At 45.1% G+C, this 72,089-nt stretch overlaps 4 protein-coding genes and 1 pseudogene across 5 annotated transcripts; all 5 read left to right on the top strand.

The window, feature by feature from the left end:
• The first annotated feature begins 5,478 nt into the window (after nt 1–5,478).
• LOC139355582 (exonuclease GOR-like) lies at nt 5,479–7,571 on the top strand. Its single transcript, XM_071067421.1, is given in 3 exon segments — nt 5,479–7,327; nt 7,330–7,363; nt 7,366–7,571. Coding segments are annotated over 3 exon segments (2,073 nt in total). The 5' UTR covers nt 5,479–5,494.
• A 3,319-nt stretch (nt 7,572–10,890) lies between these two features.
• LOC139355581 (exonuclease GOR-like) lies at nt 10,891–12,967 on the top strand (annotated as a pseudogene). Its single transcript, XR_011606360.1, has one exon. The product of XR_011606360.1 is annotated as an exonuclease GOR-like (transcript).
• Nucleotides 12,968–23,133: 10,166 nt separating this feature from the next.
• Nucleotides 23,134–25,226, top strand: LOC139355580 (exonuclease GOR-like). Its single transcript, XM_071067420.1, is given in 3 exon segments — nt 23,134–24,982; nt 24,985–25,018; nt 25,021–25,226. Coding segments are annotated over 3 exon segments (2,073 nt in total). The 5' UTR covers nt 23,134–23,149.
• A 3,263-nt stretch (nt 25,227–28,489) lies between these two features.
• Nucleotides 28,490–30,582, top strand: LOC139355579 (exonuclease GOR-like). Its single transcript, XM_071067419.1, is given in 3 exon segments — nt 28,490–30,338; nt 30,341–30,374; nt 30,377–30,582. Coding segments are annotated over 3 exon segments (2,073 nt in total). The 5' UTR covers nt 28,490–28,505.
• A 3,277-nt stretch (nt 30,583–33,859) lies between these two features.
• LOC139355578 (exonuclease GOR-like) lies at nt 33,860–35,952 on the top strand. The gene is given in 3 exon segments (XM_071067418.1): nt 33,860–35,708; nt 35,711–35,744; nt 35,747–35,952. Coding segments are annotated over 3 exon segments (2,073 nt in total). The 5' UTR covers nt 33,860–33,875.
• The last annotated feature ends 36,137 nt before the right edge of the window (nt 35,953–72,089 follow it).

Raw genomic sequence — 72,089 nt, 5'->3', positions numbered from 1 at the left:
AATGACTTAGTGAAGAACTGGATTTCCACTCTGTCACACAAACTGAGGAAAGCACTGAAGTAGGGCATTTCTGATTGATTTTACCGTTGCTGGAATTTTCTTTTCCTTTATAACATAGACTCCTTCTTTGGAGATTTCAAAAATAAAATATTTTTTTTTATTGTGTGTTATTTCTTTTAATTTTCATAATTTATTTAAATTTAATTTTAAGTTGAAAATAAAAATTATATATGTTCATGGCATTCAACGTGAGGTTTCATATATGTATACATTGTGGAATGACAAAATGGAGCTAATTAGCATACTCATTTCCTCACATACATATTTTATTGTGATGAGAACATGTTTACAATCTACACTTACAGCTGTTTTCAAGTATACAATGCTTAGTTATTAACTATAGTTGTCATGCTGTTCAGTAGATCTCTAGAACTATTCCTATCTGAAATTTTGTATTGTTTGACTAACATCTCCCGAGTCCCTCCACGGCCCCTGCCTCTGGTAACCACCTTTCTGCTCTCTACAAGCATGAGTTCAATTTTGTTAGATTCCACGTAGAAGTGAGATCATGCAGCATTTGTCTTTCTGTCTTTGCTCTTTACAACTTTGTCACGTATTTATTCACCTTTCCAGAGGGGGTCTCACTCTGTCACCCAGGCTGGAGTACAGTGACACAAACACGGCTCACCATGGCCTCCACCTCCCGCGGTCAAGAGATCCTCCCACTTCAGCCTCCTGAGTAGCTAATACCACAGGCGTCCACACCACACCTGGCTAATTGTTGTATTTTTTCTAGAGATGGGCTTCCTCCATGTTGCCCAGGTTGATCGCCAACTCCTGGGCTCAAGTGCTCCACCTGTCTTGGCATGCCAGAGAACCGGGATTAGAGGCATGAGCCACCGTGCCCGGCCTCGGCTTTATTTCACTCAGTATAACATCGTCTAGGCTCATTCATGTTACAAACGACATGTTTCCCTTCTTTTTTTTTAAATAGCATTCTATTGGATGTGTATGTCTTTTTTTTTTTTTTTTTTTTTTTGACAGAGTTTCCCTCCCGTCACCCGGACAGGAGTGCAGTGGCATGATGTTGGCTCACTACATCCTCTGCCTCCCAGGTGCAAGCTGATCTGGGCACAATGGTGTTCATAGCCACTGCAGGATTCATCTTCAACATCTTCTCATCTCTTCTTAAAACAAGCTGTACCTTCGTGAACAGCTGATTTCTTCGGGGGACTCTCCTTATAAGCTTTACATAAAACATCAATGAATTCTTCATTCCTCCACCCAAGCTTCACCGTAAATTTGATGTTTGTTTTTGCTGCCATTTTAGCGGAATTCGTGCTGCTCTGATAGGAGGCCTTTTCAGTGGGTGTCTCATCCTTCTTAGTGCCTCAGAGTGGATCTGGTTCAGAAAGGTTATAACAAGTTAGTATAAGTTTGTTTTAGTGTAAAACAACTGAAATCCATGCAGAGATTTTTCACAACGTCCATTTTCTGTGAACCTTTTGAAGACCCCCTGTGTTGAACGTTGGCCATGTCCTTGGAGAGAAGTGGATGCCGTCCACTTCCTGTCCTCAAATTGCCCACAGTGCAGGAGTGCACAGAGCAGGGAAAGGCCACCCCAGAGAGGTCCTGCCCTCCAGCGTGCAGCAGACCGCCGGCCCAATCCTGACTCCCTGGTGTGCTGTGTGGGCCAGAGCAAGTCGACGAACCTCCCTGAAGCTCAGTTTACTCCTATGTAGCTCAGAAGCAGTAGCCATGATAGGACTGCTTGGCAGGGACGGTTAATTAACTCAGGAAAAGCAACCTAGCTCCAAGGGTAGCAACCAGGAGTTCCAGTTGATTCCATCCGCAGACCCTCTGAGGCGTTCCCAAGCTGCGGTGTGGTGGAATATTAATTGGGTTTAGTGTGATTGGATTGAAGTGCCAATCTAATCAAGGAGAAGTCCCGCCCAAAGGGCAAAAAGCCAAGACTAACCCCGACCCCGACTCCCAGTCCCCCGGAGTACCTACCGCGGCCCCTCGCGACTGTCCCCATCCCTCTGCCCCTCCCAGACCTCTATCCTTCCACCAATCGCCTCCCCCAGCCCCGAGCCCCCACTCCCAGGCCCCCGAGTCCCTGCCGCGGTCCCTCGCGCCTGGCCCCATCTCTCTGCCCCTCCCAGACCTCTGTCCTTCTTCCACCGCTAGCCTCCCTCAGCCCACCTGGACTTCCATGATCTCTGAGAACAAAGCCAGCCCCCTGGCCCCCCAGCCTCCTTCCAGTCTTCCCTCCTGGGCGTCTTCCTCTTCTCTGGGGCTTTCGGAACCTCCCCTCCCCCACCCGAGCTTTCCCCCACCCCCAGGGGCAGGCACAGAATCAATGTCTCTAGGAATTTCAAACGTAAAAATAAAAGAATTTAAAAACAACGGAAAGGCATTTGCTCCTCCATGTGCGCTTACCTGTTTTTCTGTAGAGGCACCACGCTGAGGTGGGTGAAGCACTTGGGCTCTGGAATTACACATCTGGCTTCAAATTCAACTTCCACCACTTACTGGCTTTGTCATATTCGACAAAAGACGTCTTTGTGCGTCTACGTTTTTTCTTTAGTGTGTAATCATAATTGTCACGGTGAGGAATGAATGAAGCAACACATGGCAAGCCTTGAAACAATGGCACATAGTAGGTACTCCATTCATGTTAACTCTGTTTCCTTCTTATAATAGCTTATAATGGGAATTCGTGAACACTGTATCATTAATCCTTGGAACAACCCAATGGGTAGGTAAATAAAGCTTAATTTTATACCTCAAGAAACCATGCGTCTTCACCTGCGCCAAATGCTCATGATTGTAAGGAGCACTGGTGGTTCGTTTATTATGTACTTGGTACTTTGCACCTATTAACCCAGTCAGTCCTCTTAACAGTTGTGAGAGGAATAGCGTTCTTATCCCCATTTTACAGATGAGGAAACTGAAGCACAAGTGTTAAGCAGTTTATCCGAGGTATCCTAGCTACAAGACAGGTGCAGTCAGCCTGGCTGCAGAGCCCTTGCTCTGTCCGCTGCACTACCTGACTTCCCAGGAGTATGTATGGTGAGAGTCAAAGTGGATTCTTCCACGCAACCAACCAATTACAATGTCGGAATCAGTCAGGCGACTTCCAACTGGGCTCCAGGAGACAAGGAATCATCACGCCTCTCTAAATCCATGTTCCCATTTTGAATCTTCAATGAGAGATGCGACACTAAGTAGCTAGTTTTGGTGGAGTGGCTGATTTTACACGAGTTTGTGTGTGTGTGTGTGCGTGCGTGCGTGTGTGTGTGTGTGTATGTGTGTGTCTGTGTACCTCACTAAAGTAAACTGATAGTTTGAATGCTTACAGTACCATTAATTTAATTTGTATATGTGAGCCCCCACACACCTATATACAAACACACCCTGTTCCAGAACAATGACTTAGTGAAGAACTGGATTTCCACTCTGTCACACAAACTGAGGAAAGCACTGAAGTAGGGCATTTCTGATTGATTTTACCGTTGCTGGAATTTTCTTTTCCTTTATAACATAGACTCCTTCTTTGGAGATTTCAAAAATAAAATATTTTTTTTTATTGTGTGTTATTTCTTTTAATTTTCATAATTTATTTAAATTTAATTTTAAGTTGAAAATAAAAATTATATATGTTCATGGCATTCAACGTGAGGTTTCATATATGTATACATTGTGGAATGACAAAATGGAGCTAATTAGCATACTCATTTCCTCACATACATATTTTATTGTGATGAGAACATGTTTACAATCTACACTTACAGCTGTTTTCAAGTATACAATGCTTAGTTATTAACTATAGTTGTCATGCTGTTCAGTAGATCTCTAGAACTATTCCTATCTGAAATTTTGTATTGTTTGACTAACATCTCCCGAGTCCCTCCACGGCCCCTGCCTCTGGTAACCACCTTTCTGCTCTCTACAAGCATGAGTTCAATTTTGTTAGATTCCACGTAGAAGTGAGATCATGCAGCATTTGTCTTTCTGTCTTTGCTCTTTACAACTTTGTCACGTATTTATTCACCTTTCCAGAGGGGGTCTCACTCTGTCACCCAGGCTGGAGTACAGTGACACAAACACGGCTCACCATGGCCTCCACCTCCCGCGGTCAAGAGATCCTCCCACTTCAGCCTCCTGAGTAGCTAATACCACAGGCGTCCACACCACACCTGGCTAATTGTTGTATTTTTTCTAGAGATGGGCTTCCTCCATGTTGCCCAGGTTGATCGCCAACTCCTGGGCTCAAGTGCTCCACCTGTCTTGGCATGCCAGAGAACCGGGATTAGAGGCATGAGCCACCGTGCCCGGCCTCGGCTTTATTTCACTCAGTATAACATCGTCTAGGCTCATTCATGTTACAAACGACATGTTTCCCTTCTTTTTTTTTAAATAGCATTCTATTGGATGTGTATGTCTTTTTTTTTTTTTTTTTTTTTTTTGACAGAGTTTCCCTCCCGTCGCCCGGACAGGAGTGCAGTGGCATGATGTTGGCTCACTACATCCTCTGCCTCCCAGGTGCAAGCTGATCTGGGCACAATGGTGTTCATAGCCACTGCAGGATTCATCTTCAACATCTTCTCATCTCTTCTTAAAACAAGCTGTACCTTCGTCAACAGCTGATTTCTTCGGAGGACTCTCCTTATAAGCTTTACATAAAACATCAATGAATTCTTCATTCCTCCACCCAAGCTTCACCGTAAATTTGGTTTGTTTTTGCTGCCATTTTAGCGGAATTCGTGTTGCTCTGATAGGAGTCCTTTTCAGTGGGTGTCTCATCCTTCTTAGTGCCTCAGAGTGGATCTGGTTCAGAAAGGTTATAACAAGTTAGTATAAGTTTGTTTTAGTGTAAAACAACTGAAATCCATGCAGAGATTTTTCACAACGTCCATTTTCTGTGAACCTTTTGAAGACCCCCTGTGTTGAACGTTGGCCATGTCCTTGGAGAGAAGTGGATGCCGTCCACTTCCTGTCCTCAAATTGCCCACAGTGCAGGAGTGCACAGAGCAGGGAAAGGCCACCCCAGCGAGGTCCTGCCCTCCAGCGTGCAGCAGACTGCCGGCCCAATCCTGACTCCCTGGTGTGCTGTGTGGGCCAGAGCAAGTCGACGAACCTCCCTGAAGCTCAGTTTACTCCTATGTAGCTCAGAACCAGTAGCCATGATAGGACTGCTTGGCAGGGACGGTTAATTAACTCAGGAAAAGCAACCTAGCTCCAAGGGTAGCAACCAGGAGTTCCAGTTGATTCCATCCGCAGACCCTCTGAGGCGTTCCCAAGCTGCGGTGTGGTGGAAAATTAATTGGGTTTAGTGTGATTGGATTGAAGTGCCAATCTAATGAAGGGGAAGTCCCGCCCACTCTGCCCTGTGCCTATATAAAGGCGAGGCGCGGCGGCCGCGGCACTCACTGAAGCCCGCGAGTCCGCAGAGCAGCAGAGCCAGGCCAGTGCTCCAGAAGGCAGCAAGATGTTGAGAGCCACAGCTCCTTGCTGGTTCCCACCCGGATATCCAGAAGCTAAGAAGGTGGCCGAGGAGCTGGCCCTCGAGGCTCTAGAGCTCCCACTGCCCTCTCATCAACCTGCCCGGAACTTCGGGCTCTGGGTGCCCCAGATGTACAACCAGGCCTCAGCGCTTGTGGGGATCCAGGCGGAGCCTCAGAATAGCGGTCCGGCCGTGGCCCCAGAGTGGCCCAAGATGGTGACGGAGGCGTGGTACTTCCCTGCGCAGAGGGCATCGGCCTGCCAGCCGCCAGCCGCCCCAAGGCTGACAGAGAGGCCCCCCGCAGTCCGCATCTCAGCCCCCAGGGAGAGGAAGAGGATCGCCCACTTTCCCAGCCCTTGCTTGGACACAGGTCCCACAGATGCCAAGAGAACCCTGGCGGCCAGCAGCCACCAACGCTCCGATGGCTCCAAGGTCGGCACACAGCCATGGAAGACGCACAACAGGTCAGGGATGGCATACAGGACCTCCACCACCGACAGCTCTAAGCGAATCGCCCATCGTCCATCCTTACGGAGTCTGAAGAAACCCATCCTCCTCCGAAAGTCTGGGTGCCGAGTCCCCACCGTCATCCGCCGAGGCTATCTCCAACTGCTCACCCAAGAGTGTCTCCAGTTCTGCGCCTCCGAGCAGGAGGCGAAGGAGAAGGCGCTGAACGAGGAGAAGGTGGCCCACGACCGCAGCCCCAACAAGAACGTCTACCTGAATGTGGTGCTGAACGCCCTCAAGAGACTGAAGGGCCTGACCCCCAGCTCCATGCCCGGCCTCAGCAGGACCGCTCTGTACAGCCGCCTCCAGGACTTCCTGCTCACTCGGGAGCAGCTCAAGGAGAACGGCTACCCCTTCCCGCACCCCGAGCGGCCCGGAGGCGCCGTCCTCTTCACTGCCCAGGGGAAGGGGCCAGGCGACTCCTCCCGCAGGGTCTGCTGCCGCTGTGGCACCGAGTACCTGGTGTCCCCTTCGGGCCGCTGTGTACGCGACCAGGTGTGTTACTACCACTGGGGGAGGGTCCGCTCCAGCCAAGTGGCCGGAGGCCGGCTTACCCAGTACACCTGCTGTGCAGCCGCTCCTGGCTCCGTGGGCTGCCAGGTGGCAAAGCAGCACGTGCGGGACGGCCGCAAGGAGAGCCTGGATGGCTTCGTGAAGACCTTCAAGAAAGAGTTTTCCAGAGACGCTTATCCCGGAATCTACGCCTTGGACTGTGAGATGTGCTACACCACGCACGGCCTAGAGCTGACCCGCGTCACCGTGGTGGACGCCGACATGCGGGTGGTGTACGACACCTTCGTCAAGCCCGACAACGAGATCGTGGACTACAACACCAGGTTTTCCGGCGTGACCGAGGCCGACGTCGCCCAGACCAGCATCACGTTGCCGAAAGTCCAAGCCATCCTGCTGAGCTTTTTCAGCGCCCAAACCATCCTCATCGGGCACAGCCTGGAGAGCGACCTGCTGGCCCTGAAGCTGATCCACAGCACCGTGGTGGACACGGCGGTGCTCTTCCCGCACTACCGGGGTTTCCCCTACAAGCGCTCCCTAAGGAATCTCACGGCCGACTACCTCGGACAGATCATCCAGGACAGCCAGGACGGGCACGACTCCTGCCAGGACGCAAACGCCTGCCTGCAGCTGGTGATGTGGAAAGTCCGAGAGCGCGCCGGGATCCAGCGAGGCCACCCGTCCGCCTCTCCCGCCGCCCTGGCCTGTCCTCAGACCCAGGCCTCTTCCACAACTGCGATCGCTCCCGAGAGCTAACCCAGTCCACCTGGCCGCAAAGCGACAGAAACCGAAGCAGCCGGTTTTGCAGGAGAGGGCAAAAAGCCAAGACTAACCCCGACCCCGACTTCCAGTCCCCCGGAGTCCCTGCCGCGGCCCCTCGCGACTGTCCCCATCCCTCTGCCCCTCCCAGACCTCTATCCTTCCACCAATCGCCTCCCCCAGCCCCGAGCCCCCACTCCCAGGCCCCCGAGTCCCTGCCGCGGTCCCTCGCGCCTGGCCCCATCCCTCTGACCCTCCCAGACCTCTGTCCTTCTTCCACCGCTAGCCTCCCTCAGCCCACCTGGACTTCCATGATCTCTGAGAACAAAGCCAGCCCCCTGGCCCCCCAGCCTCCTGCCAGTCTTAACTGCTGGGCGTCTTCCTCTCCTCTGGTGCTATCGGAACCGCCCCTCCCCCACCCGAGCTTTCCCCCACCCCCGGGGGCTGGCAAAGAATCAATGTCTCTAGGAATTTCAAAAAATGAAAGAATTTAAAAACAACGGAAAGGCATTTGCTCCTCCATGTGCCCTTACCTATTTTTCTGTAGAGGCACCACGCTGAGGTGGGTGAAGCACTTGGGCTCTGGAATTACACATCTGGCTTCAAATTCAACTTCCACCACTTACTGGCTTTGTCATATTGGACAAAGGACGTTTTTGTGCTTCTACGTATTTATCTTTAAAGCGTGATCATAAGGTCACGATAAGGCATGAATGAAGCAACACATGGCAGGCCCTGAAACAATCGCACATAGTAGGTATTCGATTCATGTTAACTATGTTTCCTTCTTAAAATGGCTTACATTGGGAAATCGTGAACACTGTATCATTAACCCTTGGAACAACCCAATGGGTAGGTAAATAAAGCTTAATTTTATACCTCAAGAAACCATGCGTCTTCACCTGCGCCAAATGCTCATGATTGTAAGGAGCACTGGTGGTTCGTTTATTATGTACTTGGTACTTTGCACCTATTAACCCAGTTAGTCCTCATAATAGTTGTGAGAGAGATAGCGTTTTATCCCCATTTTACAGATGAGGAAACTGAAGCACAAGTGTTAAGCAGTTTATCTGAGGTATCCTAGCTACAAGTCAGGTGCAGTCAGCCTGGCTGCAGAGCCCTTGCTCTGTCCGCTGCACTACCTGACTTCCCAGGAGTATGTATGGTGAGAGTCAAAGTGGATTCTTCCACGCAACCAACCAATTACAATGTCGGAATCAGTCAGGCGACTTCCAACTGGGCTCCAGGAGACAAGGAATCATCACGCCTCTCTAAATCCATGTTCCCATTTTGAATCTTCAATGAGAGATGCGACACTAAGTAGCTAGTTTTGGTGGAGTGGCTGATTTTACACGAGTTTGTGTGTGTGTGTGTGCGTGCCTGCGTGTGTGTGTGTGTATGTGTGTGTCTGTGTACCTCACTAAAGTAAACTGATAGTTTGAATGCTTACAGTACCATTAATTTAATTTGTATATGTGAGCCCCCACACACCTATATACAAACACACCCTGTTCCAGAACAATGACTTAGTGAAGAACTGGATTTCCACTCTGTCACACAAACTGAGGAAAGCACTGAAGTAGGGCATTTCTGATTGATTTTACCGTTGCTGGAATTTTCTTTTCCTTTATAACATAGACTCCTTCTTTGGAGATTTCAAAAATAAAATATTTTTTTTTATTGTGTGTTATTTCTTTTAATTTTCATAATTTATTTAAATTTAATTTTAAGTTGAAAATAAAAATTATATATGTTCATGGCATTCAACGTGAGGTTTCATACATGTATACATTGTGGAATGACAAAATGGAGCTAATTAGCATACTCATTTCCTCACATACATATTTTATTGTGATGAGAACATGTTTACAATCTACACTTACAGCTGTTTTCAAGTATACAATGCTTAGTTATTAACTATAGTTGTCATGCTGTTCAGTAGATCTCTAGAACTATTCCTATCTGAAATTTTGTATTGTTTGACTAACATCTCCCGAGTCCCTCCACGGCCCCTGCCTCTGGTAACCACCTTTCTGCTCTCTACAAGCATGAGTTCAATTTTGTTAGATTCCACGTAGAAGTGAGATCATGCAGCATTTGTCTTTCTGTCTTTGCTCTTTACAACTTTGTCACGTATTTATTCACCTTTCCAGAGGGGGTCTCACTCTGTCACCCAGGCTGGAGTACAGTGACACAAACACGGCTCACCATGGCCTCCACCTCCCGCGGTCAAGAGATCCTCCCACTTCAGCCTCCTGAGTAGCTAATACCACAGGCGTCCACACCACACCTGGCTAATTGTTGTATTTTTTCTAGAGATGGGCTTCCTCCATGTTGCCCAGGTTGATCGCCAACTCCTGGGCTCAAGTGCTCCACCTGTCTTGGCATGCCAGAGAACCGGGATTAGAGGCATGAGCCACCGTGCCCGGCCTCGGCTTTATTTCACTCAGTATAACATCGTCTAGGCTCATTCATGTTACAAACGACATGTTTCCCTTCTTTTTTTTTAAATAGCATTCTATTGGATGTGTATGTCTTTTTTTTTTTTTTTTTTTTTTTTTTTTTTTTTTTTTTTTTTTTTTTGACAGAGTTTCCCTCCCGTCGCCCGGACAGGAGTGCAGTGGCATGATGTTGGCTCACTACATCCTCTGCCTCCCAGGTGCAAGCTGATCTGGGCACAATGGTGTTCATAGCCACTGCAGGATTCATCTTCAACATCTTCTCATCTCTTCTTAAAACAAGCTGTACCTTCGTCAACAGCTGATTTCTTCGGAGGACTCTCCTTATAAGCTTTACATAAAACATCAATGAATTCTTCATTCCTCCACCCAAGCTTCACCGTAAATTTGGTTTGTTTTTGCTGCCATTTTAGCGGAATTCGTGTTGCTCTGATAGGAGTCCTTTTCAGTGGGTGTCTCATCCTTCTTAGTGCCTCAGAGTGGATCTGGTTCACAAAGGTTATAACAAGTTAGTATAAGTTTGTTTTAGTGTAAAACAACTGAAATCCATGCAGAGATTTTTCACAACGTCCATTTTCTGTGAACCTTTTGAAGACCCCCTGTGTTGAACGTTGGCCATGTCCTTGGAGAGAAGTGGATGCCGTCCACTTCCTGTCCTCAAATTGCCCACAGTGCAGGAGTACACAGAGCAGGGAAAGGCCACCCCAGCGAGGTCCTGCCCTCCAACGTGCAGCAGACTGCCGGCCCAATCCTGACTCCCTGGTGTGCTGTGTGGGCCAGAGCAAGTCGACGAACCTCCCTGAAGCTCAGTTTACTCCTATGTAGCTCAGAACCAGTAGCCATGATAGGACTGCTTGGCAGGGACGGTTAATTAACTCAGGAAAAGCAACCTAGCTCCAAGGGTAGCAACCAGGAGTTCCAGTTGATTCCATCCGCAGACCCTCTGAGGCGTTCCCAAGCTGCGGTGTGGTGGAATATTAATTGGGTTTAGTTTGATTGGATTGAAGTGCCAATCTAATGAAGGGGAAGTCCCGCCCACTCTGCCCTGTGCCTATATAAAGGCGAGGCGCGGCGGCCGCGGCACTCACTGAAGCCCGCGAGTCCGCAGAGCAGCAGAGCCAGGCCAGTGCTCCAGAAGGCAGCAAGATGTTGAGAGCCACAGCTCCTTGCTGGTTCCCACCCGGATATCCAGAAGCTAAGAAGGTGGCCGAGGAGCTGGCCCTCGAGGCTCTAGAGCTCCCACTGCCCTCTCATCAACCTGCCCGGAACTTCGGGCTCTGGGTGCCCCAGATGTACAACCAGGCCTCAGCGCTTGTGGGGATCCAGGCGGAGCCTCAGAATAGCGTTCCGGCCGTGGCCCCAGAGTGGCCCAAGATGGTGACGGAGGCGTGGTACTTCCCTGCGCAGAGGGCATCGGCCTGCCAGCCGCCAGCCGCCCCAAGGCTGACAGAGAGGCCCCCCGCAGTCCGCATCTCAGCCCCCAGGGAGAGGAAGAGGATCGCCCACTTTCCCAGCCCTTGCTTGGACACAGGTCCCACAGATGCCAAGAGAACCCTGGCGGCCAGCAGCCACCAACGCTCCGATGGCTCCAAGGTCGGCACACAGCCATGGAAGACGCACAACAGGTCAGGGATGGCATACAGGACCTCCACCACCGACAGCTCTAAGCGAATCGCTCATCGTCCATCCTTACGGAGTCTGAAGAAACCCATCCTCCTCCGAAAGTCTGGGTGCCGAGTCCCCACCGTCATCCGCCGAGGCTATCTCCAACTGCTCACCCAAGAGTGTCTCCAGTTCTGTGCCTCCGAGCAGGAGGCGAAGGAGAAGGCGCTGAACGAGGAGAAGGTGGCCCACGACCGCAGCCCCAACAAGAACGTCTACCTGAATGTGGTGCTGAACGCCCTCAAGAGACTGAAGGGCCTGACCCCCAGCTCCATGCCCGGCCTCAGCAGGACCGCTCTGTACAGCCGCCTCCAGGACTTCCTGCTCACTCGGGAGCAGCTCAAGGAGAACGGCTACCCCTTCCCGCACCCCGAGCGGCCCGGAGGCGCCGTCCTCTTCACTGCCCAGGGGAAGGGGCCAGGCGACTCCTCCCGCAGGGTCTGCTGCCGCTGTGGCACCGAGTACCTGGTGTCCCCTTCGGGCCGCTGTGTACGCGACCAGGTGTGTTACTACCACTGGGGGAGGGTCCGCTCCAGCCAAGTGGCCGGAGGCCGGCTTACCCAGTACACCTGCTGTGCAGCCGCTCCTGGCTCCGTGGGCTGCCAGGTGGCAAAGCAGCACGTGCGGGACGGCCGCAAGGAGAGCCTGGATGGCTTCGTGAAGACCTTCAAGAAAGAGTTTTCCAGAGACGCTTATCCCGGAATCTACGCCTTGGACTGTGAGATGTGCTACACCACGCACGGCCTAGAGCTGACCCGCGTCACCGTGGTGGACGCCGACATGCGGGTGGTGTACGACACCTTCGTCAAGCCCGACAACGAGATCGTGGACTACAACACCAGGTTTTCCGGCGTGACCGAGGCCGACGTCGCCCAGACCAGCATCACGTTGCCGAAAGTCCAAGCCATCCTGCTGAGCTTTTTCAGCGCCCAAACCATCCTCATCGGGCACAGCCTGGAGAGCGACCTGCTGGCCCTGAAGCTGATCCACAGCACCGTGGTGGACACGGCGGTGCTCTTCCCGCACTACCGGGGTTTCCCCTACAAGCGCTCCCTAAGGAATCTCACGGCCGACTACCTCGGACAGATCATCCAGGACAGCCAGGACGGGCACGACTCCTGCCAGGACGCAAACGCCTGCCTGCAGCTGGTGATGTGGAAAGTCCGAGAGCGCGCCGGGATCCAGCGAGGCCACCCGTCCGCCTCTCCCGCCGCCCTGGCCTGTCCTCAGACCCAGGCCTCTTCCACAACTGCGATCGCTCCCGAGAGCTAACCCAGTCCACCTGGCCGCAAAGCGACAGAAACCGAAGCAGCCGGTTTTGCAGGAGAGGGCAAAAAGCCAAGACTAACCCCGACCCCGACTTCCAGTCCCCCGGAGTCCCTGCCGCGGCCCCTCGCGACTGTCCCCATCCCTCTGCCCCTCCCAGACCTCTATCCTTCCACCAATCGCCTCCCCCAGCCCCGAGCCCCCACTCCCAGGCCCCCGAGTCCCTGCCGCGGTCCCTCGCGCCTGGCCCCATCCCTCTGACCCTCCCAGACCTCTGTCCTTCTTCCACCGCTAGCCTCCCTCAGCCCACCTGGACTTCCATGATCTCTGAGAACAAAGCCAGCCCCCTGGCCCCCCAGCCTCCTGCCAGTCTTAACTGCTGGGTGTCTTCCTCTCCTCTGGTGCTATCGGAACCGCCCCTCCCCCACCCGAGCTTTCCCCCACCCCCGGGGGCTGGCAAAGAATCAATGTCTCTAGGAATTTCAAAAAATGAAAGAATTTAAAAACAACGGAAAGGCATTTGCTCCTCCATGTGCCCTTACCTATTTTTCTGTAGAGGCACCACGCTGAGGTGGGTGAAGCACTTGGGCTCTGGAATTACACATCTGGCTTCAAATTCAACTTCCACCACTTACTGGCTTTGTCATATTGGACAAAGGACGTTTTTGTGCTTCTACGTATTTATCTTTAAAGCGTGATCATAAGGTCACGATAAGGCATGAATGAAGCAACACATGGCAGGCCTTGAAACAATCGCACATAGTAGGTATTCGATTCATGTTAACTATGTTTCCTTCTTAAAATGGCTTACATTGGGAAATCGTGAACACTGTATCATTAACCCTTGGAACAACCCAATGGGTAGGTAAATAAAGCTTAATTTTATACCTCAAGAAACCATGCGTCTTCACCTGCGCCAAATGCTCATGATTGTAAGGAGCACTGGTGGTTCGTTTATTATGTACTTGGTACTTTGCACCTATTAACCCAGTTAGTCCTCTTAACAGTTGTGAGAGGAATAGCGTTCTTATCCCCATTTTACAGATGAGGAAACTGAAGCACAAGTGTTAAGCAGTTTATCTGAGGTATCCTAGCTACAAGACAGGTGCAGTCAGCCTGGCTGCAGAGCCCTTGCTCTGTCCGCTGCACTACCTGACTTCCCAGGAGTATGTATGGTGAGAGTCAAAGTGGATTCTTCCACGCAACCAACCAATTACAATGTCGGAATCAGTCAGGCGACTTCCAATTGGGCTCCAGGAGACAAGGAATCATCACGCCTCTCTAAATCCATGTTCCCATTTTGAATCTTCAATGAGAGATGCGACACTAAGTAGCTAGTTTTGGTGGAGTGGCTGATTTTACACGAGTTTGTGTGTGTGTGTGTGCGTGCCTGCGTGTGTGTGTGTGTATGTGTGTGTCTGTGTACCTCACTAAAGTAAACTGATAGTTTGAATGCTTACAGTACCATTAATTTAATTTGTATATGTGAGCCCCCACACACCTATATACAAACACACCCTGTTCCAGAACAATGACTTAGTGAAGAACTGGATTTCCACTCTGTCACACAAACTGAGGAAAGCACTGAAGTAGGGCATTTCTGATTGATTTTACCGTTGCTGGAATTTTCTTTTCCTTTATAACATAGACTCCTTCTTTGGAGATTTCAAAAATAAAATATTTTTTTTTATTGTGTGTTATTTCTTTTAATTTTCATAATTTATTTAAATTTAATTTTAAGTTGAAAATAAAAATTATATATGTTCATGGCATTCAACGTGAGGTTTCATATATGTATACATTGTGGAATGACAAAATGGAGCTAATTAGCATACTCATTTCCTCACATACATATTTTATTGTGATGAGAACATGTTTACAATCTACACTTACAGCTGTTTTCAAGTATACAATGCTTAGTTATTAACTATAGTTGTCATGCTGTTCAGTAGATCTCTAGAACTATTCCTATCTGAAATTTAGTATTGTTTGACTAACATCTCCCGAGTCCCTCCACGGCCCCTACCTCTAAAACCACCTTTCTGCTCTCTACAAGCATGAGTTCAATTTTGTTAGATTCCACGTAGAAGTGAGATCATGCAGCATTTGTCTTTCTGTCTTTGCTCTTTACAACTTTGTCACGTATTTATTCACCTTTCCAGAGGGGGTCTCACTCTGTCACCCAGGCTGGAGTACAGTGACACAAACACGGCTCACCATGGCCTCCACCTCCCGCGGTCAAGAGATCCTCCCACTTCAGCCTCCTGAGTAGCTAATACCACAGGCGTCCACACCACACCTGGCTAATTGTTGTATTTTTTCTAGAGATGGGCTTCCTCCATGTTGCCCAGGTTGATCGCCAACTCCTGGGCTCAAGTGCTCCACCTGTCTTGGCATGCCAGAGAACCGGGATTAGAGGCATGAGCCACCGTGCCCGGCCTCGGCTTTATTTCACTCAGTATATCATCGTCTAGGCTCATTCATGTTACAAACGACATGTTTCCCTTCTTTTTTTTTTAAATAGCATTCTATTGGATGTGTATGTCTTTTTTTTTTTTTTTTTTTTTTTGACAGAGTTTCCCTCCCGTCACCCGGACAGGAGTGCAGTGGCATGATGTTGGCTCACTACATCCTCTGCCTCCCAGGTGCAAGCTGATCTGGGCACAATGGTGTTCATAGCCACTGCAGGATTCATCTTCAACATCTTCTCATCTCTTCTTAAAACCAGCTGTACCTTCGTCAACAGCTGATTTCTTCGGAGGACTCTCCTTATAAGCTTTACATAAAACATCAATGAATTCTTCATTCCTCCACCCAAGCTTCACCGTAAATTTGATGTTTGTTTTTGCTGCCATTTTAGCGGAATTCGTGCTGCTCTGATAGGAGGCCTTTTCAGTGGGTGTCTCATCCTTCTTAGTGCCTCAGAGTGGATCTGGTTCAGAAAGGTTATAACAAGTTAGTATAAGTTTGTTTTAGTGTAAAACAACTGAAATCCATGCAGAGATTTTTCACAACGTCCATTTTCTGTGAACCTTTTGAAGACCCCCTGTGTTGAACGTTGGCCATGTCCTTGGAGAGAAGTGGATGCCGTCCACTTCCTGTCCTCAAATTGCCCACAGTGCAGGAGTGCACAGAGCAGGGAAAGGCCACCCCAGAGAGGTCCTGCCCTCCAGCGTGCAGCAGACCGCCGGCCCAATCCTGACTCCCTGGTGTGCTGTGTGGGCCAGAGCAAGTCGACGAACCTCCCTGAAGCTCAGTTTACTCCTATGTAGCTCAGAACCAGTAGCCATGATAGGACTGCTTGGCAGGGACGGTTAATTAACTCAGGAAAAGCAACCTAGCTCCAAGGGTAGCAACCAGGAGTTCCAGTTGATTCCATCCGCAGACCCTCTGAGGCGATCCCAAGCTGCGGTGTGGTGGAATATTAATTGGGTTTAGTGTGATTGGATTGAAGTGCCAATCTAATCAAGGAGAAGTCCCGCCCAAAGGGCAAAAAGCCAAGACTAACCCCGACCCCGACTCCCAGTCCCCCGGAGTACCTACCGCGGCCCCTCGCGACTGTCCCCATCCCTCTGCCCCTCCCAGACCTCTATCCTTCCACCAATCGCCTCCCCCAGCCCCGAGCCCCCACTCCCAGGCCCCCGAGTCCCTGCCGCGGTCCCTCGCGCCTGGCCCCATCTCTCTGCCCCTCCCAGACCTCTGTCCTTCTTCCACCGCTAGCCTCCCTCAGCCCACCTGGACTTCCATGATCTCTGAGAACAAAGCCAGCCCCCTGGCCCCCCAGCCTCCTTCCAGTCTTCCCTCCTGGGCGTCTTCCTCTTCTCTGGGGCTTTCGGAACCTCCCCTCCCCCACCCGAGCTTTCCCCCACCCCCAGGGGCAGGCACAGAATCAATGTCTCTAGGAATTTCAAACGTAAAAATAAAAGAATTTAAAAACAACGGAAAGGCATTTGCTCCTCCATGTGCGCTTACCTGTTTTTCTGTAGAGGCACCACGCTGAGGTGGGTGAAGCACTTGGGCTCTGGAATTACACATCTGGCTTCAAATTCAACTTCCACCACTTACTGGCTTTGTCATATTCGACAAAAGACGTCTTTGTGCGTCTACGTTTTTTCTTTAGTGTGTAATCATAATTGTCACGGTGAGGAATGAATGAAGCAACACATGGCAAGCCTTGAAACAATGGCACATAGTAGGTACTCCATTCATGTTAACTCTGTTTCCTTCTTATAATAGCTTATAATGGGAATTCGTGAACACTGTATCATTAATCCTTGGAACAACCCAATGGGTAGGTAAATAAAGCTTAATTTTATACCTCAAGAAACCATGCGTCTTCACCTGCGCCAAATGCTCATGATTGTAAGGAGCACTGGTGGTTCGTTTATTATGTACTTGGTACTTTGCACCTATTAACCCAGTCAGTCCTCTTAACAGTTGTGAGAGGAATAGCGTTCTTATCCCCATTTTACAGATGAGGAAACTGAAGCACAAGTGTTAAGCAGTTTATCCGAGGTATCCTAGCTACAAGACAGGTGCAGTCAGCCTGGCTGCAGAGCCCTTGCTCTGTCCGCTGCACTACCTGACTTCCCAGGAGTATGTATGGTGAGAGTCAAAGTGGATTCTTCCACGCAACCAACCAATTACAATGTCGGAATCAGTCAGGCGACTTCCAACTGGGCTCCAGGAGACAAGGAATCATCACGCCTCTCTAAATCCATGTTCCCATTTTGAATCTTCAATGAGAGATGCGACACTAAGTAGCTAGTTTTGGTGGAGTGGCTGATTTTACACGAGTTTGTGTGTGTGTGTGTGCGTGCGTGCGTGTGTGTGTGTGTATGTGTGTGTCTGTGTACCTCACTAAAGTAAACTGATAGTTTGAATGCTTACAGTACCATTAATTTAATTTGTATATGTGAGCCCCCACACACCTATATACAAACACACCCTGTTCCAGAACAATGACTTAGTGAAGAACTGGATTTCCACTCTGTCACACAAACTGAGGAAAGCACTGAAGTAGGGCATTTCTGATTGATTTTACCGTTGCTGGAATTTTCTTTTCCTTTATAACATAGACTCCTTCTTTGGAGATTTCAAAAATAAAATATTTTTTTTTTATTGTGTGTTATTTCTTTTAATTTTCATAATTTATTTAAATTTAATTTTAAGGTGAAAATAAAAATTATATATGTTCATGGCATTCAACGTGAGGTTTCATATATGTATACATTGTGGAATGACAAAATGGAGCTAATTAGCATACTCATTTCCTCACATACATATTTTATTGTGATGAGAACATGTTTACAATCTACACTTACAGCTGTTTTCAAGTATACAATGCTTAGTTATTAACTATAGTTGTCATGCTGTTCAGTAGATCTCTAGAACTATTCCTATCTGAAATTTTGTATTGTTTGACTAACATCTCCCGAGTCCCTCCACGGCCCCTGCCTCTGGTAACCACCTTTCTGCTCTCTACAAGCATGAGTTCAATTTTGTTAGATTCCACGTAGAAGTGAGATCATGCAGCATTTGTCTTTCTGTCTTTGCTCTTTACAACTTTGTCACGTATTTATTCACCTTTCCAGAGGGGGTCTCACTCTGTCACCCAGGCTGGAGTACAGTGACACAAACACGGCTCACCATGGCCTCCACCTCCCGCGGTCAAGAGATCCTCCCACTTCAGCCTCCTGAGTAGCTAATACCACAGGCGTCCACACCACACCTGGCTAATTGTTGTATTTTTTCTAGAGATGGGCTTCCTCCATGTTGCCCAGGTTGATCGCCAACTCCTGGGCTCAAGTGCTCCACCTGTCTTGGCATGCCAGAGAACCGGGATTAGAGGCATGAGCCACCGTGCCCGGCCTCGGCTTTATTTCACTCAGTATAACATCGTCTAGGCTCATTCATGTTACAAACGACATGTTTCCCTTCTTTTTTTTTAAATAGCATTCTATTGGATGTGTATGTCTTTTTTTTTTTTTTTTTTTTTTTTTTTTTTTTTTTTTTGACAGAGTTTCCCTCCCGTCGCCCCGACAGGAGTGCAGTGGCATGATGTTGGCTCACTACATCCTCTGCCTCCCAGGTGCAAGCTGATCTGGGCACAATGGTGTTCATAGCCACTGCAGGATTCATCTTCAACATCTTCTCATCTCTTCTTAAAACAAGCTGTACCTTCGTGAACAGCTGATTTCTTCGGGGGACTCTCCTTATAAGCTTTACATAAAACATCAATGAATTCTTCATTCCTCCACCCAAGCTTCACCGTAAATTTGATGTTTGTTTTTGCTGCCATTTTAGCGGAATTCGTGCTGCTCTGATAGGAGGCCTTTTCAGTGGGTGTCTCATCCTTCTTAGTGCCTCAGAGTGGATCTGGTTCAGAAAGGTTATAACAAGTTAGTATAAGTTTGTTTTAGTGTAAAACAACTGAAATCCATGCAGAGATTTTTCACAACGTCCATTTTCTGTGAACCTTTTGAAGACCCCCTGTGTTGAACGTTGGCCATGTCCTTGGAGAGAAGTGGAAGCCGTCCACTTCCTGTCCTCAAATTGCCCACAGTGCAGGAGTGCACAGAGCAGGGAAAGGCCACCCCAGAGAGGTCCTGCCCTCCAGCGTGCAGCAGACCGCCGGCCCAATCCTGACTCCCTGGTGTGCTGTGTGGGCCAGAGCAAGTCGACGAACCTCCCTGAAGCTCAGTTTACTCCTATGTAGCTCAGAACCAGTAGCCATGATAGGACTGCTTGGCAGGGACGGTTAATTAACTCAGGAAAAGCAACCTAGCTCCAAGGGTAGCAACCAGGAGTTCCAGTTGATTCCATCCGCAGACCCTCTGAGGCGATCCCAAGCTGCGGTGTGGTGGAATATTAATTGGGTTTAGTGTGATTGGATTGAAGTGCCAATCTAATCAAGGAGAAGTCCCGCCCAAAGGGCAAAAAGCCAAGACTAACCCCGACCCCGACTCCCAGTCCCCCGGAGTACCTACCGCGGCCCCTCGCGAGTGTCCCCATCCCTCTGCCCCTCCCAGACCTCTATCCTTCCACCAATCGCCTCCCCCAGCCCCGAGCCCCCACTCCCAGGCCCCCGAGTCCCTGCCGCGGTCCCTCGCGCCTGGCCCCATCTCTCTGCCCCTCCCAGACCTCTGTCCTTCTTCCACCGCTAGCCTCCCTCAGCCCACCTGGACTTCCATGATCTCTGAGAACAAAGCCAGCCCCCTGGCCCCCCAGCCTCCTTCCAGTCTTCCCTCCTGGGCGTCTTCCTCTTCTCTGGGGCTTTCGGAACCTCCCCTCCCCCACCCGAGCTTTCCCCCACCCCCAGGGGCAGGCACAGAATCAATGTCTCTAGGAATTTCAAACGTAAAAATAAAAGAATTTAAAAACAACGGAAAGGCATTTGCTCCTCCATGTGCGCTTACCTGTTTTTCTGTAGAGGCACCACGCTGAGGTGGGTGAAGCACTTGGGCTCTGGAATTACACATCTGGCTTCAAATTCAACTTCCACCACTTACTGGCTTTGTCATATTCGACAAAAGACGTCTTTGTGCGTCTACGTTTTTTCTTTAGTGTGTAATCATAATTGTCACGGTGAGGAATGAATGAAGCAACACATGGCAAGCCTTGAAACAATGGCACATAGTAGGTACTCCATTCATGTTAACTCTGTTTCCTTCTTATAATAGCTTATAATGGGAATTCGTGAACACTGTATCATTAATCCTTGGAACAACCCAATGGGTAGGTAAATAAAGCTTAATTTTATACCTCAAGAAACCATGCGTCTTCACCTGCGCCAAATGCTCATGATTGTAAGGAGCACTGGTGGTTCGTTTATTATGTACTTGGTACTTTGCACCTATTAACCCAGTCAGTCCTCTTAACAGTTGTGAGAGGAATAGCGTTCTTATCCCCATTTTACAGATGAGGAAACTGAAGCACAAGTGTTAAGCAGTTTATCCGAGGTATCCTAGCTACAAGACAGGTGCAGTCAGCCTGGCTGCAGAGCCCTTGCTCTGTCCGCTGCACTACCTGACTTCCCAGGAGTATGTATGGTGAGAGTCAAAGTGGATTCTTCCACGCAACCAACCAATTACAATGTCGGAATCAGTCAGGCGACTTCCAACTGGGCTCCAGGAGACAAGGAATCATCACGCCTCTCTAAATCCATGTTCCCATTTTGAATCTTCAATGAGAGATGCGACACTAAGTAGCTAGTTTTGGTGGAGTGGCTGATTTTACACGAGTTTGTGTGTGTGTGTGTGCGTGCGTGCGTGTGTGTGTGTGTATGTGTGTGTCTGTGTACCTCACTAAAGTAAACTGATAGTTTGAATGCTTACAGTACCATTAATTTAATTTGTATATGTGAGCCCCCACACACCTATATACAAACACACCCTGTTCCAGAACAATGACTTAGTGAAGAACTGGATTTCCACTCTGTCACACAAACTGAGGAAAGCACTGAAGTAGGGCATTTCTGATTGATTTTACCGTTGCTGGAATTTTCTTTTCCTTTATAACATAGACTCCTTCTTTGGAGATTTCAAAAATAAAATATTTTTTTTTATTGTGTGTTATTTCTTTTAATTTTCATAATTTATTTAAATTTAATTTTAAGTTGAAAATAAAAATTATATATGTTCATGGCATTCAACGTGAGGTTTCATATATGTATACATTGTGGAATGACAAAATGGAGCTAATTAGCATACTCATTTCCTCACATACATATTTTATTGTGATGAGAACATGTTTACAATCTACACTTACAGCTGTTTTCAAGTATACAATGCTTAGTTATTAACTATAGTTGTCATGCTGTTCAGTAGATCTCTAGAACTATTCCTATCTGAAATTTTGTATTGTTTGACTAACATCTCCCGAGTCCCTCCACGGCCCCTGCCTCTGGTAACCACCTTTCTGCTCTCTACAAGCATGAGTTCAATTTTGTTAGATTCCACGTAGAAGTGAGATCATGCAGCATTTGTCTTTCTGTCTTTGCTCTTTACAACTTTGTCACGTATTTATTCACCTTTCCAGAGGGGGTCTCACTCTGTCACCCAGGCTGGAGTACAGTGACACAAACACGGCTCACCATGGCCTCCACCTCCCGCGGTCAAGAGATCCTCCCACTTCAGCCTCCTGAGTAGCTAATACCACAGGCGTCCACACCACACCTGGCTAATTGTTGTATTTTTTCTAGAGATGGGCTTCCTCCATGTTGCCCAGGTTGATCGCCAACTCCTGGGCTCAAGTGCTCCACCTGTCTTGGCATGCCAGAGAACCGGGATTAGAGGCATGAGCCACCGTGCCCGGCCTCGGCTTTATTTCACTCAGTATAACATCGTCTAGGCTCATTCATGTTACAAACGACATGTTTCCCTTCTTTTTTTTTAAATAGCATTCTATTGGATGTGTATGTCTTTTTTTTTTTTTTTTTTTTTTTTTTTTTTTTTGACAGAGTTTCCCTCCCGTCGCCCGGACAGGAGTGCAGTGGCATGATGTTGGCTCACTACATCCTCTGCCTCCCAGGTGCAAGCTGATCTGGGCACAATGGTGTTCATAGCCACTGCAGGATTCATCTTCAACATCTTCTCATCTCTTCTTAAAACAAGCTGTACCTTCGTCAACAGCTGATTTCTTCGGAGGACTCTCCTTATAAGCTTTACATAAAACATCAATGAATTCTTCATTCCTCCACCCAAGCTTCACCGTAAATTTGGTTTGTTTTTGCTGCCATTTTAGCGGAATTCGTGCTGCTCTGATAGGAGTCCTTTTCAGTGGGTGTCTCATCCTTCTTAGTGCCTCAGAGTGGATCTGGTTCAGAAAGGTTATAACAAGTTAGTATAAGTTTGTTTTAGTGTAAAACAACTGAAATCCATGCAGAGATTTTTCACAACGTCCATTTTCTCTGAACCTTTTGAAGACCCCCTGTGTTGAACGTTGGCCATGTCCTTGGAGAGAAGTGGATGCCGTCCACTTCCTGTCCTCAAATTGCCCACAGTGCAGGAGTGCACAGAGCAGGGAAAGGCCACCCCAGCGAGGTCCTGCCCTCCAACGTGCAGCAGACTGCCGGCCCAATCCTGACTCCCTGGTGTGCTGTGTGGGCCAGAGCAAGTCGACGAACCTCCCTGAAGCTCAGTTTACTCCTATGTAGCTCAGAACCAGTAGCCATGATAGGACTGCTTGGCAGGGACGGTTAATTAACTCAGGAAAAGCAACCTAGCTCCAAGGGTAGCAACCAGGAGTTCCAGTTGATTCCATCCGCAGACCCTCTGAGGCGTTCCCAAGCTGCGGTGTGGTGGAAAATTAATTGGGTTTAGTGTGATTGGATTGAAGTGCCAATCTAATGAAGGGGAAGTCCCGCCCACTCTGCCCTGTGCCTATATAAAGGCGAGGCGCGGCGGCCGCGGCACTCACTGAAGCCCGCGAGTCCGCAGAGCAGCAGAGCCAGGCCAGTGCTCCAGAAGGCAGCAAGATGTTGAGAGCCACAGCTCCTTGCTGGTTCCCACCCGGATATCCAGAAGCTAAGAAGGTGGCCGAGGAGCTGGCCCTCGAGGCTCTAGAGCTCCCACTGCCCTCTCATCAACCTGCCCGGAACTTCGGGCTCTGGGTGCCCCAGATGTACAACCAGGCCTCAGCGCTTGTGGGGATCCAGGCGGAGCCTCAGAATAGCGGTCCGGCCGTGGCCCCAGAGTGGCCCAAGATGGTGACGGAGGCGTGGTACTTCCCTGCGCAGAGGGCATCGGCCTGCCAGCCGCCAGCCGCCCCAAGGCTGACAGAGAGGCCCCCCGCAGTCCGCATCTCAGCCCCCAGGGAGAGGAAGAGGATCGCCCACTTTCCCAGCCCTTGCTTGGACACAGGTCCCACAGATGCCAAGAGAACCCTGGCGGCCAGCAGCCACCAACGCTCCGATGGCTCCAAGGTCGGCACACAGCCATGGAAGACGCACAACAGGTCAGGGATGGCATACAGGACCTCCACCACCGACAGCTCTAAGCGAATCGCCCATCGTCCATCCTTACGGAGTCTGAAGAAACCCATCCTCCTCCGAAAGTCTGGGTGCCGAGTCCCCACCGTCATCCGCCGAGGCTATCTCCAACTGCTCACCCAAGAGTGTCTCCAGTTCTGCGCCTCCGAGCAGGAGGCGAAGGAGAAGGCGCTGAACGAGGAGAAGGTGGCCCACGACCGCAGCCCCAACAAGAACGTCTACCTGAATGTGGTGCTGAACGCCCTCAAGAGACTGAAGGGCCTGACCCCCAGCTCCATGCCCGGCCTCAGCAGGACCGCTCTGTACAGCCGCCTCCAGGACTTCCTGCTCACTCGGGAGCAGCTCAAGGAGAACGGCTACCCCTTCCCGCACCCCGAGCGGCCCGGAGGCGCCGTCCTCTTCACTGCCCAGGGGAAGGGGCCAGGCGACTCCTCCCGCAGGGTCTGCTGCCGCTGTGGCACCGAGTACCTGGTGTCCCCTTCGGGCCGCTGTGTACGCGACCAGGTGTGTTACTACCACTGGGGGAGGGTCCGCTCCAGCCAAGTGGCCGGAGGCCGGCTTACCCAGTACACCTGCTGTGCAGCCGCTCCTGGCTCCGTGGGCTGCCAGGTGGCAAAGCAGCACGTGCGGGACGGCCGCAAGGAGAGCCTGGATGGCTTCGTGAAGACCTTCAAGAAAGAGTTTTCCAGAGACGCTTATCCCGGAATCTACGCCTTGGACTGTGAGATGTGCTACACCACGCACGGCCTAGAGCTGACCCGTGTCACCGTGGTGGACGCCGACATGCGGGTGGTGTACGACACCTTCGTCAAGCCCGACAACGAGATCGTGGACTACAACACCAGGTTTTCCGGCGTGACCGAGGCCGACGTCGCCCAGACCAGCATCACGTTGCCGAAAGTCCAAGCCATCCTGCTGAGCTTTTTCAGCGCCCAAACCATCCTCATCGGGCACAGCCTGGAGAGCGACCTGCTGGCCCTGAAGCTGATCCACAGCACCGTGGTGGACACGGCGGTGCTCTTCCCGCACTACCGGGGTTTCCCCTACAAGCGCTCCCTAAGGAATCTCACGGCCGACTACCTCGGACAGATCATCCAGGACAGCCAGGACGGGCACGACTCCTGCCAGGACGCAAACGCCTGCCTGCAGCTGGTGATGTGGAAAGTCCGAGAGCGCGCCGGGATCCAGCGAGGCCACCCGTCCGCCTCTCCCGCCGCCCTGGCCTGTCCTCAGACCCAGGCCTCTTCCACAACTGCGATCGCTCCCGAGAGCTAACCCAGTCCACCTGGCCGCAAAGCGACAGAAACCGAAGCAGCCGGTTTTGCAGGAGAGGGCAAAAAGCCAAGACTAACCCCGACCCCGACTTCCAGTCCCCCGGAGTCCCTGCCGCGGCCCCTCGCGACTGTCCCCATCCCTCTGCCCCTCCCAGACCTCTATCCTTCCACCAATCGCCTCCCCCAGCCCCGAGCCCCCACTCCCAGGCCCCCGAGTCCCTGCCGCGGTCCCTCGCGCCTGGCCCCATCCCTCTGACCCTCCCAGACCTCTGTCCTTCTTCCACCGCTAGCCTCCCTCAGCCCACCTGGACTTCCATGATCTCTGAGAACAAAGCCAGCCCCCTGGCCCCCCAGCCTCCTGCCAGTCTTAACTGCTGGGCGTCTTCCTCTCCTCTGGTGCTATCGGAACCTCCCCTCCCCCACCCGAGCTTTCCCCCACCCCCGGGGGCTGGCAAAGAATCAATGTCTCTAGGAATTTCAAAAAATGAAAGAATTTAAAAACAACGGAAAGGCATTTGCTCCTCCATGTGCCCTTACCTATTTTTCTGTAGAGGCACCACGCTGAGGTGGGTGAAGCACTTGGGCTCTGGAATTACACATCTGGCTTCAAATTCAACTTCCACCACTTACTGGCTTTGTCATATTGGACAAAGGACGTTTTTGTGCTTCTACGTATTTATCTTTAAAGCGTGATCATAAGGTCACGATAAGGCATGAATGAAGCAACACATGGCAGGCCTTGAAACAATCGCACATAGTAGGTATTCGATTCATGTTAACTATGTTTCCTTCTTAAAATGGCTTACATTGGGAAATCGTGAACACTGTATCATTAACCCTTGGAACAACCCAATGGGTAGGTAAATAAAGCTTAATTTTATACCTCAAGAAACCATGCGTCTTCACCTGCGCCAAATGCTCATGATTGTAAGGAGCACTGGTGGTTCGTTTATTATGTACTTGGTACTTTGCACCTATTAACCCAGTTAGTCCTCATAATAGTTGTGAGAGAGATAGCGTTTTATCCCCATTTTACAGATGAGGAAACTGAAGCACAAGTGTTAAGCAGTTTATCTGAGGTATCCTAGCTACAAGTCAGGTGCAGTCAGCCTGGCTGCAGAGCCCTTGCTCTGTCTGCTGCACTACCTGACTTCCCAGGAGTATGTATGGTGAGAGTCAAAGTGGATTCTTCCACACAACCAACCAATTACAATGTCTGAATCAGTCAGGCGACTTCCAACTGGGCTCCAGGAGAGAAGGAATCATCACGCCTGTCTAAATCCATGTTCCCATTTTGAATCTTCAATGAGAGATGAGACGCAAAGTAGCTAGTTTTGGTGGAGTGGCTGATTTTACACGTGTTTGTGTGTGTGTGTGTGCGTGCGTGTGTGTGTGTGTGTGTGTATGTGCACTTAACTAAAGTAAACTGATAGTTTGAATGCTTACAGTACCATTAATTTAATTTGTATATGTGAGCCCCACACACCTATATACAAACACACCCTGATCCAGAACAATGACTTAGTGAAGAACGGGATTTCCACTCTGTCACAGAAATTCAGGAAAGCACTGAAGTAGGGCATTTCTGATTGATTTTACCATTGCTGGAATTTTCCTTTACAACATAGACTCCTTCTGTGGAGATTCCATAAATAAAGTCTTTTTTTTTTATTGTGCGATATTTCTTTTAATTTTCATAATTTATTTAAATTTTAAATTTTAATTTTAAGTTGAAAATAAAAATTATATGTTCATGTCGTTCAACATGAGGTTTCATATATGTATACGTTGTGGAATGACAAAATGGAGCTAATTAGCATACTCATTTCCTCACATACATATTTCATTGTGATGAGAACATGTTTACAATCTACACTTACAGCTGTTTTCAAGTATACAATGCTTAGTTATTAACTATAGTTATCATGCTGTTCAGTAGATCTCTAGAACTATTCCTATCTGAAACTTTATATTGTTTGACTAACATCTCCCCCATCCCTCCTGGGCCGCTGCCTCGGGTAACCACCATTCTGCTCTCTACAAGCATGAGTTCAATTTTGTTAGATTCCACGTAGAAGTGAGATAATGCAGCATTTGTCTTTCTGTGCTTGCTCTTTACAACTTTGTTACGTATTTATTCATCTTTCCAGACAAGGTCTCACTCTGTCACCCTGGCTGGAGTACAGTGACACAAACACGGCTCACCATGGCCTCCACCTCCCGAGGTCAAGAGATCCTCCCACTTCAGCCTCCTGAGTAGCTAATACCACAGGCGTCCACACCACACCTGGCTAATTGTTGTATTTTTTCTAGAGATGGGCTTCCTCCATGTTGCCAGGTTGATCGCCAACTCCTGGGCTCAAGTGCTCCACCTGTCTTGGCATGCCAGAGAACCGGGATTAGAGGCATGAGCCACCGTGCCCGGCCTCGGCTTTATTTCACTCAGTATAACATCGTCTAGGCTCATTCATGTTACAAATGACATGTTTCCCTTCCTTTTTTTTAAATAGCATTCTATTGGATGTGTATGTCTTTTTTTTTTTTTGACAGAGTTTCCCTCCCGTCACCCGGACAGGAGTGCAGTGGCATGATGTTGGCTCACTACATCCTCTGCCTCCCAGGTGCAAGCTGATCTGGGCACAATGGTGTTCATAGCCACTGCAGGATTCATCTTCAACATCTTCTCATCTCTTCTTAAAACAAGCTGTACCTTCGTCAACAGCTGATTTCTTCGGGGGACTCTCCTTATAAGCTTTACATAAAACATCAATGAATTCTTCATTCCTCCACCCAAGCTTCACCGTAAATTTGATGTTTGTTTTTGCTGCCATTTTAGCGGAATTCGTGCTGCTCTGATAGGAGGCCTTTTCAGTGGGTGTCTCATCCTTCTTAGTGCCTCAGAGTGGATCTGGTTCAGAAAGGTTATAACAAGTTAGTATAAGTTTGTTTTAGTGTAAAACAACTGAAATCCATGCAGAGATTTTTCACAACGTCCATTTTCTGTGAACCTTTTGAAGACCCCCTGTGTTGAACGTTGGCCATGTCCTTGGAGAGAAGTGGATGCCGTCCACTTCCTGTCCTCAAATTGCCCACAGTGCAGGAGTGCACAGAGCAGGGAAAGGCCACCCCAGCGAGGTCCTGCCCTCCAACGTGCAGCAGACTGCCGGCCCAATCCTGACTCCCTGGTGTGCTGTGTGGGCCAGAGCAAGTCGACGAACCTCCCTGAAGCTCAGTTTACTCCTATGTAGCTCAGAACCAGTAGCCATGATAGGACTGCTTGGCAGGGACGGTTAATTAACTCAGGAAAAGCAACCTAGCTCCAAGGGTAGCAACCAGGAGTTCCAGTTGATTCCATCCGCAGACCCTCTGAGGCGTTCCCAAGCTGCGGTGTGGTGGAAAATTAATTGGGTTTAGTGTGATTGGATTGAAGTGCCAATCTAATGAAGGGGAAGTCCCGCCCACTCTGCCCTGTGCCTATATAAAGGCGAGGCGCGGCGGCCGCGGCACTCACTGAAGCCCGCGAGTCCGCAGAGCAGCAGAGCCAGGCCAGTGCTCCAGAAGGCAGCAAGATGTTGAGAGCCACAGCTCCTTGCTGGTTCCCACCCGGATATCCAGAAGCTAAGAAGGTGGCCGAGGAGCTGGCCCTCGAGGCTCTAGAGCTCCCACTGCCCTCTCATCAACCTGCCCGGAACTTCGGGCTCTGGGTGCCCCAGATGTACAACCAGGCCTCAGCGCTTGTGGGGATCCAGGCGGAGCCTCAGAATAGCGGTCCGGCCGTGGCCCCAGAGTGGCCCAAGATGGTGACGGAGGCGTGGTACTTCCCTGCGCAGAGGGCATCGGCCTGCCAGCCGCCAGCCGCCCCAAGGCTGACAGAGAGGCCCCCCGCAGTCCGCATCTCAGCCCCCAGGGAGAGGAAGAGGATCGCCCACTTTCCCAGCCCTTGCTTGGACACAGGTCCCACAGATGCCAAGAGAACCCTGGCGGCCAGCAGCCACCAACGCTCCGATGGCTCCAAGGTCGGCACACAGCCATGGAAGACGCACAACAGGTCAGGGATGGCATACAGGACCTCCACCACCGACAGCTCTAAGCGAATCGCCCATCGTCCATCCTTACGGAGTCTGAAGAAACCCATCCTCCTCCGAAAGTCTGGGTGCCGAGTCCCCACCGTCATCCGCCGAGGCTATCTCCAACTGCTCACCCAAGAGTGTCTCCAGTTCTGCGCCTCCGAGCAGGAGGCGAAGGAGAAGGCGCTGAACGAGGAGAAGGTGGCCCACGACCGCAGCCCCAACAAGAACGTCTACCTGAATGTGGTGCTGAACGCCCTCAAGAGACTGAAGGGCCTGACCCCCAGCTCCATGCCCGGCCTCAGCAGGACCGCTCTGTACAGCCGCCTCCAGGACTTCCTGCTCACTCGGGAGCAGCTCAAGGAGAACGGCTACCCCTTCCCGCACCCCGAGCGGCCCGGAGGCGCCGTCCTCTTCACTGCCCAGGGGAAGGGGCCAGGCGACTCCTCCCGCAGGGTCTGCTGCCGCTGTGGCACCGAGTACCTGGTGTCCCCTTCGGGCCGCTGTGTACGCGACCAGGTGTGTTACTACCACTGGGGGAGGGTCCGCTCCAGCCAAGTGGCCGGAGGCCGGCTTACCCAGTACACCTGCTGTGCAGCCGCTCCTGGCTCCGTGGGCTGCCAGGTGGCAAAGCAGCACGTGCGGGACGGCCGCAAGGAGAGCCTGGATGGCTTCGTGAAGACCTTCAAGAAAGAGTTTTCCAGAGACGCTTATCCCGGAATCTACGCCTTGGACTGTGAGATGTGCTACACCACGCACGGCCTAGAGCTGACCCGTGTCACCGTGGTGGACGCCGACATGCGGGTGGTGTACGACACCTTCGTCAAGCCCGACAACGAGATCGTGGACTACAACACCAGGTTTTCCGGCGTGACCGAGGCCGACGTCGCCCAGACCAGCATCACGTTGCCGAAAGTCCAAGCCATCCTGCTGAGCTTTTTCAGCGCCCAAACCATCCTCATCGGGCACAGCCTGGAGAGCGACCTGCTGGCCCTGAAGCTGATCCACAGCACCGTGGTGGACACGGCGGTGCTCTTCCCGCACTACCGGGGTTTCCCCTACAAGCGCTCCCTAAGGAATCTCACGGCCGACTACCTCGGACAGATCATCCAGGACAGCCAGGACGGGCACGACTCCTGCCAGGACGCAAACGCCTGCCTGCAGCTGGTGATGTGGAAAGTCCGAGAGCGCGCCGGGATCCAGCGAGGCCACCCGTCCGCCTCTCCCGCCGCCCTGGCCTGTCCTCAGACCCAGGCCTCTTCCACAACTGCGATCGCTCCCGAGAGCTAACCCAGTCCACCTGGCCGCAAAGCGACAGAAACCGAAGCAGCCGGTTTTGCAGGAGAGGGCAAAAAGCCAAGACTAACCCCGACCCCGACTTCCAGTCCCCCGGAGTCCCTGCCGCGGCCCCTCGCGACTGTCCCCATCCCTCTGCCCCTCCCAGACCTCTATCCTTCCACCAATCGCCTCCCCCAGCCCCGAGCCCCCACTCCCAGGCCCCCGAGTCCCTGCCGCGGTCCCTCGCGCCTGGCCCCATCCCTCTGACCCTCCCAGACCTCTGTCCTTCTTCCACCGCTAGCCTCCCTCAGCCCACCTGGACTTCCATGATCTCTGAGAACAAAGCCAGCCCCCTGGCCCCCCAGCCTCCTGCCAGTCTTAACTGCTGGGCGTCTTCCTCTCCTCTGGTGCTATCGGAACCTCCCCTCCCCCACCCGAGCTTTCCCCCACCCCCGGGGGCTGGCAAAGAATCAATGTCTCTAGGAATTTCAAAAAATGAAAGAATTTAAAAACAACGGAAAGGCATTTGCTCCTCCATGTGCCCTTACCTATTTTTCTGTAGAGGCACCACGCTGAGGTGGGTGAAGCACTTGGGCTCTGGAATTACACATCTGGCTTCAAATTCAACTTCCACCACTTACTGGCTTTGTCATATTGGACAAAGGACGTTTTTGTGCTTCTACGTATTTATCTTTAAAGCGTGATCATAAGGTCACGATAAGGCGTGAATGAAGCAACACATGGCAGGCCTTGAAACAATCGCACATAGTAGGTATTCGATTCATGTTAACTATGTTTCCTTCTTAAAATGGCTTACATTGGGAAATCGTGAACACTGTATCATTAACCCTTGGAACAACCCAATGGGTAGGTAAATAAAGCTTAATTTTATACCTCAAGAAACCATGCGTCTTCACCTGCGCCAAATGCTCATGATTGTAAGGAGCACTGGTGGTTCGTTTATTATGTACTTGGTACTTTGCACCTATTAACCCAGTTAGTCCTCATAATAGTTGTGAGAGAGATAGCGTTTTATCCCCATTTTACAGATGAGGAAACTGAAGCACAAGTGTTAAGCAGTTTATCTGAGGTATCCTAGCTACAAGTCAGGTGCAGTCAGCCTGGCTGCAGAGCCCTTGCTCTGTCCGCTGCACTACCTGACTTCCCAGGAGTATGTATGGTGAGAGTCAAAGTGGATTCTCCCACACAACCAACCAATTACAGTGTCTGAATCAGTCAGGCGACTTCCAACTGGGCTCCAGGAGAGAAGGAATCATCACGCCTGTCTAAATCCATGTTCCCATTTTGAATCTTCAATGAGAGATGAGACGCAAAGTAGCTAGTTTTGGTGGAGTGGCTGATTTTACACGTGTTTGTGTGTGTGTGTGTGCGTGCGTGTGTGTGTGTGTGTGTGTATGTGCACTTAACTAAAGTAAACTGATAGTTTGAATGCTTACAGTACCATTAATTTAATTTGTATATGTGAGCCCCACACACCTATATACAAACACACCCTGATCCAGAACAATGACTTAGTGAAGAACGGGATTTCCACTCTGTCACAGAAATTCAGGAAAGCACTGAAGTAGGGCATTTCTGATTGATTTTACCATTGCTGGAATTTTCCTTTACAACATAGACTCCTTCTGTGGAGATTCCATAAATAAAGTCTTTTTTTTTTATTGTGCGATATTTCTTTTAATTTTCATAATTTATTTAAATTTTGAATTTTAATTTTAAGTTGAAAATAAAAATTATATGTTCATGTCGTTCAACATGAGGTTTCATATATGTATACGTTGTGGAATAACAAAATGGAGCTAATTAGCATACTCATTTCCTCACATACATATTTCATTGTGATGAGAACATGTTTACAATCTACACTTACAGCTGTTTTCAAGTATACAATGCTTAGTTATTAACTATAGTTATCATGCTGTTCAGTAGATCTCTAGAACTATTCCTATCTGAAACTTTATATTGTTTGACTAACACCTCCCCCATCCCTCCTGGGCCTCTGCCTCGGGTAACCACCATTCTGCTCTCTACAAGCATGAGTTCAAATTTGTTAGATTCCACGTAGAAGTGAGATAATGCAGCATTTGTCTTTCTGTGCTTGCTCTTTACAACTTTGTCACGTATTTATTCACCTTTCCAGAGGGGGTCTCACTCTGTCACCAAGGCTGGAGTACAGTGACACAAACACGCCTCACCATGGCCTCCACCTCCCGCGGTCAAGAGATCCTCCCACTTCAGCCTCCTGAGTAGCTAATACCACAGGCGTCCACACCACACCTGGCTAATTGTTGTATTTTTTCTAGAGATGGGCTTCCTCCATGTTGCCCAGGTTGATCGCCAACTCCTGGGCTCAAGTGCTCCACCTGTCTTGGCATGCCAGAGAACCGGGATTAGAGGCATGAGCCACCGTGCCCGGCCTCGGCTTTATTTCACTCAGTATAACATCGTCTAGGCTCATTCATGTTACAAACGACATGTTTCCCTTCTTTTTTTTAAATAGCATTCTATTGGATGTGTATGTCTTTTTTTTTTTTTTTTTTTTTTTTTTTGACAGAGTTTCCCTCCCGTCGCCCCGACAGGAGTGCAGTGGCATGATGTTGGCTCACTACATCCTCTGCCTCCCAGGTGCAAGCTGATCTGGGCACAATGGTGTTCATAGCCACTGCAGGATTCATCTTCAACATCTTCTCATCTCTTCTTAAAACAAGCTGTACCTTCGTCAACAGCTGATTTCTTCGGGGGACTCTCCTTATAAGCTTTACATAAAACATCAATGAATTCTTCATTCCTCCACCCAAGCTTCACCGTAAATTTGATGTTTGTTTTTGCTGCCATTTTAGCGGAATTCGTGCTGCTCTGATAGGAGGCCTTTTCAGTGGGTGTCTCATCCTTCTTAGTGCCTCAGAGTGGATCTGGTTCAGAAAGGTTATAACAAGTTAGTGTAAGTTTGTTTTAGTGTAAAACAACTGAAATCCATGCAGAGATTTTTCACAACGTCCATTTTCTGTGAACCTTTTGAAGGCCCCCTGTGTTGAACGTTGGCCATGTCCTTGGAGAGAAGTGGATGCCGTCCACTTCCTGTCCTCAAATTGCCCACAGTGCAGGAGTGCACAGAGCAGGGAAAGGCCACCCCAGAGAGGTCCTGCCCTCCAGCGTGCAGCAGACCGCCGGCCCAATCCTGACTCCCTGGTGTGCTGTGTGGGCCAGAGCAAGTCGACGAACCTCCCTGAAGCTCAGTTTACTCCTATGTAGCTCAGAACCAGTAGCCATGATAGGACTGCTTGGCAGGGACGGTTAATTAACTCAGGAAAAGCAACCTAGCTCCAAGGGTAGCAACCAGGAGTTCCAGTTGATTCCATCCGCAGACCCTCTGAGGCGTTCCCAAGCTGCGGTGTGGTGGAATATTAATTGGGTTTAGTGTGATTGGATTGAAGTGCCAATCTAATGAAGGGGAAGTCCCGCCCACTCTGCCCTGTGCCTATATAAAGGCGAGGCGCGGCGGCCGCGGCACTCACTGAAGCCCGCGAGTCCGCAGAGCAGCAGAGCCAGGCCAGTGCTCCAGAAGGCAGCAAGATGTTGAGAGCCACAGCTCCTTGCTGGTTCCCACCCGGATATCCAGAAGCTAAGAAGGTGGCCGAGGAGCTGGCCCTCGAGGCTCTAGAGCTCCCACTGCCCTCTCATCAACCTGCCCGGAACTTCGGGCTCTGGGTGCCCCAGATGTACAACCAGGCCTCAGCGCTTGTGGGGATCCAGGCGGAGCCTCAGAATAGCGGTCCGGCCGTGGCCCCAGAGTGGCCCAAGATGGTGACGGAGGCGTGGTACTTCCCTGCGCAGAGGGCATCGGCCTGCCAGCCGCCAGCCGCCCCAAGGCTGACAGAGAGGCCCCCCGCAGTCCGCATCTCAGCCCCCAGGGAGAGGAAGAGGATCGCCCACTTTCCCAGCCCTTGCTTGGACACAGGTCCCACAGATGCCAAGAGAACCCTGGCGGCCAGCAGCCACCAACGCTCCGATGGCTCCAAGGTCGGCACACAGCCATGGAAGACGCACAACAGGTCAGGGATGGCATACAGGACCTCCACCACCGACAGCTCTAAGCGAATCGCCCATCGTCCATCCTTACGGAGTCTGAAGAAACCCATCCTCCTCCGAAAGTCTGGGTGCCGAGTCCCCACCGTCATCCGCCGAGGCTATCTCCAACTGCTCACCCAAGAGTGTCTCCAGTTCTGCGCCTCCGAGCAGGAGGCGAAGGAGAAGGCGCTGAACGAGGAGAAGGTGGCCCACGACCGCAGCCCCAACAAGAACGTCTACCTGAATGTGGTGCTGAACGCCCTCAAGAGACTGAAGGGCCTGACCCCCAGCTCCATGCCCGGCCTCAGCAGGACCGCTCTGTACAGCCGCCTCCAGGACTTCCTGCTCACTCGGGAGCAGCTCAAGGAGAACGGCTACCCCTTCCCGCACCCCGAGCGGCCCGGAGGCGCCGTCCTCTTCACTGCCCAGGGGAAGGGGCCAGGCGACTCCTCCCGCAGGGTCTGCTGCCGCTGTGGCACCGAGTACCTGGTGTCCCCTTCGGGCCGCTGTGTACGCGACCAGGTGTGTTACTACCACTGGGGGAGGGTCCGCTCCAGCCAAGTGGCCGGAGGCCGGCTTACCCAGTACACCTGCTGTGCAGCCGCTCCTGGCTCCGTGGGCTGCCAGGTGGCAAAGCAGCACGTGCGGGACGGCCGCAAGGAGAGCCTGGATGGCTTCGTGAAGACCTTCAAGAAAGAGTTTTCCAGAGACGCTTATCCCGGAATCTACGCCTTGGACTGTGAGATGTGCTACACCACGCACGGCCTAGAGCTGACCCGTGTCACCGTGGTGGACGCCGACATGCGGGTGGTGTACGACACCTTCGTCAAGCCCGACAACGAGATCGTGGACTACAACACCAGGTTTTCCGGCGTGACCGAGGCCGACGTCGCCCAGACCAGCATCACGTTGCCGAAAGTCCAAGCCATCCTGCTGAGCTTTTTCAGCGCCCAAACCATCCTCATCGGGCACAGCCTGGAGAGCGACCTGCTGGCCCTGAAGCTGATCCACAGCACCGTGGTGGACACGGCGGTGCTCTTCCCGCACTACCGGGGTTTCCCCTACAAGCGCTCCCTAAGGAATCTCACGGCCGACTACCTCGGACAGATCATCCAGGACAGCCAGGACGGGCACGACTCCTGCCAGGACGCAAACGCCTGCCTGCAGCTGGTGATGTGGAAAGTCCGAGAGCGCGCCGGGATCCAGCGAGGCCACCCGTCCGCCTCTCCCGCCGCCCTGGCCTGTCCTCAGACCCAGGCCTCTTCCACAACTGCGATCGCTCCCGAGAGCTAACCCAGTCCACCTGGCCGCAAAGCGACAGAAACCGAAGCAGCCGGTTTTGCAGGAGAGGGCAAAAAGCCAAGACTAACCCCGACCCCGACTTCCAGTCCCCCGGAGTCCCTGCCGCGGCCCCTCGCGACTGTCCCCATCCCTCTGCCCCTCCCAGACCTCTATCCTTCCACCAATCGCCTCCCCCAGCCCCGAGCCCCCACTCCCAGGCCCCCGAGTCCCTGCCGCGGTCCCTCGCGCCTGGCCCCATCCCTCTGACCCTCCCAGACCTCTGTCCTTCTTCCACCGCTAGCCTCCCTCAGCCCACCTGGACTTCCATGATCTCTGAGAACAAAGCCAGCCCCCTGGCCCCCCAGCCTCCTGCCAGTCTTAACTGCTGGGCGTCTTCCTCTCCTCTGGTGCTATCGGAACCTCCCCTCCCCCACCCGAGCTTTCCCCCACCCCCGGGGGCTGGCAAAGAATCAATGTCTCTAGGAATTTCAAAAAATGAAAGAATTTAAAAACAACGGAAAGGCATTTGCTCCTCCATGTGCCCTTACCTATTTTTCTGTAGAGGCACCACGCTGAGGTGGGTGAAGCACTTGGGCTCTGGAATTACACATCTGGCTTCAAATTCAACTTCCACCACTTACTGGCTTTGTCATATTGGACAAAGGACGTTTTTGTGCTTCTACGTATTTATCTTTAAAGCGTGATCATAAGGTCACGATAAGGCATGAATGAAGCAACACATGGCAGGCCTTGAAACAATCGCACATAGTAGGTATTCGATTCATGTTAACTATGTTTCCTTCTTAAAATGGCTTACATTGGGAAATCGTGAACACTGTATCATTAACCCTTGGAACAACCCAATGGGTAGGTAAATAAAGCTTAATTTTATACCTCAAGAAACCATGCGTCTTCACCTGCGCCAAATGCTCATGATTGTAAGGAGCACTGGTGGTTCGTTTATTATGTACTTGGTACTTTGCACCTATTAACCCAGTTAGTCCTCTTAACAGTTGTGAGAGGAATAGCGTTCTTATCCCCATTTTACAGATGAGGAAACTGAAGCACAAGTGTTAAGCAGTTTATCTGAGGTATCCTAGCTACAAGACAGGTGCAGTCAGCCTGGCTGCAGAGCCCTTGCTCTGTCCGCTGCACTACCTGACTTCCCAGGAGTATGTATGGTGAGAGTCAAAGTGGATTCTCCCACACAACCAACCAATTACAATGTCTGAATCAGTCAGGCGACTTCCAACTGGGCTCCAGGAGAGAAGGAATCATCACGCCTGTCTAAATCCATGTTCCCATTTTGAATCTTCAATGAGAGATGAGACGCAAAGTAGCTAGTTTTGGTGGAGTGGCTGATTTTACACGTGTTTGTGTGTGTGTGTGTGCGTGCGTGTGTGTGTGTGTGTGTGTATGTGCACTTAACTGAAGTAAACTGATAGTTTGAATGCTTACAGTACCATTAATTTAATTTGTATATGTGAGCCCCACACACCTATATACAAACACACCCTGATCCAGAACAATGACTTAGTGAAGAACGGGATTTCCACTCTGTCACAGAAATTCAGGAAAGCACTGAAGTAGGGCATTTCTGATTGATTTTACCATTGCTGGAATTTTCCTTTACAACATAGACTCCTTCTGTGGAGATTCCATAAATAAAGTCTTTTTTTTTTTTATTGTGCGATATTTCTTTTAATTTTCATAATTTATTTAAATTTTAAATTTTAATTTTAAGTTGAAAATAAAAATTATATGTTCATGTCGTTCAACATGAGGTTTCATATATGTATACGTTGTGGAATGACAAAATGGAGCTAATTAGCATACTCATTTCCTCACATACATATTTCATTGTGATGAGAACATGTTTACAATCTACACTTACAGCTGTTTTCAAGTATACAATGCTTAGTTATTAACTATAGTTATCATGCTGTTCAGTAGATCTCTAGAACTATTCCTATCTGAAACTTTATATTGTTTGACTAACATCTCCCCCATCCCTCCTGGGCCCCTGCCTCGGGTAACCACCATTCTGCTCTCTACAAGCATGAGTTCAATTTTGTTAGATTCCACGTAGAAGTGAGATCATGCAGCATTTGTCTTTCTGTCTTTGCTCTTTACAACTTTGTTACGTATTTATTCATCTTTCCAGACAAGGTCTCACTCTGTCACCCTGGCTGGAGTACAGTGACACAAACACGGCTCACCATGGCCTCCACCTCCTGCGGTCAAGAGATCCTCCCACTTCAGCCTCCTGAGTAGCTAATACCACAGGCGTCCACACCACACCTGGCTAATTGTTGTATTTTTTCTAGAGATGGGCTTCCTCCTTGTTGCCCAGGTTGATCGCCAACTCCTGGGCTCAAGTGCTCCACCTGTCTTGGCATGCCAGAGAACCGGGATTAGAGGCATGAGCCACCGTGCCCGGCCTCGGCTTTATTTCACTCAGTATAACATCGTCTAGGCTCATTCATGTTACAAACGACATGTTTCCCTTCTTTTTTTTTAAATAGCATTCTATTGGATGTGTATGTCTTTTTTTTTTTTTTTTTTTTTTTTTTTTTTTTTTTTTTTTTGACAGAGTTTCCCTCCCGTCGCCCGGACAGGAGTGCAGTGGCATGATGTTGGCTCACTACATCCTCTGCCTCCCAGGTGCAAGCTGATCTGGGCACAATGGTGTTCATAGCCACTGCAGGATTCATCTTCAACATCTTCTCATCTCTTCTTAAAACAAGCTGTACCTTCGTCAACAGCTGATTTCTTCGGAGGACTCTCCTTATAAGCTTTACATAAAACATCAATGAATTCTTCATTCCTCCACCCAAGCTTCACCGTAAATTTGGTTTGTTTTTGCTGCCATTTTAGCGGAATTCGTGTTGCTCTGATAGGAGTCCTTTTCAGTGGGTGTCTCATCCTTCTTAGTGCCTCAGAGTGGATCTGGTTCAGAAAGGTTATAACAAGTTAGTATAAGTTTGTTTTAGTGTAAAACAACTGAAATCCATGCAGAGATTTTTCACAACGTCCATTTTCTGTGAACCTTTTGAAGACCCCCTGTGTTGAACGTTGGCCATGTCCTTGGAGAGAAGTGGATGCCGTCCACTTCCTGTCCTCAAATTGCCCACAGTGCAGGAGTGCACAGAGCAGGGAAAGGCCACCCCAGAGAGGTCCTGCCCTCCAGCGTGCAGCAGACCGCCGGCCCAATCCTGACTCCCTGGTGTGCTGTGTGGGCCAGAGCAAGTCGACGAACCTCCCTGAAGCTCAGTTTACTCCTATGTAGCTCAGAACCAGTAGCCATGATAGGACTGCTTGGCAGGGACGGTTAATTAACTCAGGAAAAGCAACCTAGCTCCAAGGGTAGCAACCAGGAGTTCCAGTTGATTCCATCCGCAGACCCTCTGAGGCGTTCCCAAGCTGCGGTGTGGTGGAATATTAATTGGGTTTAGTGTGATTGGATTGAAGTGCCAATCTAATCAAGGAGAAGTCCCGCCCAAAGGGCAAAAAGCCAAGACTAACCCCGACCCCGACTCCCAGTCCCCCGGAGTACCTACCGCGGCCCCTCGCGACTGTCCCCATCCCTCTGCCCCTCCCAGACCTCTATCCTTCCACCAATCGCCTCCCCCAGCCCCGAGCCCCCACTCCCAGGCCCCCGAGTCCCTGCCGCGGTCCCTCGCGCCTGGCCCCATCCCTCTGCCCCTCCCAGACCTCTGTCCTTCTTCCACCGCTAGCCTCCCTCAGCCCACCTGGACTTCCATGATCTCTGAGAACAAAGTCAGCCCCCTGGCCCCCCAGCCTCCTGCCAGTCTTCCCTCCTGGGCGTCTTCCTCTTCTCTGGGGCTTTCGGAACCTCCCCTCCCCCACCCGAGCTTTCCCCCATCCCCAGGGGCAGGCACAGAATCAATGTCTCTAGGAATTTCAAACGTAAAAATAAAAGAATTTAAAAACAACGGAAAGGCATTTGCTCCTCCATGTGCGCTTACCTGTTTTTCTGTAGAGGCACCACGCTGAGGTGGGTGAAGCACTTGGGCTCTGGAATTACACATCTGGCTTCAAATTCAACTTACACCACTTACTGGCTTTGTCATATTCGACAAAAGACGTCTTTGTGCGTCTACGTTTTTTCTTTAGTGTGTAATCATAATTGTCACGGTGAGGAATGAATGAAGCAACACATGGCAAGCCTTGAAACAATCGCACATAGTAGGTACTCCATTCATGTTAACTCTGTTTCCTTCTTATAATAGCTTATAATGGGAATTCGTGAACACTGTATCATTAATCCTTGGAACAACCCAATGGGTAGGTAAATAAAGCTTAATTTTATACCTCAAGAAACCATGCGTCTTCACCTGCGCCAAATGCTCATGATTGTAAGGAGCACTGGTGGTTCGTTTATTATGTACTTGGTACTTTGCACCTATTAACCCAGTTAGTCCTCTTAACAGTTGTGAGAGGAATAGCGTTCTTATCCCCATTTTACAGATGAGGAAACTGAAGCACAAGTGTTAAGCAGTTTATCCGAGGTATCCTAGCTACAAGTCAGGTGCAGTCAGCCTGGCTGCAGAGCCCTTGCTCTGTCCGCTGCACTACCTGACTTCCCAGGAGTATGTATGGTGAGAGTCAAAGTGGATTCTTCCACGCAACCAACCAATTACAATGTCGGAATCAGTCAGGCGACTTCCAACTGGGCTCCAGGAGACAAGGAATCATCACGCCTCTCTAAATCCATGTTCCCATTTTGAATCTTCAATGAGAGATGCGACACTAAGTAGCTAGTTTTGGTGGAGTGGCTGATTTTACACGAGTTTGTGTGTGTGTGTGTGCGTGCGTGCGTGTGTGTGTGTGTATGTGTGTGTCTGTGTACCTCACTAAAGTAAACTGATAGTTTGAATGCTTACAGTACCATTAATTTAATTTGTATATGTGAGCCCCCACACACCTATATACAAACACACCCTGTTCCAGAACAATGACTTAGTGAAGAACTGGATTTCCACTCTGTCACACAAACTGAGGAAAGCACTGAAGTAGGGCATTTCTGATTGATTTTACCGTTGCTGGAATTTTCTTTTCCTTTATAACATAGACTCCTTCTTTGGAGATTTCAAAAATAAAATATTTTTTTTTATTGTGTGTTATTTCTTTTAATTTTCATAATTTATTTAAATTTAATTTTAAGTTGAAAATAAAAATTATATATGTTCATGGCATTCAACGTGAGGTTTCATATATGTATACATTGTGGAATGACAAAATGGAGCTAATTAGCATACTCATTTCCTCACATACATATTTTATTGTGATGAGAACATGTTTACAATCTACACTTACAGCTGTTTTCAAGTATACAATGCTTAGTTATTAACTATAGTTGTCATGCTGTTCAGTAGATCTCTAGAACTATTCCTATCTGAAATTTTGTATTGTTTGACTAACATCTCCCGAGTCCCTCCACGGCCCCTGCCTCTGGTAACCACCTTTCTGCTCTCTACAAGCATGAGTTCAATTTTGTTAGATTCCACGTAGAAGTGAGATCATGCAGCATTTGTCTTTCTGTCTTTGCTCTTTACAACTTTGTCACGTATTTATTCACCTTTCCAGAGGGGGTCTCACTCTGTCACCCAGGCTGGAGTACAGTGACACAAACACGGCTCACCATGGCCTCCACCTCCCGCGGTCAAGAGATCCTCCCACTTCAGCCTCCTGAGTAGCTAATACCACAGGCGTCCACACCACACCTGGCTAATTGTTGTATTTTTTCTAGAGATGGGCTTCCTCCATGTTGCCCAGGTTGATCGCCAACTCCTGGGCTCAAGTGCTCCACCTGTCTTGGCATGCCAGAGAACCGGGATTAGAGGCATGAGCCACCGTGCCCGGCCTCGGCTTTATTTCACTCAGTATAACATCGTCTAGGCTCATTCATGTTACAAACGACATGTTTCCCTTCTTTTTTTTTAAATAGCATTCTATTGGATGTGTATGTCTTTTTTTTTTTTTTTTTTTTTTTTTTTTGACAGAGTTTCCCTCCCGTCGCCCGGACAGGAGTGCAGTGGCATGATGTTGGCTCACTACATCCTCTGCCTCCCAGGTGCAAGCTGATCTGGGCACAATGGTGTTCATAGCCACTGCAGGATTCATCTTCAACATCTTCTCATCTCTTCTTAAAACAAGCTGTACCTTCGTCAACAGCTGATTTCTTCGGGGGACTCTCCTTATAAGCTTTACATAAAACATCAATGAATTCTTCATTCCTCCACCCAAGCTTCACCGTAAATTTGATGTTTGTTTTTGCTGCCATTTTAGCGGAATTCATGCTGCTCTGATAGGAGGCCTTTTCAGTGGGTGTCTCATCCTTCTTAGTGCCTCAGAGTGGATCTGGTTCAGAAAGGTTATAACAAGTTAGTATAAGTTTGTTTTAGTGTAAAACAACTGAAATCCATGCAGAGATTTTTCACAACGTCCATTTTCTGTGAACCTTTTGAAGGCCCCCTGTGTTGAACGTTGGCCATGTCCTTGGAGAGAAGTGGATGCCGTCCACTTCCTGTCCTCAAATTGCCCACAGTGCAGGAGTGCACAGAGCAGGGAAAGGCCACCCCAGAGAGGTCCTGCCCTCCAGCGTGCAGCAGACCGCCGGCCCAATCCTGACTCCCTGGTGTGCTGTGTGGGCCAGAGCAAGTTGACGAACCTCCCTGAAGCTCAGTTTACTGACCCCGACTCCCAGTCCCCCGGAGTACCTACCGCGGCCCCTCGCGACTGTCCCCATCCCTCTGCCCCTCCCAGACCTCTATCCTTCCACAAATCGCCTCCCCCAGCCCCGAGCCCCCACTCCCAGGCCCCCGAGTCCCTGCCGCGGTCCCTCGCGCCTGGCCCCATCCCTCTGCCCCTCCCAGACCTCTGTCCTTCTTCCACCGCTAGCCTCCCTCAGCCCACCTGGACTTCCATGATCTCTGAGAACAAAGCCAGCCCCCTGGCCCGCCAGCCTCCTGCCAGTCTTCCCTGCTGGGCGTCTTCCTCTTCTCTGGGGCTTTCGGAACCTCCCCTCCCCCACCCGAGCTTTCCCCCACCCCCGGGGGCTGGCACAGAATCAATGTCTCTAGGAATTTCAAACGTAAAAATAAAAGAATTTAAAAACAACGGAAAGGCATTTGCTCCTCCATGTGCGCTTACCTATTTTTCTGTAGAGGCACCACGCTGAGGTGGGTGAAGCACTTGGGCTCTGGAATTACACATCTGGCTTCAAATTCAACTTCCACCACTTACTGGCTTTGTCATATTCGACAAAAGACGTCTTTGTGCGTCTACGTTTTTTCTTTAATGTATGATCATAATTGTCACGGTGAGGAATGAATGAAGCAACACATGGCAAGCGTTGAAACAATCGCACATAGTAGGTATTCGATTCATGTTAACTCTGTTTCCTTCTTATAATAGCTTATAATGGGAATTCGTGAACACTGTATCATTAATCCGTGGAACAACCCAATGGGTAGGTAAATAAAGCTTAATTTTATACCTCTAGAAACCATGCGTCTTCACCTGCGCCAAATGCTCATGATTGTAAGGAGCACTGGTGTTTCGTTTATTATGTACTTGGTACTTTGCACCTATTAACCCAGTTAGTCCTCATAATAGTTGTGAGAGAGACAGCGTTCTTATCCCCATTTTACAGATGAGGAAACTGAAGCACAAGTGTTAAGCAGTTTATCTGAGGTATCCTAGCTACAAGTCAGTTGCAGGCAGCCTGGCTACAGAGCCCTTGCTCTGTCCGCTGCACTAGCTGACTTCCCAGGAGTATGTATGGTGAGAGTCAAAGTGGATTCTTCCACACAACCAACCAGTTACAATGTCTGAATCAGTCAGGCGACTTCCAACTGGGCTTCAGGAGAGAAGGAATCATCACGGCCTCTCTAAATCCATGTTCCCATTTTGAATCTTCAGTGAGAGATGAGACACTAAGTGGCTAGTTTTGGTGGAGTGGCTGATTTTATACGTGTGTGTGTGTGCGTGTGTATGTGTGTGTCTGTGTACCTCACTAAAGTAAACTGATAGTTTGAATGCTTACATTACCATTAATTTAATTTGTATATGTGAGCCCCCACACACCTATATACAAACACATCCTGTTCCAGAACAATGACTTAGTGAAGAACTGGATTTCCACTCTGTCACACAAACTGAGGAAAGCACTGAAGTAGGGCATTTCTGATTGATTTTACTGTTGCTGGAATTTTCTTTTCCTTTATAACCTAGACTCCTTCTGTGTAGATTTCATAAATAAAAGCCTTTTTTTTGTTGTGCGTTATTTCTTTTAATTTTCATAATTTATTTAAATTTTAAATTATTATGATAAGTTGAAAATAAAGATCATATATGTTTATGGCTTCATATATGTATACATTGTGGAATGAGAAAATCGAGCTAATTAGCATACTCATTTCCTCACTTATATATTTTATTGTGATGAGAACATGTTTACAATCTACACTTATAGCAATTTTCAAGTATACAATGCTTAGTTATTAACTATAGTTGTCATGCTGTTCAGTAGATCTCTAGAACTATTCCTATCTGAAATTTTGTATTGTTTGACTAACATCTCCCCCATTCCTCCTCAGCCCCTGCCTCGGGTAACCACCATTCTGCTCTCTACACGCATGAGTTCAATTTTTTTAGATTCCACGTAGAAGTGAGATCATGCAACATTTGTCTTTCTGTGCTTGCTCTTTTAAACTTTATTATGTATGTATTCATTTTTCCAGACAGGGTCTCACTCTGTCACCCAGGCTGGAGTACCTTGACACAAACATGGCTCACCACGGCCTCCACCTCCCGCAGTCAAGAGATCCTCCTACCTCAGCCGCCTGAGTAGCTAATACCACAGGTGTCCAACACCACACCTGGCTAATTGTTGTATTTTTTCTAGAGATGGGGTTTCACCATTGTTGCCCAGGTTGATGTCGAACTCCTGAGCTCAAGTGCTCCACCTGTCTTAGCATCCCAAGGAACTGAGATTAGAGGCATGAGTGACCGTGCCCAGCCTCTTTATTTCACTCAGTATAACATCGTCTAGGCTCACTAATGTTGTAAATGACATGCTTTCTTTCTTTTATTTTAAGGATGAATAGCATTCTTTTAGTATGTATGCCTTTTTTTTTTGAGGCAAAGTTTCACTATCGTCACCCATGCTGGAGTGCAGTGGCATAATACTGGCTCACTACAACCTCTGCCTCCCAGTTTCAAGGGATCCTCCTGCCTCAACTGAGAGTAGAGGCATGTACCACCATGCCTGGCTAATTTTGTGTTTCTAGTACAGATGGGGTTTCACCATGTTGACCAGGCTGATCTTGAACTCCTGACCTCAACTGTTCCACCAGGCTTGGCTTCCCAATGTGCTGGGATTACAGGTGTGAACCACTGCGCTGGACCTCATTGTGGTTTTAATTTGCAACACGGAACTTTTACGAGAGACTTTACAAATTAGTTGGTTTGAAGGCCTTAATGGAGAATTGGGGAAACATCAGGAAAAAAACAATATACTCAGAAGAGAATACTTTACAGCACCCAAGAGAAGTCAAACATCTGTAGTAAGCATAGAAATGCAATTAAAATGTAAATGAGGCACTATTTTTAATCACTGGATTTTTAAAAAACACTATCCCCAATTCTGACAACTGTGTGGTATTTTGAGGCAGCATTAAATTGATAAAATATGTATTTGAAATAGATATCGATATATATCGATTGTCATTGATACCTTCATATCCTTTGATTGATGAATATCAAGTTTATATAATCTGTCTAAGGACATTGTCCAAAAGAACCTGAATCAAATGTACAAAAACATTACTACTCCATTATTATTTTTTATTTTTTACTATACTTGAAGTTCTAGGGCATGTGTGCACACTGTGCAGGCTTGTTACATAGGTATACATATGCCGTGCTGGCTGCTGTACCCATCATCTCATCATTTACATTAGGGATTTCTCCCAATGCTATCCCTTCCCCCGCCCTCCACCCCATGACAGACCCCGGTGTGTGATGTTCCCCACCCTGTATCCAAGAGTTCTCATTGTTCAGTTCCCACCTATGAGTGAGAACATGGGGTATCTGGTTCTCTGTCCTTGTGACAGTTTGCTCAGAATGATGGTTTCTAGCTGCATCCATGCCCCTGCAAAGGACATGAACTTATCCTTTTTTATGGCTGCATAGTATTCCATGGTGTATATATGCCACATTTTCTCAATCCAGTTTATCTTTGATGAACATTTGGGTTGGTTTCAAGTATTTGCTATTGTGAATAGTGCCACAATAATCATACGTATGCATGTGTCTTTATAGTAGCATGATTTCTAATATTTTGGGTATATACCCAGTATTGGGATCAATTGGTATTTCTGACTCTAGATCCTTGAGGAATCGCCAGACTGTCTTCCAGAATGGTTGAACTAGTTTACACTCCCACCAACCCGGGCAAACAGGGTCTGGAGTAGACCTCCAGCAAACTAAAAAGATCTACAGCTGAGGAACCTGACTGTTAGAAGGTAAACTCAAAAACAGAAAAAGGAATAGCATCAACATCAAGAAAAAGGACATCCACACCAAAACCCCAGCTGTAGGTCACCAACATCAAATACCAAACATAGATAAAACCACAAAGATGGAGAGAAACCAGAGCAGAAAAGCTGAAAATTCTCAAATCCAGACTGCCTCTTCTCCTCCAAAGGATCGCAGCTCCTTGCCAGCAACGGAACGAAGCTGGATGGAGAATGACGAGCTGACAGAAGTAGGCTTCAGAAGGTCGGTCATAAAAGTCTTTCTAATATGAGTCTGCAGTGATTTCTTCAATCTAAACTTGTAACAAACCTTTAGAGAACACATTTTAGGCTAAGGGATGCTGTCCATAGTAGTTGTTTAAACATCTGAATAACTTTAAAATTATTTTACAGCTGGGCACAGTGGCTGAGGCCTGTGATCCCAGCACTTTGGGAGGCAGAGGCGAGTGGATCATACAAGATCGCACCACTGCACTCCAGCCTGAGTGACAGTGTGAGACTTCATCTCAAAAAAACAAAAACAAACAAACACAAATTATTTTACATGTAAAAAGCTGAATTAAGATTCCAAAGGATAAATTAATCATTCAATCATCTAAGCAACCAGTTTAAAGGTAAATTAATCATGCAAATTACCAGCTTGATGGTAATTGAATGATTCAAATGACTAGTTCATTTTAGTTATGCACACACAGACATATATATATAAAATATCCAACATAGATATAAAATATCTAACAGTATCAGTCAATCCAACATTTATTTTCTGCCTTTTGTAGGTATCAAGCACAGGAGTTGGCAGGGCACACACTTTCAACTGATTCAAGCACAGTACTTCACACTCGTGTGTGTGAGCACGCACATACACACACACCATAATTGTTCCAAGTGGTGAGCCTGTGATGCAAGCTGGCCAATCAGAATTTCCCCTAGGGCTTTTCCAACTAACGATAGGAGGAAGAAGTGTCTTTTACTATTAGCTAATGGAACTTATTAGTATATGAACTCAGAAGTGTGTCTCATTTCTTAGAAAGTGAGAAGAAGGGCTCATGGAGAAGCCCACTGAGCTAACGCGGCTGACATACAGGAAGATGTGAAAAGGAGCATGATTGCACTCTGGTGACCTTGAAGTTCCTGGTGATAGAGTTCTCTAAAGCCACTGCTGCACCTTTCTCTCTCAAATCGGCTCAACCAATTTCCCCTTTCTGTTTATTTAAGTTCCTGTTAAGATCTGGGAACTTGCTTCCTGTAAATACAAAGGAGTAGTACAAATGCCATCCTCCATGGCACTCGGTGTTAGAGAGAGCTCTTGCAGTCACTGTTGCTGGGCTGTAGACTGACACATTCTTTTCTTTTCTTTTTTGGTGGCAATTTGGTAGAACATACCAAATTTTACAACCAACATTTACACAGGCAAAAACACTTTGGCCTAGACATTCCACACTTAAGAACCTCCGCTATAGAAATATTAACACACTTGATAAAGGATATACAAGAAAGATGTACACTGAGGTACTTTTGTACTAGCCAGAAATCAGTGGCAACCAAACTACCAATAGAGAAATGCTGAAAATAACTTATGGCTCACCTACCATGGAGTGCTTTGCACATAAATAATAAGCTGTCTACATATGGAAGGATGAGCATGACATGTTATTGGAGAAAAAAATCAAATTGCAAAGCTAGAATCCAATTCTGGTGACAACAAGCTAGAATTAAATAAGTATACAGGTATTGTATATGTTTTTTGTTTTGTTTTGTTTTTGAGAGACAGTCTCCCTCCGTCACCCAGGCTGGAGTTCAGTGGTACGATCTCGGCTCATTGCAACCTCCACCTCCTGGGTTCAAGGGATTCTCCTGTCTCAGCCTACTGAGTAGTTGGGACTACAGGTGCCTGCCACCACACCCAGATAAGTTTTGTATTTTTAGTAGACATGGGGTTTCACCATGTTGGCCAGGCTGGTCTTGAACTCCTGACCTCAAATGATCCACCGACATTGGCCTCCCCAAATGGTGGGATTACAGTCGTGAGCCACCGTGCCTGGCCTGTGTATGTTTATATGCGCATGAGAACTCTGCAAGCATACATGCAAAGTTGTTAAAGTGGTAAGGCCTAAAGTGTGTGAACAAGAGTGAGCAAAGGGGATAATTTTACTTTAAATTTAAATTTATAGATCTCTGCATTGTTTGTATTCAAGTTGTGTGTATTACCTTGTTAGTTTTTAAAAGCAATTTTGCAAAGATAGAGTTCTATCTACTGTGTCACACCTTAGAAGAGAAACTCTTTAGAAAAGGGAGAGGGTATAAATAAGCAGAGATCGTAAGGTTTGGCTTCGGCTCCAACTCTACCATGTTTTGTCACTTGGAATAAATAGATCCATCTCTCTGTCTTTGTTCATGCATCTGAAAAATGAGATATTTGAGTTATATGGGCATTAAGTCCATATATGGCCCACATTAGGTACACATGCCCAATTTAGGAACACAGGTCCTTTTTGTTTTATGATACACAAACACAATTTTGAATTTAGAATGACATTTGGAATACACACATTAAACAAAAATGCATGAGCATTAAACAGGTCTTAATTATAATATAGTGACCACACTTTAACCCAGAGAGATTTACTTATATTTATCTTTTTTCTCCAAATTAACATTGCCATTGTTGCTGCTGAAATGATTGCTATGCTACCTTTTATTACTATGTTACCTTTTTATTACTATTTTACATAAGTAAAATCAAAGCCTGTAACACCTTCACTTGCCTTACATTTTGATTCTCCCTGTATGGGTGAAGGTTGTATAGTGGAATTTCTATTAAGGAAGGAGGTTCACTTCCCTGATGAAGCAGGGAAGTGAACAGCAGCTTTCTTTCTATTTACCGATGAGCTTCTAGATCTACCAGGAGATCCAATACACTGAAGGTGAAACCCTAGTTTATGGAATTTCCTTGTTTTAATCAGGGCTAATAAGAAGGCCAGAGGCAAGCTGAATCACGTCTACAGGTCTTCCTTCGGTCTGTACCTTCTTTTCCCCTGGGGCAATGTGAATACCCTTAGGCAGAGCACGTACTCTGTCCCCCCATACCCTCAGGTTGAGCTCAGTTCTCACCTACAGCAAAACACTTCACAGGTTACTGTGTCTGTCTGGTTTCATAACTCCTTAGCAAGTGTTTAAATCACCTGTAGAGTAACAAAGTGGGATTCCCACCCTGGGGAGGAGACACACTGCCAGTTTCTTCATGCTTAGTCATAAGAACAAGTAAATGCAATGATCTTGGGTCTTATTCAAACACACAGTCACTTTGAAACAGATGTAACAATCTTAGATCAGGTTATATAAGTCTGTAAATTCACCTTTCCACTTAACTCACTTTCCCTTTTCATGCATTGTGATTATAAAGTAAGTACTTTTCTAAATAGAACACTGTGTTAGAACAAATACTAATTTTATCAGATAAACAACTGTTTCTTAGAAGTCACTTACTACCTTGTATAAAGAGGTATCTCTTTGCAAGGAGGTGTCATATACTAAACAGCAAAATTTCTAGAGTATCACCATCACAGCTAACTCAATGGCTAGGCATTTGGAGTAGTCCAGAAAGCCTGGTCGAATAGCCTAATGAATAAATACAATGTCTGGCTAATTCTAAATTTGAACTGTGAAGGAAAAAAACAGTGACTGACACATAATTTAAACGAGTCATTTTTGTTCACAATTTGAGGTTGATTGAAACTGCCAGAGTGTAAACCACACAAATGCAAAGGTTTTCCTCCTGTTTGTCTGCTGGTGGATCCTAAGTGCCTGAGAATGGGAACTACCTATCCCCACCTGCACTGCCACACACAGTTTACTGGAAATATTAACATGACTTGACTAGTCCACTGTCTTCATTAGCATAACTTTGTCACTCCAGGAGACTCTTGCCCAGGCACATAACTTGATTATTCTAAACTGTTATATCATGATCCTTACCCAATTCTAATCTAGTCTTCTCCTCTCCCTAACATTGAAAGACCCTCTTTCAACCAAACTTTAATTCTCAACAAATCTGACCTTGCCTGTGTAATCAGAGACACAACCGCTACTTGGTAGAGCTGCCATTGTCCCATATCAATAAACTCAAGAAACTCAGCTTGGTCTCATTCGTGGGTTGTGTCAGTAATATATCGGGATCCAGCATTAAACATGTTGAGAACAGCATTGGGCACAGAGTAGGCACTTGATAAATACCTGTTGAATGAGTGAGTGGATGCTATGTAGTCAGATTTGAAGGGATTTTAAAAGCCCTATTAAGTCTACATCAGAAGGGAGTTAGCCCATGTAAATGCCCATTGGCAGCACAGTTGACTCTGGGAGGAGAGACACGTTACACTATAAGTATTAACATGCTACTGGTGACTCCATAGCTAGAGTTGGCATGTTTACCATATTTTTTTAAATTAAATTACTCTTTTTGAGTTGGAGTCAAGGAGTATAAGTCAATGGTTCATGAAAAAGCAGGAGGTGAGTGTTTTTTGACCTACCCTTGTTAGAAAATGGCTGAGGTGACATGAAGGAATCATAGTTTACACATCAATGGAAAATGTCCGTCTGCTCATTTACCTCAGATTTCCGTAGGTGGCATTTTGGTACCTTTACTATTCTTTTCCAGATAAAACACGTTTTCCTGGAGGGTTTTCTAAGCTCACATACAGCCTTCCTTGTTTTATCTGTTAAGACAGTGAGAAGTCGTCTTATCTGATTTTACACAGCTCTCATTCTCAATGGTAATTTAACTCATAGCTATAAGCAGCCGGCCAGTAAAATTCCCAACTGAATGTATTATTTAACAGAGGGGAAAGAAAATAAGACTAAAGCCATTTTATAATAAATAATTTAAATATGGAAAAGGTCCACGGCACACTGACCTGGAATATCAATAGGGAGCAATATGTAAGAATTATTTCAGAAAGACTTATTTTAGGTGCTAAATTAGAATTTAACATTAACCTCAAATGCAAGAGCAAGCCCTTTCAGTTTTCCAATATTCCAAGGTAAGACAGTCAGACAGGTCTGTTTCGGGTTTTGGGCATTTTTTGTTTTTGTTTTTCTTTCTTTCTTTCTTTCTTTTTTTTTTGAGACAGAGTCTCATTCCTGTCAACCAGGTTAGAGTGCAATGGTGTGATCTTGGCTCACTGCAACCTCCATCTCCTGGTTTCAAGTGATTCTCCTGCCTCAGCCTCTGAAATAGCTGGGACTACAGGTGCCTGCCACTATGCCCAGCTACTTTTTGAATTTTAATAGAGATGGAGTTTCACCATGTTGGCCAGGTTGGTCTCAAACTCCTGACCTCAGCTGATCTGCCCGCCTCAGCCTCCCAAAGTACTGGGATTACAGGCGTAAGCCACTGCGTCCGGCCTTTTTTGTTTTTCTTTTAGATTTTACTGGCAGAATATATAAAGCCCAAAGAATTTAATCCAAATAATCCAAACTTCTGTATTGCATTCATTCTCCCAAGCCATTCAAGACTGAAATACAAAATAATACATGTGAACAATTGTTTTTTTCTTTCCTTCAAAGGAACAAAAAATGTCCTGGCATTTATGAGGATTCTGAAAAACATCTTAAATATAAGATAAATGTTTGGGAGGTGGTGACAGAAAGGAGACGACTTTAGGCCAAGACAGTTCACTGAAGCTTCTGAAAATTATATTCTTTTCTGGGCAGAAGGCAGGGTCACTGATCAGTTACAACTTCATTACTATATTGGTAAAAGACCTTTGTTGTCTCTGAAAGTGTCTGCATTTGGGACATCGTCACAAAGTAGACAAACTTTCAAGAGGCCAAGCCTCAAGGGAGATTCCAGAAGCTGCTCCTGCTTCCCAGCCTCCAGAGAAACCCAAATCTCCAGAAGCAAATGATGATGCTAGACCTTATAAAAAATTAGTTCTAAATAATATCATCTGTACTTGCTCAAACAGTACTGTTTGAAAAACAAATCTCTGGCATGAGTTCTAAACCTAGTGTATGTTTCAGCAATTGGTTTATCTTTCTTTTTCATTCCATTTTTTCTCAGTCTCCATAAGCAAATATCCCTTTTTTCTATTCCTTTGTTTATAAAGCTACCTCTTAAACAACTTCTTTTACTACTTTCTCTTTTGTTAAACTTTCTCTTTCTTTCTTTCTTTCTTTTTCTTTTTCTTTTTTTTTTTTTTTTTTGTGTGTGTGACAGAGTCTCACTCTGTCGCCCAGGCTGGAGTGCAGTGGCTTGATCTCGGCTCACTGCAACCTCCGCCTCCGGGGTTCAAGCGAGTCTCCTGCCTCAGTCTCCCGAGTATCTGAGATTACAGGCACGCACCACCACGCCCAACTAATTTTTGTGTATTTTTAGTAGAGAAGGGGTTTCACCACATTGACCAGGCTGGTCTCAAACTCTTGACCTCAAGTGATTCACCCGCCTCAGCCTCCCAAAGTGCTAGGATTACAGGCATGAGTCACCACGCCTGGTCATACATTCTTGTGAATTTTTCTAACTTCCATTGCTAATTAATATGCAGGTGCCCGGCGGGAGTTTTTTGTTGTTGTTGTTTCCCAGACATAGTTTTGCTTTTGTTGTCCAGGTTGGAGTGCAATGGGGCAATCTCGGCTCACCACAACCTCTGCCTCCCGGGTTCAAGCAATTCTCCTGCCTCAGCCTTCCGAGTAGCTGGGATTACAGGCATGTGCCACCACAACCCGCTAATTTTGTATTTTTAGTAGAGAGAGATTTCTCCATGTTGATCAGGATGGTCTCGAACCCCTGACCTCAGGTGATCCACCCGCCTCAGCCTCCCATAGTGCTGGGATTACAGGCATGAGCCACTGCACCTGGTCCTAAAACTTTCTGTGTTTCTGTTTATTCAGTCTTTTCCACTCTCTCCCTCTCTCTGCCTTTAGCTCCCATATCCTATGAAATAATAAAAATGGCAAATATGTCTGTATTGCTAATTAGGCATTGAAATTGTACTAACCTAGCCTTATTTAATCTGCTTAGCAACAGCATGTAGGAACTATTTACAAGCCTAATTTATAGTTTACAGTTTGAGGGCCGTCAAGTGACCTGCCCAAGATGGAACAGGGTCTGGCGAAACAATGATAACTCAGATGTGCCTGATAACAACTCCTAACCATAATGCTAAACTGCGGACTTCACAGTTACTTTTGCCTCTGAGACTTTCTGCATAATGCATGGCAGCCAGAACCTACATCTTAAAGAATATTTTATATAAATCATTACTATAATTATAACTTGGAAGAAAACTATAGGGGACAAGCAAATGCATTCAGTAAACTTTGTGACTGCAAGAAAATTAAGCCCACAGATCATTGTTGCAAAACAAAACAACATTATTAAATTATTACCGCTTTGGAACTGCCTGTTTGTGGCAAAAGATTAAGCTGCCTCAAAATTTCCTATGGCAGTCTCACAGCTGTTACCATTTAAATATCCTTAGAATTTATAAGAGTTTGATAGGGGAACAATGAAACCTCAAACTTGGTTTCTATTACCATTAAAGAAAAATCTACCAAAAGAAGCAAACTATTCTATCCCATCACCATCTTGAAGCACAAAAGGCCACATGTCACCTTGAAAAGCTGATTTCAAACAGAATTGACTGACTAGTTCTCTGCTTGCATTTGTAAACATCTAGAGAGTACAACCAGAAGGGAGATTTCTTTTCATTCTAGAAGGACAATTTTTTGCTAGTTGATGGGTTATAGTTGGCCTTTAATATGTGAGAATGAGAGATGAAGAAGGGAAGAAATATGCCATTGTCTCTATAGGATTTATTTTAAAGTGGAAGGAAGAAAGGAAGGAAGGAAGGAAGGAAGGAAGGAAGGAAGGAAGGAAGGAAGGAAGGAAGGAAGGAAGGAAGGAATGGAGGGAGGGGGGACAGGGAGGGAGGACAGGGAGGGAGGGAGGGAGGGAGGGAGGGAGGACAGGGAGGGAGGGAGAAAGGTCAGGGAGGGAGGGATGAAGGGCAAGGAGGGAGGAAGGAAGGGCAGAGAGGGAGACAGTGAGGGAAGGAGGAAAGGAGGAACAAACAAGAAATACCTAAATAGCACTAGATAGTGAAGGAATAGAGCAATGGGACATTTGTATGAAACATTTTGTGAAGAAAATGCAGATTCTAGGTTGAACAGTTCTCTAAAGAGACCTACAAAATGTGACAAATGTCCTTAAGTTGTATACTTTGTTGACAACTAGAAAATAGTAACATGTCTCTATTTGTAGATCTTACAAGGTCTAGCTAAAATGGGCAATGATAAGATGAAAGTCACAATAAGATTCAGATGGAATTACAATTTAATGAATGAATGTTTCATAATGATCACAATGTTTGTTATTTTATTTCTACAATATTTCCAAGGGATTGTGAGACAGAAAGAGAATCGTGAGAATCTCTGGAATCTTTATATTTGAAATTTCACCTTCAGATAAAAATTTGCAGAAGGAGTAAATACTCCATTAGGTATTCCCGCTTTGTCACTAATAGACTGGGACCTGAGGAAAGACATTCAACATTTCTGGGGCCCTTTTCAACCACCATGATCCTGTGCTACAAACCCTCCTTTTTTTTTTTTTTTTTTTTTTTTTTTTGAGACAGGGTCCTCTGTCACCCCCGACTACAGTGGCACCATCTTGGCCCACTGCAACCTCCACACACCAGGCTGAAGCAATCCTCCCTCCTGAGCCTCTGGAGTAGCTGGGACCACAGGCATGCACTACCATGCCGGGCTATTTTTATTTTTTTTGTATTTTTGGTAGAGACAGTGTCACACTATATTGCCCAGGCTAGTCTCCAACTCCTGAGCTCAAGTCATCTGCCTGCCTCTGCCTCCCAAAGTGCTGGGATTACAGGTGTAAACTACCATGCCCAGTCTACAGTCCCCACTTTTCACCAGGTAGGATGGTCAGTGCTTCACACCAGCATCACAGAATCACTTCCTGGAGAAGGCTCGTGCATCCAGCTTAACCACATCTGCCCAGCTGGGCTCTACCTTCAGGCTGAAAGAATAGACTGTGTGGCTAATTTTCGTGGCTAAAAACATTGCCATTTTCTTCACAGACAATCTTCTATATCAATTCTCAAATGTTTTGGTTTTAGAAACTTGTTTACTAAAAAAATTACTAAGAATCCCATAGATTTTGATTTATGTGGGTTATAGTTGTCAAGATTTATCTTCCTTGAAATCACTCTGAGAAAAACTTAAAACTTATTTATTTGCTTAAAACAATAACAAACCATTACATATAATGTATCTTTATGAAAAATAAATATACGTTATAAACAAAAAACAATCTAGTAAGAGAATGTAAAGGAAATTTTGACAAATTCTTTAGTGTCCAACTGAACGGGTCTGTTGCAACATCACATGTGTAGCCTTCAGAAAACTCCACTGTAAACTCATGAAAGAATGAGAATGATAAAAGAATACAACTTCTTAGTATCATTACAAAAATGCTTTAGACCTACCAGAGCTTTTGAAAGAGTTTCAGAAAACCCAAGGAATTCCAGACTCCACTTTATAACTGCTGTTCTATATGATATAGTTAGTCTAAATTGAAGAAGATTTTATATATAATTATAAAGGGTTATATAGTTATATCCATTATGAAAATAGCTTAGTAAACATTTTTTGTAACTCATCCTGAAAATAATAATAAAACAATATTTAATACTTATAAAGTACTCCCTTATATCAAGCTCTGTGGGAAGAGCTTTACAAATGTTATTTCACTTAATCCTCAAAAGATTGTGCCACTAATGAATTACTGTCCCATTTAACACGTGAAGAGACCGAGCCTTGAAGAGTGTAAGTAATTTGCCCAAGGCCACATCATTAGCAGACTTGATACTTAGCCTTTGAGCATAAGTACTGACTTCAGGCCACACAAGATCCTAATGAAGACATCTTATTGTGCCTTCAGAAAAGGTTGCTCAGCACTGAAAATAATTATCTCACTTAATCCTTGCAAAAACTCTGTGAGAATCACTTTATAATCCTGTTTTTACTGATGGGCAAATAGAGCCAAGCTGCACAGTTGGCTTCCAGTAGGAACGACCTTGTTGGCCTGTACACATCCTGTGCCACTAGTCTTTGGTCTCCAGCGTGAATTGGTCTAATCTAGAGAATGTTCGGTGCAGGTCCCAGGTTGTGGGGAGAAAACAGCACTTATTTTTATCTTTATCTTAGAAATGAGAAAGTAATCGGCTTTAAAAGTATTGAATACATAGATTGATGTTTGTCCTTCATTGGACTGTGAGCACTTAAGATGTGAAAAGCATCCTGAGGACAGAGCAGGTGGCTCTCAACAGAGGGTTATTACTCTTATGGCAGATGATGAGTGTCCAGTCAAGGAGCTTTATGGATTTACTATTTTTTGTTTTAGATAAAATAATACTTATAGAATGGACATGCGGTTTAAAAAGATTTCTGATAAAAAACAGAACAAAATAAAAATCAAAATGAAGCAAATACTACTAATTCAGATTCAAACAAGAAAGAAAACAGTAGACTTGACCCTTTCCTTAAACTTATTGCCATCTTTTATCAGCAATACTACAGGATTTTTTCAAAAATCAGTTTAACCAGTACTAGAAATGAGTCGGCCCAAATATTTGAAATGATCAAGAGACTATCTGGACTTTGGATTTTCGTCCATCATAGTTAGTTACGAATCTCAGGAAGTAAATGTTGTGCAAATGAAAACATAAAACCATCATGATTAGGAAGATATTATAAGATATCATGTATCTCATCTTTAAATTTTTTTGCAATTTCTTTTCTTGATGTACATTTATACTATAGACAGCATATTAGTAGGATAGTAGTGGAATATAGTTTATTAGTAATAAATATACATATTCACTGAGTTGCTATTCATCACGCCTGTAATTCCAGCACTTTGGGAGGCTGAGGCGGGTGGATCACGAGGTCAGGAGATCAAGACCATCCTGGCTAACATGGTGAAACCCTGTCTCTACTGAAAATACCAAAAAAAAAAAAAAAAAAAAATTAGCCGGGCACGGTGACGGATGCCTGTAGTCCCAGCTACTCGGGAGGCTGAGGCAGAAGAATGATGTGAACCCAGGAGGTGGAGCATGCAGTGAGCCGCCATTGCACTCCAGCCTGGGCGACCGAGCAACACTTTGTCTCAAAAAAAAAAAAAAAAAAGGGTTCCTATTTATAGAAGGCTTTGATCAAAATGTTTTGGCAAATCCTGCCCTATGTTGAATTAAATGGTACCTAGCTCCATAATGAAACTCCAGATTCTTTCCAGCTCTAATATTCTATAATTCTGATTTTTGTGTCAAAGGTCTGAATTAAGGGTGGAAGGAAAAAACCAAAACTCTATTTCACACAATTTGTTATTGTAACACATGGAAATATGGGAAATTATTTTCTGTTGAGAGCCAATATACTAATAGAGCATTACTTGTCCAACAGCTAAGTGCCTCCCTCATATAATCCATGTTTACTGATTGTTAAATGACTTCCTAGCCCTTTTTAATATAATGTATTTGTTGTATTCTAAGTGCCTACTATCCCATTTCTCACTTTGTGCTTGTTAAGAACACCCTAAATTTCCCATAGAAACCATCCTTCCCCAACAGTTCAGTCCTAAGGCTTGGGGAAAGGCATGTTTTATATGCCTAAATCAAGTGGCACCTAACAACATAACTCAACTCAGGTCAATGAGGAGACTGAAATGCTACTGCCTTTGTACGTGGGTGGATAGAGGGCTGCAGCTGCTGTCAGATGTCTTATTACTACATGGACTCTTAAGATTGAAGCCTGGAGAGAAAAGCAGGGCAAGGGGATGGAAAAAGACCCCAACCAATGCAGTTTCTACAAAATTAGTACTTTTTGACTTTTTAATTGAGTGTTACTTAAGCTTACTAACATGTTCTCAAGGCTGCTCTTCATAAATGATCCAAAACTGACTAACATTAAAATCTTTAAGAAAGTATTAATAAAGTATTTTCTTCCTCGAGGTTCAGGTTTTTATTCCCAGTAGGAATACATTTATGGCAAGATGTTTCTGGGACATAAAATCTTCAGACTGGTCTCTTATGGAGAGGGAAGTTTCTGTGTGACTTTCTTGGATTTCTTTTTTGTCACTCACATGGACAGCAACTATATAAACTGTTACATTCCTCTCTAAGGGTAAAGAAAGGGTAAGAAAATTATATTGCAAACCAAATCTAAACTGAAAAATAGCAAGAAAGTTAAGTAACAAGCAGAACCATAGAAAAACCAAGCATAGCCTTTTATATTTTCAGACGGTCAATTCCATTAACTAGAAGTTTCTACTAATCAGCACATCCACGGAACCAAGTACAGTCATTGTCACTTTATCTAATGACAACCCTGAGCCATCACTGCAAACCCCCTCCGTTCAGGCTTACTTGGGCTCTGATGGCTTTGGTTAAAACCTTTCTGACTTACATTCAATCTCCCCAACAGTATACTCACACAAAGTAGGAATCTGCTCTTTGATCTTTCTCAGCATAGTCATAGGGGGAGAAAATAGAACGAACAAAAGGAACAAAGCAGAAAGATGAAGTTGATGAGTGTAAAGAAATAGCACAAACTCTTGGGTACATGCAACCTATTTAGACACAGCCTAGACAATAACCATGATTTCCCCTGGAGTACAAAAATACACAAAGAACTATCAGGTGCTGGTAGAAGAGGTATGAAGCAAGCTGTGAAAATAGCATAGTTACTGGGTGGGGGGGAGGGGGTACAGTTGTGATTTGCATTCTTAATTAAGCATATTTTCTATTCTTATGAAGCAAGAGCCAATTCACTGTTATTAACACAGTTGAACAATCTTTTAGGAAACCTAGAATAAATGAAATGTAGCTAAGTCGTTAATGATCAAAACAAAAATGTCCCACTAAGAAAATGCTTATTTTCTCTAGAGGGGTTTTCTCTTCTTCGTCAATATTTGTTATTCCAATCAGGTAATTAAGTGCTTGTAGTATACCCAGTAAATATATTTGGTTAACTATCAATTAGGTGATTATTTCCCTGAAGTTCCACATAAAGGAGTCTGTCTCATACTCTCATTAAGCATAGGCCCACCAGCCCTGACCACTGTATGTTGTAATTATTTGTTACATGTTTCATTTTCTCTCTTACAAGACTATGAGCACGTTGAGGGCATGCATTTTTTTTCATTGTAAGAAGGGCTAATATTTACTAAGTGACACTTGTATGCCAGATTCTATTTTAAGTGTAAGATCAGTTATTGGATTTAAAACTCACAAAACCTTATGAAATGGGAACTATTGGTATTCTCATTTTAGAGAGGAGGAAATTTAAACTCAGAGGCATTAATTTGCTTGAGTTCACAAAGGAAGTTAGGAAGTGGTAGACCTATAATGTGCATCCAGGCAGTTTTACCCGAGGGGTCTTGCTCTCAATCACTATGATGTTCCCACTTTGAAGACTGTTGATTATAACCAAGAATCTTGTAAAAGCTAATGTTTATCATACGCTTTCTATGTGCTGGGAATGTATACCAAGCCACTGATTGATTGATTGTTTGATTAAGACAGAGTTTCGCTCTTGTTGCCCAGGCTGGAGGGCAATGGCGCAATCTCGGCTCACTGCAGCCTCCACCTCCGGAGTTCAAGCAATTCTCCTATCTCAACCTCTCGAGTAGCTGGGATTACAGGAACATGCCACCATGTGTGGCTATTTTTGTATTTTTAGTAGAGACGAGTTTTCATCACATTGGTCAGGCTGGTCTCAAACTACTGACCTCAGGTGATCCACCCACCTCGGCCTCCCAAAGTGCTGGGATTACAGGCGTGAGCTACCGCGCCCGACCTACCAAGCCTTTTGTATCTATTATTTTTTATTTTTTTACCAAGCCTTTTATATCTGTTAACTTATTTTTTTACAATGCTCTGAGGCAAATAGTAATATTATAGTTATTTTATAGATAAGAAAATAAACAAAGATATGTTAATTGGTGCCCAAATCTACTTAAAAATGGAAAAAGACAGGATTAAAGTCCTGACAGTCTGGTTTCAGAGTTCCTAGCCACTTACTATTGCTTGATACATTATGATCACATCACTAGGATTCAGGATCCATAACAAGTTGGTCCTATCTCAAGACACCAGGAGTATAAAGGGTTCCTGGGCTATACTCATTGATCTCTTCCTCTGTAACTGGACCTGTGTAGTTCTCACGTTTTAAATTATCACACTTTGTCTTTACTGTGCCCTGATGAGAGAAATCATAGCACCTGCATTTACAGTTGAGGCTTAGCTGGAGTTGAGAGTTGAGCACTATTCAGCTGAGTTTCTTGGCAAATAAGTAAAAAAGAGATTTTCATTGCCTAATCAAAGGAAGTACAACTGAAAATATACATTTTTTTTTTGCCTTAGATTCAAGAAATACGTCTCTAAAATAAATATGTTTTCTAAGTTTTCTTTTTCATTACTTGCTGGGCTTGGGGATAGTTCAGAGATGGGTAACAGTCCAATTTCTGGCCTTTTTATAACTCCATTTAAAAACTTTCAGTAATTCCCTGGTTTCTACTAAATTAAGAGCAAACTCCTCAGTCTTTCATTAAAACAGTCCATAGTCTGGCCCAAACTACCTTCCCATGTTTGCCTCCTGTGCTTTATTTTCTTTGCGATGATCTTTTATACTCCAGTCAAACAGGGAGATTCCTATCCTCAGGTTTTCATATACCTAGAACACTGAGTTGAAACTCAACTCTCAACTGATTTTATCATTGCAACTCCAAGGCTTCCAAGTAGTTTTCTCTCCTTATGCATTTCTTTTTTCCTTTTCTTCTTCTTTTTTTTTTTTAGACAGGGCCTTGCTCTTTGTGTCACCCAGACTGGAGTGCAGTGAGTAGCATGAGCACCGCTCATTGCTGCCTTGACCTCACAGACTCAAGCAGTACTAATAGCTGGGACTACAGGAGTACACCACCGCTGCTGGCTAATTTTTAAATTTTTTTGTAGAAATGAGGTCTCTCTCTGTTTCCCAGGCTGGTCCTGAACTCCTGGGCTCAAGTGATTTTCCCTCCTTGGCCTCCCAAAGTGCTGGGATTGCAGGCATGAGCCATTATGCTCAGCCTCTTCAAGGATCTTGGGCAGTTCAATAATTTTGTCTTCTGCTACTATTCTTCTAAAGTTATTATACTGTCTTATTGTTTGTTCTCATTCATTCACTCATTCAAAAATTACTCATAAACATCAGCCATATAACCAGGATATGTGCCAAGCAATGGAGATTAAAAAGTGAACAACACACATGGCCCCTGGCCTCTTGGAGCTTATAGGATGTCAATGGCCAGTAACAGGGCTGACAGATATTTGAGCGACATGTCTTGCCCCACACTCAAGAGTGTTAGTTAGATTTAGTGCTCAAATTCAAGCCTTGCTTGCTTATATTTCAATAAGTGGAAAAAAGGAGAAAACTGCGTTTACCTCCTCAGCATCTAGCACAGTGCCTGGCACACTGTAGACACTCAGTCAACGTTTGTTGAGGAAATAAGTGGATAGGTAGGAAGGGACAGAGGATCGGAAGGGAGGGAGGCAGGGAGGGAGAAAGGGAAAGATGGAGGGGAAACATAAGACAGACTGAAAGGAGAAAGAAAGATGATAATAAAGACAGGCTCTGGAACATTCTGGGTAGGTGAAAACCTAAGGGTAGGAATCTCCCAGTTTCACTAGAGTATAAGATCATCCCAAAGAAAATAAAACACAGGAGGCAAACATGCGAAGGAAGTTTGGGCCAGATTGTGTCTTAATGAAAGACTAAGGAGCTTGTTTTTAACTTAGCAGAAACCGAGGAACTACTGAAAGTTGTGTTTGTATGTTTGTTTGTTTTGTTATGGAGTTTTGCTCTTGTTGCCCAGGCTAGAGTGCAATGACACGATCTTGGCTCACTGCAACCTCCGCCTCCCGGGTTCAAGTAATTCTCCTGCCTCAGACTCCCAAGTAGCTGGGATTACGGGCATGCGCCACCACGGATGGCTAATTTTGTATTTTTAGTAGAGACGGGGTTTCTCCATGTTGATCAGGCTGGTCTCGAACTCTTGATCTCAGGTAATCCACCTGCCTTGGCCTCCCAAAGTGCTGGGATTACAGGCATGAACCACCGTGCCTGGCCTACTGAAAGTTTTTAAATGGAGTTATAAAATGACTAGAACTTTTCATTGGGAAAATTAATCTCAAATTCCGTAAGGAGAGAAATCTGTTTCATCAGTGATGCATCCCAAGCACTTAGCACAGTATCTGTAGCATAGCAGCCGCTCTATACATTTTTTGTCAAATAAATAGAAGACACACATGTTCCAGAAAATAGCTAGGGAGTTCAAAGGATTCACAATTTATTGTACAAACATGTTTTTACCAAATCTTTGCCTAGACATAGTACTAATTTTACTTCCATACTTCTGCATTGGGTAGGTAAAATAGTCATAGTCTTCCTTCATTCAAAAGCAGCACTTAGGAAAAAAAAAAAAAAAAATATATATATATATATATATATATATACATACACACACACACATATATATATATGTGTGTGTGTAATGCTTAGGAATGAAGCAATGGAAACATTTATTTAAGAAATATAATTCTGTTTAATTTATGTTATCCTGAAAGATTCTGACACTGCTTAGAAATTTGCTATCTGAAGTTTTAGAAAGATCCCCGTAAAACAAAACATTTATTTCTCAACTTAAAGGGCAGAGTTTATTTTTAGAAATAACTCTTTTTCAAGCTTGGGAATAGGATCTAATGGATTCTCTCAAAGAAACAGTTGCAAGTGCCAACAGACTTTGTGATACAGTTTGTATATTTGTCTCTGCCCTAATCTTATGTTGAAATGTAATCCCCAGTGCTGAAGGTGAAGCCTGGTGGGAGGTGTTTGGATGATGGGGGTGGATCCCTCATGAATGAATGGTTTGAGCTATTTCCTTGGTGATAAGTGAGCTCTTCCCCTGAGTTCACATGAGATTCGGTTGTTTAAAAGTGCGTAGTGCTCCCCGCGCCCACCCCGCCCCCACCCACCACCAGCACCACTCTCTCTTGCTCTTGCTTTCACCGTGTGAACTGCCTGCTCTTGCTTCACCTTCTGCCATGAGTAAAACTCCCTGAGGCCACCCTGGGAGCAGATGCCACTATGCTTCCTGTACAGCCTGCATAACCATGAGCCAACTAAACCTCTTTTCTTGTAAACTACCCAGTCTCAGGTGTTTCTTTATAGCAATGCAAGAATGGCCTAAAACACCTTGACTCTTGGTTTATTTCAACCCTTTTATCACGTTCCGTGATCATTTTTCTGTGATTTTATTCCATGTAACTTTTGGACAAATATTCATGTTCTAATAGAGAGACTTTATTAGCTGAGCTACTTAAATGATTCTTACCTTTTTTTCCCCCTTCTATCAAGCATGCCAAGTGATATTCAAATTTGAGACATTCTCATGGGAATATCTACGGTTATATACAACCCGCAAAGTACACCTTACGATGTCATTCTTTTCTTCTCTTTCAGAAAAGCATGTACTAATGGAATTTGGTAAGAATAACATTGTAGGAATAAATTCGAATAAGCTCTAATTATTAAAAGGTCATTTAAAATTTTGGTAATTTTTTTTTATCAGTAACAAATTACGAAACACTGATATGAGGAAAATGTGGTTGTGAACTTTAAATTACATAAAATTTAAAATACCAGATATGAAAATGGTATCACAATGTTTTCAATGTTATCAGTGTTTTCAAAAATTATTTTTAAGACTTTGTTAGCTTGTCCATTTTGTATTTCATTAATTTCTACTTTCATCTTTCTTGTTTCTATCTTTTTACTTATTTTGGGTTTGATTTGTTCTTGACTTTTTTGTGATTCTTAAGATAGAAGCATAGATTACTGATTTTAGACTTTTTTTCTAATATAAGCATTTAAAGCTATAAATGTCCCCTAACCACCGCTTTAGCTGTATCTTACATGCTTTTGATATGTTTTATTTTTATCGTCACTTAGTTCAAAATATTTTCTAACTCTATTGTGATTTCTTCTTTGACCCATAGATTATTTGATTTCCAAATATTTACTACTTTTCAAGTATCTTTTTGTTATTAATTTATAATTTAATTCTGTTATGGTAAAATAATATACTCTGTATAATTTTCATATTTTAATATTATGGCATTTGTTTTATGCCTTAACATATTATCTTCTTAGCGATTGTTTCACATGCCCTTGAATAGAATGGGTGAATCTGTATTGTTGAGTATATTTTCTATAAATGTTAATGAGTCAAATTGGTTGACAGTGTTGCTCAAATCTTTCACACCCTTACCCATTTTTGGTTACCATTTTGTGTTATTGAAAAAGTAAGGTTGAAAAGTAAATTTTTCAACTATAATTGTGAATTTCTATTCCTGTATTCCATTTTGTAAGTTTTTGCTTCATACATTTTGAAATAGTTTTAAGAAAAATCTTCAGTCTGAAAGAAAATGAAACCCTTTACACAACCAGATCTATACAACAGAATGAAGAATGAAAGAAATGGTAAATATGTAGGCAATATAGATCTTTTCCTGTCTTAATTGCTTTAAAATATAATTGATTGCTTATAGTGAAGATAATAACAATGCATTGTGAGATTTATTACAAAATGAAAGCAAATAGCACAAAGCATGAGAAACAGTAAATGGAAATATATTATTATAAAGTTCTTATATTTAATATGAAATCATATAGTATCAATATATAATAGACCATAATACATAAAGGATACATTTTATAATTCCTAGTGTAAACGCATAAAAGAAAAACTGAAAAGCCAATAAATGAGCTAAAATAGAGGTGTAAAAAATAATTAATCCAAAAAGCGAGGGAAAAAACAAAACAATAAATGAAAAACAGATAGAACAAATAGAAAACAAATGACAAGACCACAGCCTTAACCCTGTTTGTGTCAATAATACTAAACTCTCTAATCAAAAGGTAGAAATTGTCACACTACATTATAAAATAAGACCCAACCCCATGCTGTTTACAAACTATATATATTGACAGTTTAAAAGCAAAATAATAGCAAATGTATGTATTATGTAAACACCAATTAAGAGAAAGCTGAGTGGCTATAATATCTAACAAATTAGACTTCAAGATTAGGAGTATTACTAGAGATAAAAGGAAACATTTACTAACAATAACACAAAAATCTGGCAATGTCCACCTACATCTCAGCAGATTTTTCAATGGCCTTAATAATACTGATAGCTCTTGAGATAGTGATAGAATGTTTTAATATGGACTACAAGCACTTATGTGGTTTTACGTCTACTTCTCTCTTCACTTTTATCTCTCTTTCTCCTTGGAGAAACTGGCCATCTTTCTATTAACTCCTCCTCCTTCAGCTCTCATATCATGCTTCCCTTCTTCTGAGTCTTCCCTGACATCCTGTCGAGTTAAATTCTTCCCTTATACAGACTCATTACCACTGTTAATACCTATTCCCTCTTTGTAACACACTTTTTCAATGATTAGGGCTGTTCGATTTAGGTCTATCACTACACAAGAGGGAAATAGAGACCGGGTCTATTTTCCTCTTCATAATGCCAAGCACAGTGAACGCACACAATATATACTCAATAAATATCCCACTGGATGGATGGATGGATGGATAGATAGATGATACATTGATTGATTGATCTCAGATCTTTAAAAGGACTCAGAGACCCCTTAACCCTTTGAGAACAATGTTTATGCTCCAGTCTTAATCCACCTTGGGCACACTTTATAACTAAATGCTCAACCTAGAACACTGGAAGAGTGTCATCAATATCTAAGTAACTAAAAGAAGTGATCAACATACAAGCAATACACTTTGGAGGTTCTTCTCTCCAAACTCAGCCCATAGCATGTATTTATTTGATAATTAACCAGTGTGCAAGGCCTATGCTGATGTAAAACTGTCAGAGTGTTAAATGTACATATCTCAAACTCATCACCACAGGTAAATATAAAAATGTGATAAAAAACGGATGAAAGTCTGGACTACCTTATTTTACAGTTTCAGGTGTTCTGATAAAAAAAAATGATCATTGAAAGAAAGGGGTAATGCATAAAATAATAGTAAATTCAAAGAAATACATTCAATTACAGTAAAGGGCTATTTTCATTATCCCTCTGGAGTTTGAAGGTACTTACCTCTAAAGTTGAATTAGATCCTTCTGCTAATCTGCCACTGTTTATTTTTCTCTCAGTTGGCTAGTGCAGTTGGAGTTTTTAAAATCTTGTTTCATTTTTTTTTTTTTTAATTTCTCCTAAGGACTGTTGTTCATTTAATTCATGAGAATTTTAGGACAGCAGCTGGGGAAAACCATTGTTTACTGAGTAAGTGCCATAAGACATCTTGTTGATTCTATTTGCTCCTAAAATGACTCAATAATAATTGATTAGATCCAACAGGTATCTGACCTGTAATTGAGTCAATCCCATATAGTGCATAGATGGAAGAAAAGAGCATCCTGAGGGATTTGTGAGCTATTTCAATGATTTTTTTACTTCTTGTATTACATATGTTGACTTTGGTGGTTACCATAGTGGAAATTAACTTTCAGATAGAACCATTGGCTGGGTTCCATCAATAGACTGAAGATGATGTAAGCCCTGTACTCAGTTTGTATCTGCTCACACATCTCATCCCCACCCCTCTTATTACATCATTGAACACAGTTGTTTAAAAAGTGCTTTCTGAGCAATTGCCTGACATAATTCCTCATAGAATCTTTAAAAAATGCAAGATATAACCAGAATAACTTTCAGTATCTTTGAAACTCTTTTAGGTTTCAAGCAAAGTGGGCTTTGTTGCTCATTTCATAAAGGAGACATCTGATTGCATTAATAGGTGGATTAGTATTTCTGGCAAATGTATCCATTATGGAATGAGGACTTAAAAAATAGCTCAATTATTTCAAAATATTGGGCAAACTTCATATTCAACAGAAATGCTAAACCAACTATTAATGCCATCATTCTCTTTGATTGCACCTACACTCATTTTGAATATCACTATGGAAACCAGGGAAACTGTCCTCAGTGAAACGTAATGGGGCTTTAAAAAATACATTTTAAAATCACCTGCAAACAATAGCCTCCAAATCAAAGGCTCTAGAAATAGTTTTTAGTTTTTATCTTTTTTTAGAATCCTAAACGTAATTCAGTTACCTAACAAAGAAAAGTGAACTGCTTTTGAATAAAGAAATTTAGCCTTAATATTTCCTTAGAAATATTAAAAATGTGGAACGAATGTGAATAAGCATGATTTTTTGTTTGTCTTTCTGATTGTTCTGAACTTGACAGACAAAAAGAAAATACATTGGGATACAAGGATCATCTGAGTTCAAGTTATTCCAAACTCAGCATACACAGGAAATGCTGGAAATCTCATGAGAAATTAGTTGTATTTCTTGAAGAAAAAAACACTTAGGAATAAACTTTATATCAATGGATTTTATTTTTTATAGAGCTGATGAGGTCTGTTTGAGAGACATGAATGAGCATGCAGTTCCATCTAGCATGGAGGTAGGTGGAAGAAAACTCTTGGGTTCCTGGAGAGCTACAGACTATATTTTGGTTGCCACTCTATTTGAAGCATCTAGTTAGGAAGTAGGATAAGCATTCATATTGTTTATAGAATGCTGAACAAAAGAATAAATGAATATAAGCATAATTGAAAGAAGCTACATTCTTAGTACAAATTCATTGACAAAATCCCCATTTTAGCACCTGAGAAGGATTTGAGGCTTATAAAGACAAGGAAGGAAAGCATATGATGTGGTTTTAGTTTGTGATTATTTAACCCAGTTGTTTTTAACCTTGGCTGCATTTTGAAAAGATAATGAGTTTTCATCTATGCCTTTTGAGGATTGGACTTAAGTGGTCTAGAGTATGACTCAGGCATCTCTTTTGAGGAATACGTTTCTCTTCACAAAGTGCTTACTTAGGTAAACGGACTCAAAAGTTTCAAAGGACAAGAAACAAGGAAATATGATCAGTCCACTAGCCAAGGTCTGCTTCTTATGTTGCAATACTTTTTCAGAGTACACAGAGATCTTCTATCCCCATTGGAACACTTGAACTGTGATATTCTATGCCAAAGTGGGTTGATATTCCCAACTGGGATTGCTTTCAGTGCTCAGCTCCTGAATTCCAAACAGGGTCATTTTATTCAAAGCAAACTGAGCCCAGCACAGCTACACTACCCTTTCAGTCCTTTTCTCTGACACCCAGGGCCTTGGCATTGGAGCCAGGTTATCAGCCCAGACAAGACTCTTTCTTGTGGTGAGTTTCTTCTTTTGGTAATTATAAAATCCATTGTCAATATTCTGTTCTGCTTAAACCAGCTAGTGTGAATTCAGTTCTCTGCAACTGAACACTGATGGACACATTCATTCAATATTTATATCTGGCTGATACAGAGCTTATTACTAATATTCTAGACTATTGTTTCTTTGCACAGACTAGATTCATTTTTTTACAATTCTATTTCCATAGAATAGATGTAGCACAATATTTAACACCTAATAAGTGCTCAATAAACAAAGTTTTCTCCATACATCAGAAAAGATTGCTGCCAGCAGCCCCAGATGCATTTCTTACAGCTTAACCTTCTGGAAAGACAATGAATGTCTTTTCTTATTGTTTTGGCACAAAAGTGGTAGGAGGAGTCAACTTAGCATAGTTTTGGTTAAACCTAATCTCTGAATGTCTCTGGATTATGGGACACTTTAAGTGGCTAGGTCAAGTCACACACTCATGTCTGAGGCTGGGAAACTGTGGGCCATATCCACCTGAATCATCTGAAATAGGTACCTGTAAAGGATGTGTACTTGTTCAGGTGTTAGTTTCAAACAAAATATCTCCTTCATAAATTGTTAATATAAGTCATTTACTAATCTTTGTAGTCATCAGTATAGAAGTATAGTAAAATCAGAATACCTGAAGAAGACTCAGAAACTCCTGCCACATCAGAACTTATGCCTTTTTCAGTTGTGTCAGAAATAGTTCATATTTACAAGTTAAATTTATTTATCTGTAGTGTTAAACAACTGTTTTTATAGAGGTCATGATCTAGACAAATATTCTGTGATAAAAGCCCACTAATTCTATTACAGTTCCTCAAGGAAGAGATTATATTATCAACAGAAGTGAGAATGGGCACTGGGCAGGTAGAAATAACAGACGTTGACTACATTCTAACTCTTAGCTGTATGGCATTTTTATATATATATATATACACACACACATATATACACACACATATCTTTTTCTCAATGCATGCAATTTCAGAGATTCCTGCATTTGACCTGTATGAAATTCAAAGGACATTCATCCATGCTGCAAGTTGAAGCAACCCAAAGTCCATCTAGTTATTGCATCCAATTCCAAGATCTCTGAATGATACACATTTGATTTTGGCTAGTCCAAATGAAAATTTAACAATTTTAGTTTACTGATAAGCCCATCCAGCAAAATTCTAACCACAGTTCCCATTTAGAAAAGAGGAGAAAGCTAAACAACATGCAGAGGTCTCCGTCTGTGGCATGTACTGTATCCCATTGGATAGGGAAAGCAGAGACTCCCGGCCCTGGCAAAGGAATGAGTTTCTTGGCCAGCTAATCTGGTTGCATCCAGTTTCACTCACTGAGAGGAGTTCCTTTTTCTATTATCTGTCACAGCTTCTTATGCAAGGCACATTTGAGAGCTTCCTCTTCTGGGGAACATTCTGTTTTAACAACTCCTATCATTGTAGGTTCAGGAACTTGGAGTTGGCCTCAGGTTTGAACAGCCTGGTTACCAGCCTTGGGTTTCCTTGGATCTCCCAACCTCCTTAATGTCTCTTCGTACTGATGACTAAATTGAATTATTGAGACTGTGTAGGTTAGAAATTAAGGCCAGGATGTGACACTTGAATCTGGACTCTACCTTGTATCTGTCAATTCTCACCTGGCCACTATACTTACCTTTAGCCTAATATTCACCTTGGCCTGCTAATATGAACCCATGGGTTACACTAATGAGGCTGGGCTCTGCTACATCCTGTTCCCAGGCTTCATTACATGGGATAGTGCCTTATATTGGAGATAATTATTCTTTTGTGGGAGCCGAGAATATTCAGCAGTTTGGCCGCCCTCAGTAAACAGAATTCAGCTAGCTCTTTGGTCCTTCCTGTGTCCAAAACGTATTTTTCTCTGTGCTTCCTGCTTCCCTGTCTTTGCTAATATTAACTTTAAACAACATGAACCAGAAAATTCAGCTTCTTAAATCCCCCAGGGTCCATGATTATCTGGCTCTCAGAGATTTTGAAGTCTGGCCTGTAAGCAACAAGGACTTCCTTAGCGTGGCTGCAGGCTATTCTGTTTCCAGATGGGTCTGTTTTTAGATATTTACCTTTTTTAGAACTTTACTAATGGCTGCAAAAAAATGATTAACACACTCCAACATCCTGATATTTTTCCTGTCTCCTAATGCTCTAACCTCAGTGATAATATGACCTATGTTATAAGATACAAGTGACTGTTAAATTAGTTTGTTGACTAAATTTAAAAAAAAATCAAGATCTCAAAAAATTAGTTTCATTCAGAAGTCTTGCTGAGGACTGTTAACTGAAGACTAGAGCCCAGGAGGAATTCATCACAGAGGTTTTGTCAGACTCCTCCAAAATGGTGCTTTAGCTCACAGCTTATACACAGGTATTGGGAGTTCAGTATGTTCAAAATCATAGCGAAGTTTGGGTGTAAGAGTACATCTGGTTACTGAGGCATAGTCACTATGCCTGTCAGATGTTATCTTATGCATAGGAAAAGGCAAGAACTAGGGTCGTTTATCTTTTAAGGATTATAGCGACTCAGGCAAGAGATGTGGGGGCCATATGCTCTATCCTGTTTTGTCTTCAAAGCATCCTTCTGAAGAGCTGTAGGTTGTCAGAGTCAGAGGCTTTATGAAACTACGCTGGCAAGAGAAACAAGCAAACATGGTTTCTTACATTTGCTACTTTGGCTGACAGTCAGCTGACATAAACACACCCTAATAAGACTTGCTATCGTCCAAAATGATGATAAAAGATCTTCTTTGTGCTTCATTGCAATTGCAACTCAGTTGAGTTTATTTCATGGTTTGGTGTTTGTCACCTATGACATTCCACTCTGAATATCAATTTTGTGTCAACGAGGACTCTTTTGGGATAAAATAACAGAATCCACTTCATACCTATTTAAAAAGAAAAGAGAACATGGATATATGTAATAGGGCATGTGTGGTTTTGGGCACAGTTAAATCCAGGGAATCAAATGATATTTTCAAGTTGCTACCTCTGTAATTCCAGATAAGCCTACTTTGTGTGGTGGGAAAGATAGCCCCCAGCATTCCTAGATGCACATCCTATTCACAGAAAGAAATGGTCTTTCCCAGTGGTTTTTATAAAACATCCTAGGAAGGATCTAATTGGCTCAGCTTGTTTCAGATGTTATTACAGAACCAATTACTGTGACCAGAAATAAGAGATAATTTGATTGGTCATGTCTGGCTAAATCCAGACCCTATAACTTGGGATTGGATGCAGGATTGGCCCTAATTAAATAGCCCGGAATGGATTTTCTTGGGAAAGAGTCTATGTATTATCCTAAAATGTAAAAAGATTTATTGCGATGTTGTTATGTACTCAATTTATATTCTATCATTTTCAACTTAAAGTGTCTTCATTGATAGAAATATGTGTTGATTACAGATGATCTGGACTTACAATGGTTCCACATGATTTTTCAACTTTATGATGGTACAA

Source organism: Macaca nemestrina, chromosome 8, assembly GCF_043159975.1.
Source record: "Macaca nemestrina isolate mMacNem1 chromosome 8, mMacNem.hap1, whole genome shotgun sequence".
Lineage (NCBI taxonomy): Eukaryota > Metazoa > Chordata > Mammalia > Primates > Cercopithecidae > Macaca > Macaca nemestrina.
Note: the sequence above shows the minus strand (reverse complement) of the source record. Positions and strands in the feature narration are given on the sequence as shown.